We start from the raw sequence: 68,724 nt of genomic DNA on the forward strand, positions 1-68,724 counted from the left end.
AACCATAACAGCATCTGACAAATGAAGACATCACAGTGTCGGCGCTGGGTGGCTATTTCCAGAAACACGCGTGTGTGTTGTCAACGGCACCTGCTCCTGCTCGTGACACCAAATGTGTGACCCTGTAGAGGGGGAAAGTGAAAAATTAACATTGTACTAATGCACTGGCTCAACCCCACAAGGCTCCTCTATGTCACACACTAACAGGAATGAAAGGACGGCCTTGAAAAGAGTCCTTGGATCTGCAGCTTAAATACATAATATCTGCCATCAGCACCAACACATTGTGTGTGTCCCTCCTTAGGTTACCTCTCTTCAACAGAGCTCCGTCTACGTGGGAAAATAAATAAATAAATTAGAGGTGCGGCTGAAATTTCTCTTTGTCCACGGCTGCTCAGTTGGCGCACATTTGTGATGAGTGCCCTTTTCCGGGGAGACAATGGCCTGAGACAGATGAGGGCTCATCTGTACGTGTAGCTCATGAGGGAATAGGAAATGCTACAGCAGATTATATGCCTGAGCAGCTCTCCATGTGATTCCAACACTTGTCAGATTTAAGTTGGTTGAAAATTCGGGGATGAAAACATGGACATTATTGTCTCGGAGGACATAGTCTTTAAATGGTTACAAATGATGCATTGAAATTTGAATTCTCTGGTCTATATCCATGCATTCATTATGCAATAGATGACTAAATGTTTAGAACTTTATGGAACAGCTGCAGTTAACAGTGTGTGCTTTGGCGACATCTAGTGGTAAGGTGATGGATAGCATGATTTAAATATTACATCTAAAAGCAACAAGATAAAATGTCATATTTCACAACATTCTGATATTTACTAGACTTCTGTTCTTGCTCAATGTGGCGATAATTTGCTTCTTGAGACAGCTGCTCTCCTTAGATCAGGCTGCATTTTGGTGCAAAAAACTGCGGAGTTCGAGCTTTATCTGTCCTGTTGCAGCACCAGATAAAGGGTTAACACTTGAGACTGAGCAGAGCCAGGGGAGAAAAACAGGGGCACAGAACAGAAAACAAAACAGAAGGGTGGGCTGCGTGGGAGATGATAACTTAAAAGTTAGTAATTAGGGAACACTGTGGAAATCGGCTTGACAATTGAGATGTCATGAATAAATGCAACGACAGGGCTGAATGGAGGAAACCAAAAAGGGGACACCAAAAATAACAATTTAAGTTCTATTAACGCAATGCAGCAACATATGAATTTACATTTGAGCAAATTCTAAGGTTCATTTAGTTACACAACCACTCGTTGAGCAATTAAATATTCATTACTCGATTACACCACCTGCAGGATAGATGGCAGTAATGCATGTTGGCCTTACAATGGAAAAAGACAGGATAATATGCATTTGAGGGTCATAAAAAGAAACTGCGGGTCTTCTTGCTAAAAAAAACCCAACTTGGGATGTTTCTTTTATATCAGTGATAATGAAACTGTTGTAAATGAATTTTACAGCTGCAACAGCAATATACTTGGACTGTAACCTGAAATTTGTACTGTCAGACTACATGGCAGCATTTACATAACAGGAACACCCATTAAATGTTGTAAGGTGTATATTCACCAACATCAGGAGAGATAATGTTTGTCCTACTTAACGGAATCTTAAATGGACATTTAGTAACTTTTCCTGCAACTTTAAAAACTGGTAAAATGCAGAAGATAAAGAAAGGTTTGACAAAGTTTTACAGAACTGAAAAAAATGTTTAATTTAGAAACATAAACACAGGCATTGTTGGACTGTTTGTAACTAACTTTGGAAATTAATACAGCTGACCAAAAAAAGCTTAAAATAGAGCTCAAGGTCCTTCATGTCCTAAAGATTTATCTTTAAACCAATATGTACACAAAACAGAAATGGCTCAATGTGATTTACAATTTCAGAATGTATTTTACTTAGCACTGTCGTTTATTCTACAAAGAAAACTCAGGCTACAATATTTAGAATAAAATTTAAGGAAAATTATTTTCCCCCCTCCATAAGAGTAAAATGATAACATTTGTGTTGATTTTCATGCTACTGAACTATCCCATCATCTGTGATGAGGTTTGTATGAAGAATATGCAATTATTCAAATAAAACTTTGATTTGTACCACGAATGGCCACAGGCGTCTGTACAATAACACATATACAGTCAGCAAATCTAAAGAAACCAATTGAGGAGGTGGATTTTGGTGTCCGGAAGCAGCTCAGGCATACAGGGACTGGTAGCTGCTCCTCTGCGTTTTACAGGAGATCACGCATACGCTCAGCATTCCGAACAACTTTAAAGAGAAACAAGGCAGATTGGATGCAAGTTCCTCAAAAATGGACAGTTTATTTGCAGGCTGTTGCAAACATTTGGTTAAACAGCTTAAGTTACAATAATGACAGTGCAGCAATGAAAAGATTTTACCTTAATGATAGCAAAGCCCAAAATGACCAACAGGGCATAACCCAGTACACCCCGAAAGAGCTGATCCAGCTCGGTCTCACAACCCTACATGAAAGAAAAAAGCCCATCAAGGTAAGATTGTTCCCCTCAAAGGCTCAAGTCGCAGTTATAAGGGCAAAACAAACTGCATAATGCGGTACCTGCAGGTTGAGCAGGTCCAGCTGGTCCAGCCTGCCAGTGCACCCGGTGGAGTTTTTGCAGCAGGACAGAGGCACCGTGTTGTTGTGGCTGGTGTACCAGGGAGTGCTGATCCAGCTGGTGTAATTGTGCACACCGCAGCAATTCAACTGCACACAAACAGAAAATTCAATTGTTTGTATGTAAAGTGACAACAAGGTGAAAAGATATAGGGGGAAAAATCGTTAATCTAGGTCATGAAATGGACTTTGGAGCGTTTCATTGCCAATGTATGTGCAGTGTTACTATACGAACAGCAGGGGGCGCAGTGTCTTCCATTCATACTGCACAAATGTACCTATTCAACCAGGAAAATATTAATCCAAATTTTCTTGTATTTCATGATATATTTTAACACAAATTGCTATTTCTGAATGGTTTGCAATTCGAAATTACATTCATCACATGTAATAAATACAATGGAGGGAGCACAAATCTATAATCGTGGCCCACACTGACAACACCATCATACTTTTACAACAATTGAACATTTGGGCACATATACACTGTGCAATACAAATAAGGTCTTGTTCTTAAAATACTAAACACGAGGGAGAGAACACAAGATAAAGGAACTTTGAAGAGAAAGCGGAAATGAAAGTGCGCGTGTGTAGGGGGGTGGTTGCAAGTGTGGCAGAAGCTGTGGATGAGAATGAAAGTTTAGAAGAGAACGCAAACAAGAGCAAACCTGAGTCTGCAGGTAGTCTGCAGCGTTGGACTCACTGCTCTGGCCATCGTACTTCATGAAAACGTCATTCATTGAACGTTCCAAGTCTTGGGTTATCTGATGTGGCGAAATCACAAAATATTCAAGATTCAGAACAAAATGTCTCTACTGTATTTGGGAGTGCATCTGGGATGTCTCACCTTTCCTCTGTAGATAAAGCCAAACACCAAAGCAGCAACTTCAGCGGCAAAAATCAACATGATGATCATAAAGAACTGAGAAGAAAGGAGACAGAAGTGAGAAAATTAGAGGACAGAAATAAAGACATGGTGGAATCCAGGTGTGAAGGTCTAGCCACACTTACAAAACCCAGGCCGACTTTGGACTCCCGGATGGTGGCGCAGCACCCCACCAGGCCGAAAATGAACATCACCACGCTGATGCAGATGATGATCACCGCGGGGATCAGAGTGTACCTGTCCTGGATGAAGCTGTCAAAGTTGTCATAGCTCTTGATCACGTAGGCGCCGACATAGGCCAGCGCCGCCCCTGCAGCCTGCAGGGAGGATAGGCACCATGGTTATGATCTGATAAACTGAACATCTCCAACACTCCATTAGCTATGCTGGGACATCCATAAGCTGTTCATTTATCTCATTTTTGGTGAATACTTCACACCACCTTCCCCCCTAGTTTCCTTTGTAAAATCTGGGTAGGACAGAAAGCCTGGCCAGATAGCGGGCCCTGGACTGGGTGGCTGATCCCTGCTTTAAAGCACATGGTCTAATTATGCGGCACTACTTATTAACAACTGTGCCAAATGAGCAGATTGGCTGTGAAATGTTGTTTGGAGCTTGTGAAACATCAGCTGCAGACATCAACGCACTCTAAAGTTGTTTTTTTAGTTCAAGAGGTCACACGGTGGAACCACAACAGAGTCGATTACTGCCACCGTTCAGTGCCGTTCTGGCACTCTGGTACAAAAACATGCATGCAGGTGTCTCCCTGGTATGGCAGAAACCCCCCGCTGGATTGCAGGTTTTGTAGGATTGGGTTGAGGACCACTGCGTTATGGGAAACCTTTAAAGGTTGAGTGGAAACCAGCATTTTAAAAAGGAAGCCCAAAGAGTTTGCTTCCTTTTCTAATCGACTGTGTGGAGCTCGCTCTCCCTGACGTCATGCAGCAGGATCCTCACGCGTCATAAGACCGCCGGCGTGCCAATTCTGTGTGCGTGCTACAAACTGCAGAATCCCTGAGGAGCTGGCCCAAACAAGCCCCCATAACAGAGGCGAGTGTGGGGAAAAACAAGAGCTCCGAAGGTATTGACGTCATTACCCAACATCCCTTTGAACTTTGAAACTCTTTATCACATGAACTCGTCATTATGGATCCAAAAACCCCGTGTTGTGAAAGGAGGGCGAGGGTGCAAATGAAGTTGTTTGGGGGGCTAAAAGAAGCTCCATCACATGTGTCACAGCTTGAGAAAAAAAAAAAAAATTTGTGCCACAGTTTATATCAGGAAATCCCCTTTAGGGTCTCGGTGCCTTGCTCATTTTCACTCTTACTTCCTTTGTGATGAGGCCAACTCGAGCCGTGTTTTCAGCTCTTTTTTGACCATATTTGATGGTGTTTTGGTTTTTGCAGCCCAACAGTCATTGGTCGTCCACATAGGCCCCATGACTCATTCCTCCTAATCATTCCACAGTCACGGGATCCATCACCCCCCTCCTCTTTTAAGCTTTCCAGAAACTCTGATCTTGTGCCTAAAAGGCAGCACAAAGCAGCTTACGGAACATACACTGTAGCTGCTCATGTGAGGTGCACTTCTGGAATGCGAGAGACCATCAAGAGGACAATTCTGCTCCGCGGAATAATTGTTAATCCCTTCCATAATTTTGCCAACATTATTTAGTCCCCACTTTGGACTGTGTGCGATACTGGGATTAGGAAAAAAAATTGCCGTGAACAAAATAATTTCATGTAGAAAATCTCAATTTTCCAGCGGCAAAATGTGTTAAGAGAGAGGAAGGAAAGTGGTAATCTTATATAATGCTGACTAAATTTTACAGAATGAAAACTTGCTGCCAAAAAGGTAAATTACTGAAGCTGATCGACAATTTCATGCCCAGTTTTATGATACTTGTGGTCCATTAACATAAATCCTCTTTGTAAAAATTGTGTTTTGTGGATTTAGATAGCTCTCAGGAATAAGGTGGTCACTCCAGCCTCAGACATTCACCTCCTATATTAGAGAAACTGATACTCCACAGTCAATAAATGACCTTTAACCTGCCACTGCAGAGACAGACCCCGAGGACCCTCGGGGCTTTTGGAGGAACAAAAATGCAAGAATTCCAAAAGTTCTCTCTACAAATTCCATTAAAGTAGCCGATTTGGGTTACAACAAAGAGCTTTTTCCTCCTTCCTCTACATTTTAATACTATTGAGGGGCTGAAGACAACAACAAACGTCCACATGAAGCTTTACATCCTGTTATGAATATTAAAAATAATAGTCATAATCATGCCAGGGTTCTTTGTGAGGGTGCGCCACTTGATCTGAAAAAACATAATAGGGCCATAAAAGTGTGACTGTTTCCTCACTCGGTTTCCTCACTCCTCCTCACACACAAAAAAAAATCAGTTTTCACATCAGTCACAGTCTTCCAAACACGAAACAATGGCTCGGTTCTTTCCTTCCAGAGAGGGAAAACAGTGTTTGGCCCGGTTTGACCGTTCCAAGTATGGAGGAGTCAAAGCCGGTGGGTTGTCGGTAATAGCTGGTCGGTCAGTGTTCAAGTGAAACCTGCGCCAAAGCGCGTCGCTTCTGCTTTAACGTCACCCGCTGGGCATCATGCTGAGAGACGAGGAAGCGCCTGTGCAACAATGGCGACGCAGCATTTTGTAACTTCTGACGGCAGCTTCAGCAATTTAGCCGAAATGAGATTTTAAATCTTTTCTCTTACCCAAAACACCAGGCTGAGGAAGAGGAGGACGGTCTTGGAGATGACGACTCCGCAGTCCATGTTTGCGTGGAGGAGCTGAGGCAGGACTGACGAGACGCTCTGGTCCACTTTGTATGAGGCGCAGCGCCGATCTGCTGCGCGCTCCTGACGCCCGGTCACAAGGTCTCCCAATCTGACTGCGCCGACGGTGATCACACGGTCACATGCTGCCTGAGGGGGGTGCCCCCCCCCCCCCGCACACACACACACCCTCACAGAGGGGTTGGGGAGACGCATACTTAACGCTCTTATAAAATCTTAAAAGAAATAAGTTCTGCAGGTCCCATTTTAAACATTTCGGTTTGATTCACCTTTTTCCAAAAAATAAATTAATAAATAAGAAGTGTGATCTAAAGGTGCCAAATAAAAATGACTTGTTATACAGAAGAATGTGCACTTTTAATGGATTTATTTCTAATAAGAAGGTCATTTAGAGTAGCTGAGCTGATTAAAAACCTGGCGCGTCGCATCGCTCTCATCAAACCCACAGGGACTGCAGGGTGTGTCGGTACTGGTCCGTTTCAGAACAACATTCACCACAGAACACATCCAGGACCGACCCTGACTGCTTCCCTATGCGTCACCTGTCTGTGTGACCTTTGACACTGGCAAGAATTGATGTTTCCAGCCCAGAAACGTACCACACTACAGCCCCCAGGTTTGCGTAAACATCTCCCAGTAACCAGGCCCAGTCAGCTTCACCGTGTCAGCTGACACGTCGTGCTACCACTTCCGATGGGTCATTATTTGTTGTGTGACATAATGGAAATCATCATAAGCCCTATTTTGACCTACCAGAAAGTCGAACATCAGTCAACTCAGTGAGCCTCATGTGCGTTCCCACAGCAACAGTTAACTGACGAGTCATTGCAGATCAGCATAGTGGGGCGTGTAAACGCATTAAATGCTTATATTTGTTCCAGACTGCAGCCATTAGCCTCCAGTCATTAGCAGCTAACAGCATAAATATCTCACTGATCTTATTTAACAAAATTGGATTGTTTTGTCTATTTAAACAATGTTTTTTAGTAGACCGAACAAGACTGTTTAATAATGAAATGACCTGTTTGGCTCATCGAGTAGAGAAGCAGGCCCATATTAAAAACTGGGATGCTCGCTGAAGCCCCAACATAACAGCAGGGTGGGGTTGGATATGAAGGCCTCCCTACTTTGGTTTGAACAGTGCATCAAAGGAGCTAATATCAGTTGAACAGCTTCAGTGGGTGAGGTCCTGGCAGGGGTTCATCACCTTCAAATACAAGTGTTAACTGGAATCATGGGCCATAACCTGCCTCAACTGGCCTTCCTTCCAACAAGGCTTACTCTCAAACAAGTACAGTGAGAAATTGCATGATTTTAATCATTTATACAATGTGGCCGGCTGAAAGGCGGCTATTAAATGTGGTTAAAGAGTGCACAGACAGGAAGAGGCGGGATCTTCAGTGATCTCATACGATCAAAATGTCACTGACAAGGCGAGAATAACTATTAGTTTAATTGAGTTTATGCCCCCCCACACCCACCCACACACACACACACACACACACACACACACACACACACACACATTTCTTACTTCACATGTTATTCGGTTCCATCCAAAGTAGTGCTATTTCTCCTACATGGATCTATTGACAGGTGTTATTGCTTTGATCTGTATTTGCTGTATTCTCCTCACACTTTTTCTGTCATGGATTTATATTAAACCTCAGAAAAGATTACGCCCATCCGTTTTGGAACGGCAGTGGAGAGGGGGAGTTGGAGTTACTGAGTGGTTACACTAATATCTTATTGCGCATTTCATTGCCAATAATCACTGCTGTAACTATTGTGCAAAAAACATAAAATCTTGAATCTTGTATGACAAATGTGCACTATGGTCTGTAGGAGCTAAAGCCACAACAAAACACAGTACACCTCAGAACCTGCAAGTTATCAAGATTTCATGGTCAATTTAGCATAAAAATTCAATTACACATCAAACAACAGCCTGATTTAAAAACATTTTCATGTGCTTAAACACAGCTAAATGCTCACACTCTTAACTCAAAAAGTTCCTTTTCTACTGGCAATGAGCTGATGGAAGCACCGCTGAGCCATCTTGACGGTGGATTTTCTTTGTGTCTGCAATGTATGAGAATAATGGTGATAGGTTTTGGTACAATAACACATTTATTTATGAATCCTAATAAATTATTGTGTTATTTCATGCACCCCACCAAGAGGCCGTGTCTTTTTTATTTTCATTGTCTATACCTTCGACGGTTTTGAGAATAACTTCTTTTGGGAAAAGTATCAAAGCAGGAAACAGGAAGATCGGTGTTCATTTGACGTCATTACGTAACATGTAACCCCGCAAAACGCCTCGTGAAGTTATCGCGTAAACACAACTGTGTTTCTTTCGTCCATTCTAACTCCAATCAATGAAGGAAAACGGCATAGATTAAACACAATTGTCCCTTTAACAAACGTCTCACATTAATGTTAAGCATATTGATGTGTCTGAAGGTTTATGGAGTGTCATAGACAAGGTGTTTAGAAGTCTAAATGTCATTACGCGTAACAGCCAGTGCGTAATTGCGCACAACGCAGGCAAATATTTCTGCAAATCTCTTAATAACAATACAAACAGGTCGGTCAACTTACGGTTGCTTTTATAGTGTGGTTTTATGTTGTTCACTGTGCTAAAAGGGGCGGTTTGGTGGATAATTCATCGGGAGAAAACACAAAGGTAATGAGGTGAAGAGGAGAGGCGCACTTCAGTGAAGAGGCTGACACTACACGGTCCTCACCGTGGCTTTATAGGTACCCGTCACTGGACATGGACAGCGCAGACATCGCTTTCGGTCACTTGCAGAAACGTTTACAATGTCTTCTGCTGCCACCAAGAGGAGAACCCGGTCACAGCCAGGGACGGCAGGATCGACAGTGTCGGACCTCATCATGAAAGCCGCATCTGCCGCCGATGCGAGGGCCACCGTGTCCCTGGCGTCCCTGAAAAAGGCTCTAAAAGTCGGAGGCTACGACGTAGACAGAGCTAGAATCAGTAACGCCCTCAAGGGACTGGTGGCCAAAAAATATTTGGTCCAGGTCAAGGGTACCGGCGCATCTTCCGGCTCCTTCAAAGTGAACAAGAATCTTTCCAAACCTGCGAGGAAGAAAGGGGCGCAAGAGAAGAAAAATCAAGTAAGAAGGGTCCAGCGGACCCGAGTGAGCACAGCAGCAGTGACCGCCACTGGAGCCAGGAAGAAGGCAGCCAAGAGATCAAAAAAAGCCAGGAAGCCAACCTTTGGACGTCCACTTACCAGGTCCCTTAGATCTGCAACCAAGAAGTAAATCCTTGTGTGGCGTCCCCTGAGCATTATAATATAGGGAGAAAAGGGGAATATTCTAATCAAAATGAAACCTATTTACACCCTAAAAAATCTTCTATTCTTAAATTGCAATTATTGAAAATAATAAAGTGATTATACTTATGACACGTGTGAGGGATTTCTTTTTCTTGAGCAAAATGTTGTTTTACTGTGGTCTGATGATTTATCAAGAAGAAAATACATGATGCAATAAAGTTTTAAATCCTGCCATAGTTTAAACGGTGCAAAAATATAAAGCCTATTTTGGAGCAAACCCATATTTCGAATATTAACTTGGGAATTTTCACTATTACATGCACATTGATTTTGAAGAGTCACGATATAGAAAAAAAAAACACACAAAAAACCCCCAAGCAAACAAAAACAGCCCTGCTGATGATCGTGGGGGGCTCCTCGGGCGGGGTCGGCCATGGTTGTCGCAGACCCTCTTATCTGCTGCAGGAAACACGCGATGGCCCCCGATGGTGCCTCATTGTCACCTGATAGAGATCCTGCACACCAGGAACTAATGATACAGAGGAGGAAGTGTTCAGAAATGATAAATCAAATTAAATAGGTTAACTGATGAGTTTTGAGTGTTTGCTGCATGATTTAGTTATATATTTCTAATGCTATTATTGAAATTACACAGGTAAGACTTATTAATAAGGATTTTTAAAGTCCACAATCCAAAAGGCCTGTCTCCAGGGAGATTGTTGTTACGTGTAAAAAACAGCCTTCATGACATGGGAAAAACAAACAAAAACAGTTCATACAATATAAAATCGCCACACCCGATCAATACGTGTTTACATGATGATTTCATGTAGCTCTTTTCTGTCGTGATTTGGATGTTATTCAATGGGATTGAGGTTGGAAGCTTGTATTTGTTGACTACAGTTGGAAATTTGTGGGGAAATTCCACTGACATTGTTCACACATGATGTCCGACCATTAAAATGCAAGACTGGTTCCTGCTTTAGGTTTCATTTCTCTTTTGTGAAGTCTTACTTTATACATGCTACCTTTAAAACTTCAAATTCTATATGTTGGCCCTAAAATATATTAATGTACAAATCCAAGTTTAAGTTTAGGAAGTTAGGAAATCTGTCCACCCACCCATCCAATCATTACAAAGACACTCAGACACACAGACACACAGACACACAGACACACAGACACACACACACACACACACCTACGCAAAATCAAAATTTGATCAAAAGTAAAACTGCTTCCTCTTGCAGGAGGTGGAACCTTTCCCCTTTATAAATTCCACCGACTTCCTCATTTCTCTCAGACACCATGAAGGCAGCAGTGACAGTCCTGTCCCTCTTTTTCTTTTTCTTTTCCGGCTCCTCAGTCCCCATCAGCCGGCCGGTCAACTGGCTCAGACAATGCCGTGAGTTGACCAACCACTCCATCACAGCTCTGGAGGTGCTGCCGGGCGGAGGATGGGACAACCTGCGCAACATGGACATGGGCCGGGTCATGAACATCAGCTACTTCCAGTGCCAGACCACGGAGGACGGGCTCTACCTCATCCCTGACGAGGTGTTTGTCATCCCGCACAAGGAGACCGGCGTGGAGACAAACTCTGAAATCATCAGCTCCTGGCTGGAGCAGAAAAGCTGTACATCTAACTCCATCAATTCTGACGCTTCCTTCTTCTCTGTGCTGAATGGAAAGTTTTCCACAGAGAACCAGAGGATGAAAACCCACCAGGTCAAAGACTCTTCAATTACCACCAGAGTGCAAGTAAGTTCTAGCTTTTAATCTCGTCCCTTGATAAGATTGAGTAATCATTTTAAGTTTATTCAGTTTATGACTAGTTATACATTAGCGTGCTTGATGGTGGTAACGGTGATTTGTATCCCTCTCGTCTCTCCTTTAAGATCCGCAACTTTATCTACAAAGTGAAAGCCTTTCCCGACTTTGCTCTGGATGTGCGTTTCGCTCAGCAAGCCAAAGAGATCGCTGATGCAATAGAAAACAACCAAACCAAGAATGCAGACTATCTCTCGGAAAAGATGGTGCTGGAATTTGGAACCCACGTTATCACCAGTGTCGACGCTGGTGCTACGCTTGTGGAGGAAGACTACCTCACCGCCAAATACGTGTCAGACGCCACGTCGAAAAGTTCCTCCATTACAGCCCAGGCAGGCTTGAACTTTTTTGACAAGCTCAAGTTTGACATAAGCAGCCAAACCTCCACGCAGAGCTCAATCCTTCAGGGGTACCAGTCCAATATTACGTACTCCATTATCCAGAGCCATGGCGGCGGCATTCCTTTCTACCCTGGCATGACTTTGCAGAAGTGGCAGGAAAGTACCAGGAACAACCTTGTTGCTATCGACCGCTCAGGAATGCCCCTGCAGTACTTTATCAACCCCAACACATTCCCAGATCTGCCTCAGCCTACCGTCAGAAAGGTGTCTCGCTCCGTGCGTCAGGCCATTGACAGATACTATAAAGTCAACACGCGTCCCGGCTGCATTGACATCAACTCCAAGAACTTTAATTTCCAGGCCAACATTGACGATAAGTCCTGTGACGGTCCGGTGACGAACCTCAGCTTTGGTGGGGTCTACCAAGTGTGCGTTCCGATCAGCTCCGATGCAGGCCCGCTATGTGACGCCTTGGCCCAAAAAAACCCAAACACGGGCGACTTCTCCTGCCGTGCACCGTACACCCCCACGCTGCTGAGATCTGAGAGGAGACAGCAGAGTTACACCACGTATGACTGCCATGACGAAACGCATCACTGTGGCTTTCTCGGCTTGAGACGCTGCCATAGCAGTGTATGTCAGGACAACTACCACGTTCGCTCCGCTACCATCAACACCTACTGGTGCTCCGTGAATACAGGAAAGGCCCCGGAAAACTCGGGGTATCTGTTTGGTGGCATCTACAGCCCCTCTCTCATCAACCCGCTCACCAATGCCAAAAGCTGCCCTGCGAACTTCATTCCACTGAAGTTTTTGTCCGACGGCCAGATGATCTGCATTAGCAACGACTATGAAGCCGCCACCAGGTTCTCGGTGGCGTTTGGAGGTCTCTTCAGCTGTCAGTCAAGCAACCCACTGGCGGACTCCAAACAGCGCTGTCCTCCACAGTTCAGTCAGCATTTGGCCGCAGTGAGCGACGGATGTGAGATTCTTTACTGTGTCCAGTCTGGTTTGTTCACAGGGGGAGAGCTGCTCCCCGTTCACCTGCCTCCTTTCACCAGTTCTCCACTTATCAGCCTGCAAGCCACTAATACGGTCATGGTTCTGACGGAGGGAGAAAAGAGCTGGGTCAGAATCGGCCAGAGCAAGGAATGGAAGCTGGTCAAACTGGAGGAAATGTCTGAATCCATGCGTGAGTTTGACCCCCATAACCAGCTGACTGGTGGAGAAAAGGCCGGCATAGCCTTCGGGGTACTGGCTTTGATGGCGCTTGTGGTTGTGGTTTCAACAGTCATGGTGAAGAGGAGGCGAAGGCTGGGTGCCTTGCTGCAGAGAGGTCGCGGCTATGAAGAGATTCATGACGGGTTATTCCAGGAAACTGAAACTGATGAGACGAGGTCCTCTTAGTGTCAGTACATGGCACAAACAAGAAGTCTGTTCCTCGCTTCTCTATTTTTATGGACAATGGAAATTAGAATCACTTCAAAAGCTGTGTGATTTTTTTTTTTGCACTTAAACCCTATTCTTGTAATGGAAAGAGCCGTCACCAGACCGGAAAGTGGAAGTAATTCCGAAAGTAGGATAGCAGCGCCCCCTGGAGGCCAGTGTGAAGAACGCCACAAATCTACGTTTTTTGAGTGTTTAATAACACAACTGTTTTTGCTAATAAAATGAATCAGCACATTTATTTTATATCTTTTGAATTTCATTTAATTTTGTTTAACCTTCAGTTTCATACTACAACAATATCCTTTGCTAGTACCTTTACTGCAAATATAACATTGAACCAATTGCAAGTCACTAAAATAATAATAATAAAAAATAAAAACAGTGAATGAGTCTGCCTCCGTGCTTGTCTGCACTTAGACCAACCTTAAGAAACACATATAAAGCTGCTGAATGCCATCCTCTCTAAAGTGATGACAGCACAGCTAGAAAAAGGCACAACTATGGCCTGTTTCAGTGTTTGAATGAAAGTCGGTGGTGGCTTAAAGACACATGTGCTTGTGCATGTTCGGTATATATTTGGCCCTGATATTCGTTACCCTTTCGTTCTCTTGCCCACTTTATCTATTTTCGGTTTCACTGTGAAGGTGCATACATGGGGGAAGGCTGGGCACGCACCCAGACCAGTTTCCAGCTCATCCAGGGCCCCTGTGTGTGTTCTCGCACCTTCCTCTAATACCAGAACATCTTACATGTTTTGTCGGCACCGAAGCTTCAACTGAGATCCCTCCACTTCTCAGCTCAGCCCCCCATGGCCATAATATCCAGAAGTCCCTGAAAGCTTTAGTATAATCTAATATCCCAGAGTCAAATTTCTGATTCATCCTGAAACACTGTGTCAGCAGCTCCAGCATGATAAGTGAGACCAGCAGTCGTGCCCACAGCACGTGCTACTTAAAGAGACACATACATTTGATTTAGAAGCAGTCAAACTCTAAATTCATTTAGATGTGCAGTTCTCCATGAACCCAAATCCATGTATGGGTCGTACTGTCGATGTGGTCAGACATGTTTTAACTACAGCGGTGAAGAAGCTGCAGATGTGGCACCCAAGAACACACTAGTCCAAGCAAATCTGGGTTAAATAAGTGGTTCATTGTGGCGTTTAATGCTTTGATGGAGACAACATAAACAGCAGAGCTGAGCTCATGTCGGGAAGCCGGGCCAGCTCACACGTTAAAAACACATGCAAGCGTACATACATGTGAGCATTTCCCATAAAGAGGACTCACTAATGTCCGCCCTTCCTCTCGTGACTGCACAATAATCTCCATCCCCCAGCACACACACACACACACACACACACAGACACACACACAGCTGTGAGGGATTCAGAAAGCTGGGTCATATCCATCAAAACAACCCACTCACGCTGAGGAAATTGTTAAGGCCGTGGGGGAGAGAGAGAAAAAGAAGAGAGTGAGGGAGAGAGAGAGCGCCACATAACCTTGAAAGACGGAGCACTGCCTAGTTACCCAGCAGGATTTTGGCGCTGCCTGCCAAGAAGGCGAAACTCTTCCAAGCGCAATCTCCTTCCCATCCAGATCAGGAGAGGAGCTCACTCGGAGAACATCGTTTACGGTGAGCTGAGCACTTTGAGGGATAGAAGAAGAGAGAGAGGGAGAACAAATGTATCTTTCAGGCTACTAGAATCTGCACAGGAATTTAGGAAAAGACAGAGCGGAAACCTCGTCCAAAGTCCATAAACGGAACAAAAGGAAGACAAGAAGTGTTAAAATAATAAGGTAAGACTTGAGGTCTGAGAGAGCATCTGGTGGAGGATTATTTTGGTTTAGATTACAGAGCGGATCAGAAATTACTCTATAAAATGCCAGAATTTTTCTGGTTTGTGCTCAGTACCATCAACAAACTGGCAGACTTCTGTCTACAGTGACCTCAATAAAAAGTTTAACACTGTTACTCTTCCCGTTGTAACATTCAGGTAACCATGCGAGCAGCAGGACACAAAGGGAACAGCTATGTTCTTTTTGTTCTGGCTCTAGTGGTCACACTGGAGGTCCGCAGTGGACAGACCTGCTGGACCGCCTCAGGTCCAGAGTGCGAGAAAGCCCCTTTTGTGCCGGGCCACAACCTGGCAGGGGAGGGGTTCGATGTGGTGCGTATGCAGCGAACAGGAGCATTTGTGATCAACGTCAAGGGGTACATGAGCGACAACAGCACCTGCACGCTGTGTTCCAACCGCTTCCAACAAGGACAGGTACAAAAATGCAAAGTTCTAGCTAGAAAGTCTCCATTCTTGGACCATTCTCCTCCCATCTCGCCACTCAGACTCAGAAACTCCCAGCAGCTGTTCTCGACTGGCGCCCCTTCAGCCGCTGCAGCAAGCAGCTCTCCAGCGCCCTCCACCACTCCGTGGACTCCCTGTTACGCAGTTCCTCCTCCCTGGTCCGGAACAACTGGGGCATCGGACTGAGCTTGGAGAATATTGGCAACGCCGTGCTGGGAGGGAGCCGCTCAGACCTGGCAAAATTTGCACGCTTGCAGCACAGCGTGGACAAGGCCACCTTCGCCATCCATGAGATCAGCTGCACCTACTACAGGTAAAGCCCAGCAGCTGGGGCGCGATGGCGTCCATCCATCCATCCATCCATCCTTGAAGTACAGCTTCTTTGTTTTATTTGTACAGCTACAGGCTGGCTGATCACCCCCAGCTGAGCGCAGAGTTCACCAAACATCTGAAGAGACTCCCTCAGGGATTGAATACGACCCAGGACAGAGCCCTGTACAGGCGGCTGATAGACACCTATGGAACTCACTACATACACCAGGTTATACAGCTGACCATGTTGGACATTAAAATTTGCTGTAAAGAAGCATCAAGCGCTTTTTCTGCCTCCCTCGTGCAGGTCCAGCTCGGCGGGAAGGTGAGACGGGTAACAGCGTTTAGGACCTGTCTGGCTGCGCTGAAGGGCTTTGCCGAGATTGATGTCAAAAAGTGCCTGAACGCGGAGCTGCGAATGTCTCTTGGGTTCCTCCCTGCGAATGCGACCCTCTCCAACAAGTGTGACAACCTTCTGAGGGGCAACCTGAGCATGGGCTTCTACCAGGGCTTCATGACCCACAAGATTGAAGTGGTTGGGGGGGAGAGATACTTCCCCGACATCCTCTACCAGCAGGACCCGTCGGAGGCGTATGACAGCTGGATGAACAGCCTCCACGATAACCCCGACGTCAACTCTTACGCCATCTTCCCTCTGCATCAACTAGTGCAGGACTCGCAGATCGCCGCCAATCTGAGAGACGCCATCACAGGGTACATTCAGGAGAACCAGCTGAGGGAGGACCAGTTTGGGTCCAAGAACTGCTCCCCGACCCCGAACCTGGATCACCACTGCTGCCCCCTACGGTCCGGCAGAGGAACTCTCAAACTGATGATCCACAGAGCTGCGGGCCTGAACGCCGACACCTTCACGAAGACGGACGCCTACGTGAAGATCTTCTACAACGGCATCTACGAGGAAACAGAGACGGTGATGGACGACGACGAACCAGTGTGGAACGCCGTTTACGACTTGGGGTCAGTGGAGGTGGGTCTGGAGCTGAGGCTTGAAGTCTGGGACAGAGACGTGTTCTACAACGATGTTGCTGGAAGATGCATCGCCGTTCCCGAGAGGGGAACACACTCTTTCAGCTGCCAGCTGAAGAGAGGGGTTCTCTACTTCACCTATGTGGTCAAGTGTGACGCTCACCTGACGGGTTTTAGGTGTGGGCGCTACTCTCCCAGCGCCGAGTAGGTTGCTACAAAACAAGGTCAAGTTTAACATCTGGATACAGTCTATAACCTGATCATAACAATGTTCTTTTTTTCCTTGGACCATATTACTGTATATGAAAAATAAAGTGATTTGTGACGCTGAATGTTAGCAACTAAAGTCTTGTAAACACTGTTATTTTGTTTTTTTATTCGGTTGAAAGAGGAACAATAAAAAACCAAAATATACAAATGCCATCAGTCTTATATAGTAACACTTGTAACACGTTTGTACAGTACGAGAACGCAGCGGCTACACCCTGAACACATCGACCTTCACCAGTATCACTCGGCGTGAGCACATTTCAAGTCGAAGCACCGCGTGAACAAACACTTTGTAATTTCTGTGATGCTTTGTTTAAATACGGTAGAAAATCCAAATATTTCCGATATTAGCTTAAGCTCACCTAGATTCATCCGGAGGGTTTTGCTTAAAAAACGACATTACGACCAACATCTGGTCTGGATGAGTTTCCTCTATGAGTTTTGAAGAGATAGAAGAAAATTCCAAATGAGATGTTGTACAAAATGCATGCAGGAGCTCTGGTGTGAGCATGTATCACCGACTGCCAGTAAGCCTCTTATCTAAACCACTGTGCCACAGTTGGAATGCAACTGACAACATCTGAGCGCCAGCAGAGACGTGACGAATTCCTGATGCTAACATCTAAACCCCATTTTTGTTTTCAGGTTTCTCCATTAAGGCCCATGTGGTACATGAAGTATTCACAAGTACATAAAATGTGAGTTTTGCCTTAATGTACTGGTTTTACAATCATGTGCTTGGAGGAAATGGCAGCATATATTGGTCATCTCTCAGTAGTTTTCTCATCAAAATGAAAGAAAGTGTGCGTTCAGTCAGGATACTCAAGTCTTCCGGCAATCCAAGAGGATTGACACGCGCCAAGGTTCAAGTGTGGTTTACAGTCCGAGGGAGGCTTTGAGCAACGACGCCATGTCTTCAGTTATGGTCCCCTCAACACCTGAGGAAAAAAAGAACCATGGTCAAAAATGTGACACGCCTGCTTCCATATAGTAGAAACCCAAAATGATTTGTTGTCGGGTCTGTTGTTTTTTAGCCGCGTGCTACGTATCATCATCCAGCATAAAAAGATAATCCAAGAGTTTATTTTCACAATCCCCAACTGATGTAAAATCCATGTGCAGTGATGTGTTTTTCCAGAAAATTCAGGGTTTAAGGGTTACTCAAATACGTATTTTCTGCATTAAGCATCCATTACCAACTCAAAAACACCCACCATCCATAAAGCTTTTCCTTCTATGTGGCACAGAGCAGTGCTGCCATCTGCCAGACAATGTGCGCTAGTCCTGAAGTGCTGATAATGACCGACTGTTCCACCCACTGGACCAGTTGTGATGTATCTGTGACCGAGATGTTTGATCCTGCCTTTCTGTTCAGGTTCAGGTTCAGGTTCAGTTTGAGTTTTGCTTTTTGATATCATGTTTTCTGAGGCACAGATGGGCCAAGAGATGCTTGGAATGAGGTCAAGAGTCAGTTTTTAAGGACGAGGGTGTGGCATTTGTTTAGCGTTCAGTAATTTGATGTTTAGGCTACTGGTGGCAGAGAAAATGACAACACATGTAACTACTGTAATTAGGAATTATCTCAGGAATTGCTGCATTTCCTATGTGGATGTATCTGCTCACCCTGCTCAGCAGCAGTCATGTCCTGTTCCAGCTTTAGTTTCTTCTGGCCCAGCTGCAAAATGCACTCGTCTATACTGTCCTTGCTGATCAGCTTAATGACCCGGACAGCCCTGAAAGAGAAATGTTAATTAGTCCTGAGCCGTCCTTTCAAATTATTGTCAATGTGGCTGCTCTCCATTTGCGGGAACAGATTTTTTCCCCGAAGAAGGTCCAAAGACCAGCTTAACCAAGACTAAACAACTCTTAAGATCGGGAATCCATCCCACCTGGTCTGTCCCACACGATGACATCTGTCCTCTGCCTGTTTGTCGTTGTAGGGGTTACAGTCGATGTCGTGTAAGATGACGACGTTGGCCGAGGTGAGGTTGATGCCAAGGCCGCCCGCGCGCGTCGACAAGAGGAAGACAAATATGTCCGGATCTGTGTTGTACTCATCAATCAGCACAATCCTACAGGACAAAAACACGTCCGGGCTCAATTAAGCCCCCTAAAATTCCTTTAACACAGGTAACCCAGTAACACCAGTTACCTGTCAGCGATGGGTGTGGATCCATCCAGTCTGATGTATCTGTGACTGAGATGCTTGAGTAACACTTCTATAATATCCAGCATCATGGTGAATTGACTGAATAACACCACTCGGTCACCCTGTAGGAATAGAAATCCTCAAACTAAGCTACACGATACTTGTGAACTTGGAAATAACTGGCGCTCCGCACATCTGCCTTTACCTTCTTTTTAAGAGAGGTCAGCAGCTCTTTGAGGAGGAGGAATTTCCCAGAGTCAAGTATGAGGTCGATTTCTAACTGGTAGGAGCCAATGGAGGAGTACTGCTGGCACAGTCGGTGCAGCTCGAAGTCTGACATCACTTCCATGTCTTCTTGAATCAGAGCGGCGTCCGCGTCAAAGTGACTCGGCTCCTGCGGACACACACGCATGTGGGTGAGGTGACAAGTACAAAAGGAGGAGCCGAGTGAGGACGGGACAGGCCAGAGTGGGACGGACCTTCAGCATGAGTTTGCTCATGGCTTTAAGTTTTTCTGCAGTGTAATATTGTCGATGGAGCAGGGGGTGGTTGGCCATCTTCCTCAGCTGCATCATCACATTACACAGCTCACGCTCTGCAGAGGAACGAAGTGAGAGGAGGAGGTGTTATTTCTGCCATGTATACGGAAGGGAAACTTTAGACAACATAAAGAAGAGCGCATTAAGCTCACTCTCTCCGCTAGTGGAACGCTTGAGCTTCGTGAAGAGGGCCTGATAGAGAGCGCGCTGTTTTTCACTCATCAAACACGTCTCGACTTTCTCCTCCTTGGCTGGTAGCTGCTTGAGAACCTGGATAACAGAGACAAATCACCATTTCTAATGTTTAAAGCTCTTTTAAATTAAAGTCATTGTCAAAGGAAAGAACTTGAAAGACACAAACTCACGTCACTCTTGATTCTTCGGAGGATGAAGGGTTTCATGATGAGTTTGGCCTGAGAAATGCGATCTCTCTCGAAGGGGCTCTGCTCCTCGTGGGATTTCTACAGTGCAACATTAAATGTTGGTCTATAGAAGAGACGCATCTGCAAATAATCAGCTTTAGTTTGGAGTCTTACCATAGAAAACATTTTAGAAAGCTGAGAAGTGGAGCTAGAGAACATCGAGGGCATGATGAAGTTCAGGAGAGACATCAGTTCCAGGAGGTTGTTCTGCAAAGGAGTTCCTGTCAGCAGCAAGCGATGCTCAGCCTGTACAGGGGGGAGGGAGGAGAGAAGAGAGGGGGGGAGGAAGAGAGCGAGAGAGACGTTAAAGGAGGTGCAAAGCTGGAATGAGAAAATATGAATGAATTCTGATTACTAACAGAGAGAAACTATGATGAACTAACATTGATGGCCATAAGGTGGCGATAGCGCAAGCTGTTCATATTCTTCAGCATGTGACCCTCATCAAACACGGCGTACTTCAGACGCAGCTTGCGAAACAGGCTGCGATCGCTGTCGTTTCCGATGGCCAAGTTATACCTGAGTAAAAAAGGACAGGCTGTCACTGAATTCATTCATGCAGTGTAGTGAGCCCCCTACTGTCTGGGTGTGCGTTTACTCACGTGGTCACAATGACGTTGTACTCAATGTCTTCATTGAGAATTTCGTGTCTGAGATAGCGACGGTCGTCAATAGATCCTGCACGATCGTAGAAGACAAAATGTGTTGCTTCAAAACATCTAAATAGGACACGTATGCGCAGGTACAGATACACAGTGTATGCTCTCTTTCTCAACTATTCAGCTCCAGTACAGTCAATTGTTTAGATTCTATTCTATATACTGTCAATAATATATCCAAAGTGACTATTAAAGAGTGTGGAGTTAACATCTGAACAATCAATGGTCTCCAGTGGTTTATATCACCATTGGCAGCATTGGGAACTTCAATTTAGGTGGCACTAAAATGACATTTTGAAAAACATCTTGTTCTTCAGGTTTCCAACACAGAAGTGTTTGGGAAACACCGCCACCTGGTGGTCAAGCCCGATGATAATCAAACCCGCGTGCTGGGGATTTCACCTGAGAGCACAAGAGCTTCCAGCTTTGTGCAAACACGGGAAAAAAATCTTTACCAGCAGCGTAAAACCTTTATTTCTGGGGAGAGGGGTCAAAGTTCAATGTGAAGAGAAGAATGAAGAGTCTTACCATAATAGACTACAACTTTAAGGCTGGGACACCACAGCTTCAGCTCTCTGACCCAGTTATCTACAAGAGCATTAAAGCAAGAAATCAGAATCAGAATCAGATTTATTTATTGCCATTGTTCATGTAGTACACAGTATTACACAAGCTAGGAATTTGTCTCGGTGTGACACTGCAACATTCAACATAGAGAAGACAATAAACACTAGAATAAGATAAATAAGATAAGACATATATATATATATATATATATATATATATATATATATATATATATATAGTAAGGAATTGGTAATGTGTATTCCTATAATGTGCAAGAGCAGCAGTTAAGTTAAGGTTAGAAGTCCACAGTGCAGGTCAATGCAAAAGTAGTGTATTGTTCATGAGTCCGACTGGCTGCTGTACATGGTGCTTAAGTGATAAGTAACTTGGTGTTCAGCAGCCTGATGGCAGAGGGGAAGAAGCTGTTCATGTAGCGGGAGGTTTTGGTCCGAATGGACCGTAGTCTCCTGCCTGAGGGGAGGGGGGAAAACAGTCCGTGACCAGGGTCAGGGTTTCCCCCCTCCTCTTCTCCCTGTACACAAACTGCTGCACCTCAAGCCACCAGTCTGTCAAGCTGATCAAGTGTGCGGATGACACCACCCTCATCGGGCTCATCTCCAATGGCAACGAGACTGCCTACAGGAGGGAGGTGGCTCGACTGGTGTCCTGGTGCGGACACAACAACCTGCAGCTGAACGCTCAGAAGACAGTGGAGATGATTGTGGACTTCAGGAAAGTCACAGCCCCTTTGCCCCCCCTTGCCCTCATGGACTCCCCCATCACCACTGTGGACTCCTTCCGCTTCCTGGGCACCACCATCACCCGGGACCTTAAGTGGGAGCCAACCATCAGCTCCCTCATCAAGAAGGCCCAGCAAAGGATGTTCTTCCTACGGAAGCTGAGGAAGCTCAAACTGCCTCCCAGGATGTTGGCGCAGTTTTATACGGCCATCATCGAGTCCATCCTCACCTCCTCCATCACCGTGTGGTTTGCTGGCGCCACCGTCAGGGACAGACTGAGGCTGCAGCGCGTCGTGCGCGCTGCCGAGAAGGTGATGGGCTGCAGGCTTCCATCCATCCAGGACCTGTATATCTCCAGGACCCGGAGGCATGCAGGTCGGATCACGGCCGACCCTTCCCACCCTGGTCACGGACTGTTTTCCCCCCTCCCCTCAGGCAGGAGACTACGGTCCATTCGGACCAAAACCTCCCGCTACATGAACAGCTTCTTCCCCTCTGCCATCAGGCTGCTGAACACCAAGTGACTTATCACTTAAGCACCATGAACAGCAGCCAGTCGGACTCACGGACATCACATTACTCCTGCATTGACCTGCACTATTTCTTACTATTTATGTATATACTGTATATATGTCTTATTTTATTTTATTTATCTTATTCTAGTGTTGTCTTCTTTATGTTGAATGTCGCAGCGTCACACCAAGACAAATTCCTAGTTTGTGTAATACTGTGTATTACATGAACAATGGCAATAAATCTGATTCTGATTCTGATTCTGATTCTGGGGTGGGAAGGGTCGGCCGTGATCCGACCTGCATGCCTCCGGGTCCTGGAGATATACAGGTCCTGGATGGATGGAAGCCTGCAGCCGATCACTTTCTCGGCAGCGCGCACGACGCGCTGCAGCCTCAGTCTGTCCCTGACGGTGGCGCCAGCGTACCACACGGTGATGGAGGAGGTGAGGATGGACTCGATGATGGCCGTATAAAACTGCGCCAACATCCTGGGAGGCAGTTTGAGCTTCCTCAGCTTCCGTAGGAAGAACATCCTTTGCTGGGCCTTCTTGATGAGGGAGCTGATGGTTGGCTCCCACTTAAGGTCCCGGGTGATGGTGGTGCCCAGGAAGAGGAAGGAGTCCACAGTGGTGATGGGGGAGTCCATGAGGGCAAGGGGGGGCGAAGGGGCTGTGAATTTCCTGAAGTCCACAATCATCTCCACTGTCTTCTGAGTGTTCAGCTGCAGGTTGTTGTGTCCGCACCAGGACACCAGTCGAGCCACCTCCCTCCTGTAGGCAGTCTCGTCGCCATTGGAGATGAGCCCGATGAGGGTGGTGTCATCCGCACACTTGATCAGCTTGACAGACTGGTGGCTTGAGGTGCAGCAGTTTGTGTACAGGGAGAAGAGCAGGGGGGAAAGTACCGGTACTCAGCCCTGGGGTGATCCAGTGCTGATGGAGACAGAGTCCGAGACAGTCTTCCCCAGCCGCACAAAAGGGACTACAGAGGTGAGCGCCACAGGTCTGTAGTCGTTAAGCCCAGTGATCCGTGGCTTCTTGGGGACAGGGACGATGATTGAAGTTTTGAGGCAGGCTGGCACCTGGCACGACTACAGGGAGGAGTTGAAGATGTCTGTAAAGACAGGAGTCAGCTCCTCTGCGCAGTGCCTCAGGGTGGAAGGAGACACGCCGTTCGGGGCAGGGGCTTCAACCTGGGGCTCAACCTGGCGAACTGCCTGCGCACATCCTGTTCACTGATGGTGAGTGGAGGGGGGAGGTGTTGGGCATGGCTGACGAGGTGTCAAAGCGGGCATAGTGGAGGGACAGACTCTTACAAAGGGCTTTGTCGTCCTGACCCTTTGAAGCCTGAGGCCGGTAGTTGGTAATCTGCCTCAGGCCTCTCCACACAGAAGCAGAGTCGTTAGCAGTAAACTGCTGCTGAAGTTTCTCTGAATACACAGATTTAGCTCTCCTCAAATGAATCAATACCACAAGCCACTAATACGGTCATGGTTCTGACTGAGGGAGAAAAGAGCTGGGTCAGAATCGGCCAGAGCAAGGAATGGAAGCTGGTCAAACTGGAGGAAATGTCTGAATCCATGCGTGAGTTTGACCCCCATAACCAGCTGACTGGTGGAGAAAAGGCCGGCATAGCCTTCGGGGTACTGGCTTTGATGGCGCTTGTGGTTGTGCTTTCAACAGTCATGGTGAAGAGGAGGCGAAGGCTGGGTGCCTGGCTGGAGAGAGGTCGCGGCTATGAAGAGATTCATGACGGGTTATTCCAAGGAAGAGAAAGTGAAACTGATGAGACGAGGTCCTCTTAGTGTCAGTACATGGCACAAACAAGAAGTCTGTTCCTCGCTTCTCTATTTTTATGGACAATGGAAATTAGAATCACTTCAAAAGCTGTGTGATTTGGCTTTTTTGCACTTAAGCCCTATTCTTGTAATGGAAAGAGCCGTCACCAGACCGGAAAGTGGAAGTAATTCCGAAAGTAGGGTAACAGCGCCCCCTGAAGGCCAGTGTGAAGAACGCCACAAATCTACCTTTTTAGTGTTTAATAACGCAACTGTTTTTGCTAATAAAAATGAATCAGCACATTTATTTTATATCTTTTGAATTTCATTTAATTTTGTTCAACCAACTACATCAATATCCTTTGCTAGTACCTTTACTGCAAATATAACATTGAAACAATTGCAAGTCACTAAAATAATAATAATAAAAAATAAAAACAGTGAATGAGTCTGCCTCCGTGCTTGTCTGCACTTAGACCAACCTTAAGAAACACATATAAAGCTGCTGAATGCCATCCTCTCTAAAGTGATGACAGCACAGCTAGAAAAAGGCACAACTATGGCCTGTTTCAATGTTTGAATGAAAGCCGGTGGTGGCTTAAAGACACATGTGCTTGTGCATGTTCGGTATATATTTGGCCCTGATATTCGTTACCCTTTCGTTCTCTTGACCACTTTATCTATTTTCGGTTTCACTGTGAAGGTGCACACATGGGGGAAGGCTGGGCACACACCCAGACCAGTTTCCAGCTCATCCAGGGCCCTATGTGAACATTGGTGGCTTTGGTACCTTGCTCAAGGGTACCTCAGCAGTGCTCCTCTAATACCAGAACATCTTACATGTTTTGTCGGCACCGAAGCTTCAACTGAGATCCCTCCACTTCTCAGCTCAGCCCCCCATGGCCATAATATCCAGAAGTCCCTGAAAGCTTTAGTATAATATAATATCCCAGAGTCAAATTTCTGATTCATCCTGAAACACTGTGTCAGCAGCTCCAGCATGATAAGTGAGACCAGCAGTTGTGCCCACAGCACGTGCTACTTAAAGAGACACATACATTTGATTTAGAAGCAGTCAAACTCTAAATTCATTTAGATGTGCAGTTCTCCATGAACCCAAATCCATGTTCAGGAAGGTCGTACTGTCGATATGGTCAGACATGTTTTAACTACAGCGGTGAAAAAGCTGCAGATGTGGCACCCAAGAACACACTAGTCCAAGCAAATCTGGGTTAAATAAGTGGTTCATTGTGGCGTTTAATGCTTTGATGGAGACAACATAAACAGCAGAGCTGTGCTCATGTCGGGAAGCCACGTGGTAGTCTGAAGACACAAACTCAAACTCCGGGGCATGAGTGTCAATATTGACATGAGACAAACGAAAGTTTCCCGAAAGCAAAGACGAGGAAATATGGCAAAGCATATATATGCTAACTACCCACCGGGAAGCATTCTACAGTAGCTAAAAAGTGTGTTTATAAAATGTAACAGATTCTGAGCAGAACTGGCACCAGGTAAAGCCTTGCTAACACCCTCAGACACAGTGCTCCTTTTCAGAGGAGCTGCAGAAGCTGTTGCCTGTCCGATACTAATCGGTGTTTGTTTACTCTGGTACGTTCTCGCAGTGCAACTAGTTTGCCAACCAGGTGGGCCTGTTTGGTTATATGAGGTGGCACACTCATTGCCTGTGGGTTTCCTGTGGGTTTTTTCCCCTGTAGGTTTTTTTTTTTTCTGTCCCAGCATTTCACATTTCATGAAAGAAAAATGATTAATCTTTGGGTGTCCTGTTGAAACATCTAAATTTTCCATTTTGTAAGGACAAAAGCTTTGATTCTTCACCAAGATATGAGTTTTGCTTTTTATTAATTCTATTTTTATAAAAAAAAACAACAACAAATGCTTTTATGTGTTATTCTGTTACATACCTTTTTTAGATTTAATATAATAAATCAGGGGTCACCAACACAGTGCCCGTGGGCACCAAGTCGCCCGCCATGACCACATGAGTCGCCCGCAAGCCTGTTCTAAAAATCTCAAAACTCGCAAGTGAGGTGCATCTAAGAAAATCTTTTCTACCGTTATTTTTAAAAAAATCACACCTGCATTTACATAGATTTTAAAATGACAATGTCTTAAACATAAATAAAAATATAAACTCTGACCTAGTTCAAAGGTCAGTATTGTGCACATGAAAGAACCTTTGCACTTGTGGAGAATAAACTAGCGGGCACTGAAGATGGTGGGTGGAGTGCAATTTTCTACCCCAAAAACATGGCAAAAAGAAGACAGTAAATTTATCATTTTCAAAGTGAATGGTAATTTTTACTACTGTGAAAGGAAGGTGTGTATGTTGCATTTGTGGGGCAACTGTGATGATGGCGAAGCAGCACATGACGCTTCACTACGCGTCATGAAAGCTACAATGCTAATGCTAACTACCCACCGGGAAGCATTCTACAATCAGAGAAGGCCCAGGAGCTAAAAAGTGTGTTTATAAAATGTAACAGATTCTGAGCAGAACTGTAGTAGATTTGTTTAGTTAAGATTTATTCAATATGAAAGTTAATTTTTTTAAATTTCTGGAAGCCACTGGCGCCATGTAAAGCCTTGCTAACAACCCCAGACACAGTGCTCCTTTTCAGAGGAGCTACAGAAGCTGTTGCCTGTCCGATACTAATCGGTGTTTGTTTACTCTGGTACGTTCTTGCAGTGCAACTAGTTTGCCAACCAGGTGGGGCTGTTTGGTTATATGAGGTGGCACACTCATTGCCTGTGGGTTTCCTGTGGGTTTTTTCCCCTGTAGGTTTTTTTTTCTGTCCCAGCATTTCACATTTCATGAAAGAAAAATGATTAATCTTTGGGTGTTGTTGAGAATGGTCTTTATCTTGTTGTTATGTGTTTCACCATATGTTCCTGTCTTCCCTTAGAAGTTAGGCAAGGTAGACTAAATGTAATTAAAAACAGAGACATTCCAGTTGCAGGATTGTTGTTTGATCTACTGTTATCTCAGGAGCCAGTCAGGCAGGGGGTGTCAAACACTCATTGTAAACAGGATATCAGGGGGGTTGATGATGATCACATTTGCATGAAGATGGGGATCTGGCCACCTGGGAAAGCAATGGAAAAGAAGGACTGTATCAACACCAAAGGAGGCTGGAGGAAGAGGACGAGGACATCTCAGCAGGGGATCTGGAGTGGATTGCATGGACATTGTGAATTTGCATGTGTGTGACTATAAAGGACTGGGCCCAGGGATAGTTAGGTTGTCAGACTTCATGCCCTGACAATTGACTCTGTTGTTGCTAGGGTTATGAACTGGCCCGGAGCTCTGTAATATTTGTATCTGGAATTGATTCTATTGTTAAATACATTTTGAAATTGGTACTTTACTTCTCGAAGTCTTCATTCAACGAACACGCGGATCGGCAGCTACATACAGGAGGTATCGCGATCCAACAGTGTCCTGTTGAAACATCTAAATTTTCCATTTTGTAAGGACAAAAGCTTTGATTCTTCACCACGATATGAGTTTTGCTTTTTATTAATTCTATTTTTATAAAAAAACAACAACAACAAATGCTTTTATGTGTTATTCTGTTACATATCATTTTCAGATTTAATACACTAAATCAGGGGTCACCAACACAGTGCCCGTGGGCACCAAGTCGCCCCCCATGACCACATGAGTCGCCCGCAAGCCTGTTCTAAAAATAGCAAAACTCGCAAGTGAGGTGCATCTAAGAAAATCTTTTCTACCGCTATTTTTTTTAAAATCACACCTGCATTTACATAGATTTTAAAATGACAATGTCTTAAACATAAATAAAAATATAAATAAAGTGAAGGTGAACTCTGACCTAGTTCAAAGGTCAGTATTGTGCACATGAAAGAACCTTTGCGCTTGTGGAGAATAAACTAGCGGGCACTGAAGATGGTGGGTGGAGTGCAATTTTCTACCCCAAAAACATGGCAAAAAGAAGACAGTAAATGTATCATTTTCAAAGTGAATGGTAATTTTTACTACTGTGAAAGGAAGGTGTGTATGTTGCATTTGTGGGGCGACTGTGATGATGGCGAAGCAGCTCAATGTGGAGCGGCGCTTCACCACGCGTCATGAAAGCTACAATGCTAATGCTAACTACCCACCGGGAAGCATTCTACAATCAGAGAAGGCCCAGGAGCTAAAAAGTGTGTTTATAAAATGTAACAGATTCTGAGCAGAATTGTAGTAGATTTGTTCAGTTAAGATTTATTCAATATGAAAGTTAATTTTTTTAAATGTTTTTAAATAACTTTTTAAAACATGGTTCAACATAGTTTATGAATTGTTAAAATGGTTTAGTTTCTTATGGTTGAAAGGGTCTGGTGAAAACTCGACATTTTTTTTCTGATCAAATGTAGAAGTGATCATCTGAACAATTGCTGAGATTAATAATAATAAAGTGTTGAATATTGATACACACACACACACAATTTGTTATTTTAGAGGAGTGTGTCAAGCGGTAGCCCTTCACACGACTCGGTACCCATGACGTAGCTCTTGGTTTCAAAAAGGTTGGTGAGCCCTGCACTAGTCCAAGCAAATCTGGGTTAAATAAGTGGTTCATTGTGGCGTTTAATGCTTTGATGGAGACAACATAAACAGCAGAGCTGTGCTCATGTCGGGAAGCCGGGATGCAAGCGTACATACATGTGAGCATTTCCCATAAAGAGGACTCACTAATGTCCACCCTTCCTCTCGTGACTGCACAATAATCTCCATCCCCCAGCACACACACACACACACACACACACACACACACACACACACACACACACATCAAAACAACCCACCCATGCCGAGGAAATCGTTAAGGCCGTGAGGGGGGGAGAGAGCGCCACGTTACCTTGAAATACGGAGCAGTAGTAGCAGCACTAGTTACCCAGCAGGATTTTGGCGCTGCCTGCCAAGAAGGCGAAACTCTTCCAAGCACAATCTCCTTCCCATCCAGATCAGGAGAGGAGCTCGCTCGGAGAACATCGTTTACGGTGAGCTGAGCACTTTGAGGGATAGAAGAAGAGAGAGATAACAAATGTATCTTTCAGGCTACTAGAATCTGCACAGGAATTTAGGAAAAGACAGAGCGGAAACTTCGTCCAAAGTCCATAAACGGAACAAAAGGAAGACAAGAAGCGTTAAAATAATAAGGTAAGACTTGAGGTCTGAGAGAACTTGAGGTCTGATGGAGGATTATTTTAGATTACAGAGCGGATCAGAAATTACTCTATAAAATGCCAGAATTTTTCTGGTTTGTGCTCAGTACCATCAACAAACTGGCAGACTTCTGTCTACAGTGACCTCAATAAAAAGTTTAACACTGTCACTCTTCCTGTTGTAACATTCAGGTAACCATGCGAGCAGCAGGACACAAAGGGAACAGCTATGTTCTTTTTGTTCTGGCTCTAGTGGTCACACTGGAGGTCCGCAGTGGACAGACCTGCTGGACCGCCTCAGTTCCAGAGTGCGAGAAAGCCCCTTTTGTGCCGGGCCACAACCTGGCAGGGGAGGGGTTCGATGTGGTGCGTATGCAGCGAACAGGAGCATTTGTGATCAACGTCAAGGGGTACATGAGCGACACCAACACCTGCACGCTGTGTTCCAACCGCTTCCAACAAGGACAGGTACAAAAATGCAAAGTTCTAGCTAGAAAGTCTCCATTCTTGGACCATTCTCCTCCCATCTCGCCACTCAGACTCAGAAACTCCCAGCAGCTGTTCTCGACTGGCGCCCCTTCAGCCGCTGCAGCAAGCAGCTCTCCAGCGCCCTCCACCACTCCGTGGACTCCCTGTTACGCAGTTCCTCCTCCCTGGTCCGGAACAACTGGGGCATCGGACTGAGCTTGGAGAATATTGGCAACGCCGTGCTGGGAGGGAGCCGCTCAGACCTGGCAAAATTTGCACGCTTGCAGCACAGCGTGGACAAGGCCACCTTCGCCATCCATGAGATCAGCTGCACCTACTACAGGTAAAGCCCAGCAGCTGGGGCGCGATGGCGTCCATCCATCCATCCCTGGTTGAAGTACAGCTTCTTTGTTTTATTTGTACAGCTACAGGCTGGCTGATCACCCCCAGCTGAGCGCAGAGTTCACCAAACATCTGAAGAGACTCCCTCAGGGTTTGAAAACGACCCAGGACAGAGCTCTGTACAGGCGACTGATAGACACCTATGGAACTCACTACATACACCAGGTTATACAGCTGACCATGTTGGACATTGAAATTTGCTGTAAAGAAGCATCAAGCGCTTTTTCTGCCTCCCTCGTGCAGGTAAAGCTCGGCGGGAAGGTGAGACGGGTAACAGCGTTTAAGACCTGTCTGGCTGCGCTGAAGGGCTTCACCGAGATCAATGTCGAAAGGTGCCTGAACGCGGAGCTGCGAATGTCTCTTGGGTTCCTCCCTGCGAACGCGACCCTCTCCAACAAGTGTGACAACCTTCAGAGGGGCAACCTGAGCATGGACTTCTACCGGGGCTTCATGACCCACAAGATCGAAGTGGTTGGGGGGGAGAGATACTTCCCCGACATCCTCTACCAGCAGGACCCGTCGGAGGCGTATGACAGCTGGATCAACAGCCTCCACGATAACCCCGACGTCGTCTCTTACGCCATCTTCCCTCTGCATCAACTAGTGCAGGACTCGCAGATCGCCGCCAATCTGAGAGACGCCATCACAGGGTACATTCAGGAGAACCAGCTGAGGGTGGACCAGTTTGGGTCCAAGAACTGCTCCCCGACCCCGAACCTGGATCACCACTGCTGCCCCCCCGGCAGAGGAACTCTCAAAGTGACGATCCACAGAGCTGTGGGCCTGAACGCCGACACCTCCACGAAGGCGGACGCCTACGTGAAGATCTTCTACAACGGCCTCTACGACGAAACAGAGACGGTGATGAACAACAACAACCCAGTGTGGAACGCCGTTTTCGACTTGGGGCCAGTGAAGGTGGGTCTGAAGCTGAAGTTTGAAGTCTGGGACAGAGACGTGCACAGATTTGTTGGAAAATGCATGACCGTTCCCGAGAGGGGAACACACTCTTCAGGCTGCCAGCTGAATACTGGGGTTCTCTACTACACCTATGTGGTCGGGTGTAGGGGGTGTGACGGGTTTTAGGTGTGGGCGCTACTCTCCCAGCGCCGAGTAGGTCGCTACAAAACAAAGTCAAGTTCAACATCTAGATACAGTCTATAACCTGATCATAACAATGTTCTTTTTTTCCTTGGACCATATTACTGTATATGCAAAATAAAGTGATTTGTGATGCTGAATGTTAGCAACTAAAACACTGTTATTTTGTTTTTTTATTCGGTTGAAAGAGGAACAATAAAAAACCAAAACATACAAATGCCATCAGTCTTATATAGTAACACTTGTAACACGTTTGTACAGTACGAGAACGCAGCGGCTACACCCTGAACACATCGACCTTCACCAGTATCACTCGGCGTGAGCACATTTCAAGTCGAAGCACCGCGTGAACAAACACTTTGTAATTTCTGTGATGCTTTGTTTAAATACGGTAGAAAATCCAAATATTTCCGATATTAGCTTCAGCTCGCCTAGATTCATCCGGAGGGTTTCGCTTAAAAAACGACATTACGACCAACATCTGGTCTGGATGAGTTTCCTCTATGAGTTTTGAAGAGATAGAAGAAAATTCCAAATGAGATGTTGTACAAAATGCATGCAGGAGCTCTGGTGTGAGCATGTATCACCGACTGCCAGTAAGCCTCTTATCTAAACCACTGTGCCACAGTTGGAATGCAACTGACAACAGCTGAGCGCCAGCAGAGACGTGACGAATTCCTGATGCTAACATCTAAACCCCATTTTTGTTTTCAGGCTTCTCCATTAAGGCCCATGTGGTACATGAAGTATTCACAAGTACATAAAATGTGAGTTTTGCCTTAATGTACTGGTTTTACAATCATGTGCTTGGAGGAAATGGCAGCATATTGGTCATCTCTCAGTAGTTTTCTCATCAAAATGAAAGAAAGTGTGCGTTCAGTCAGGATGCTCAAGTCTTCCGGCAATCCAAGAGGATTGACACGCGCCAAGGTTCAAGTGTGGTTTACAGTCCGAGGGAGGCTTTGAGCAACGACGCCATGTCTTCAGTTATGGTCCCCTCAACACCTGAGGAAAAAAAGAACCATGGTCAAAAATGTGACACGCCTGCTTCCATATAGTAGAAACCCAAAATGATTTGTTGTCGGGTCTGTTGTTTTTTTAGCCGCGTGCTACGTATCATCATCCAGCATAAAAAGATAATCCAAGAGTTTATTTTCACAATCCCCAATTGATGTAAAATCCATGTGCAGTGATGTTTTTCCAGAAAATTCAGGGTTTAAGGGTTACTCAAATACGTATTTTCTGCATTAAGCATCCATTACCAACTCAAAAACACCCACCATCCATAAAGCTTTTCCTTCTATGTGGCACAGAGCAGTGCTGCCATCTGCCAGACAATGTGCGCTAGTCCTGAAGTGCTGATAATGACCGACTGTTCCACCCACTGGACCAGTTGTGATGTAACTGTGACTGAGATGTTTGATCCCGCCTTTCTGTTCAGTTTGAGTTTTGCTTTTTGATATCATGTTTTCTGAGGCACAGATGGGCCTAGAGATGCTTGGAATGAGGTCAAGAGTCAGTTTTTAAGGACGAGGGTGTGGCATTTGGTTAGCGTTCAGTAATTTGATGTCTAGGCTACTGGTGGCAGAGAAAATGACAACACATGTAACTACTGTAATTAGGAATGATCTCAGGAATTGCTGCATTTCCTATGTGGATGTATCTGCTCACCCTGCTCAGCAGCAGTCATGTCCTGTTCCAGCTTTAGTTTCTTCTGGCCCAGCTGCAAAATGCACTCGTCTATACTGTCCTTGCTGATCAGCTTAATGACCCGGACAGCCCTGAAAGAGAAATGTTAATTAGTCCTCAGGCGTCCTTTCAAATTATTGTCAATGTGGCTGCTCTCCATTTGCGGGAACAGATTTTTTCCCCGAAGAAGGTCCAAAGACCAGCTTAACCAAGACCAAACAACTCTTAAGATCGGGAATCCATCCCACCTGGTCTGTCCCACACGATGACATCTGTCCTCTGCCTGTTTGTCGTTGTAGGGGTTACAGTCGATGTCGTGTAAGATGACGACGTTGGCCGAGGTGAGGTTGATGCCAAGGCCGCCCGCGCGCGTCGACAAGAGGAAGACAAATATGTCCGGATCTGTGTTGTACTCATCAATCAGCACAATCCTACAGGACAAAAACACGTCCGGGCTCAATTAAGCCCCCTAAAATTCCTTTAACACAGGTAACCCAGTAACACCAGTTACCTGTCAGCGATGGGTGTGGATCCATCCAGTCTGATGTATCTGTGACTGAGATGCTTGAGTAACACTTCTATAATATCCAGCATCATGGTGAATTGACTGAATAACACCACTCGGTCACCCTGTAGGAATAGAAATCCTCAAACTAAGCTACACGATACTTGCGAACTTGGAAATAACTGGCGCTCCGCACATCTGCCTTTACCTTCTTTTTAAGAGAGGTCAGCAGCTCTTTGAGGAGGAGGAATTTCCCAGAGTCAAGTATGAGGTCGATTTCTAACTGGTAGGAGCCAATGGAGGAGTACTGCTGGCACAGTCGGTGCAGCTCGAAGTCTGACATCACTTCCATGTCTTCTTGAATCAGAGCGGCGTCCGCGTCAAAGTGACTCGGCTCCTGCGGACACACACGCATGTGGGTGAGGTGACAAGTACAAAAGGAGGAGCCGAGTGAGGACGGGACAGGCCAGAGTGGGACGGACCTTCAGCATGAGTTTGCTCATGGCTTTAAGTTTTTCTGCAGTGTAATATTGTCGATGGAGCAGGGGGTGGTTGGCCATCTTCCTCAGCTGCATCATCACATTACACAGCTCACGCTCTGCAGAGGAACGAAGTGAGAGGAGGAGGTGTTATTTCTGCCATGTATACGGAAGGGAAACTTTAGACAACATAAAGAAGAGCGCATTAAGCTCACTCTCTCCGCTAGTGGAACGCTTGAGCTTCGTGAAGAGGGCCTGATAGAGAGCACGCTGTTTTTCACTCATCAAACACGTCTCGACTTTCTCCTCCTTGGCTGGTAGCTGCTTGAGAACCTGGATAACAGAGACAAATCACCATTTCTAATGTTTAAAGCTCTTTTAAATTAAAGTCATTGTCAAAGGAAAGAACTTGAAAGACACAAACTCACGTCACTCTTGATTCTTCGGAGGATGAAGGGTTTCATGATGAGTTTGGCCTGAGAAATGCGATCTCTCTCGAAGGGGCTCTGCTCCTCGTGGGATTTCTACAGTGCAACATTAAATGTTGGTCTATAGAAGAGACGCATCTGCAAATAATCAGCTTTAGTTTGGAGTCTTACCATAGAAAACATTTTAGAAAGCTGAGAAGTGGAGCTAGAGAACATCGAGGGCATGATGAAGTTCAGGAGAGACATCAGTTCCAGGAGGTTGTTCTGCAAAGGAGTTCCTGTCAGCAGCAAGCGATGCTCAGCCTGTACAGGGGGGAGGGAGGAGAGAAGAGAGGGGGGGAGGAAGAGAGCGAGAGAGCGAGAGAGACGTTAAAGGAGGTGCAAAGCTGGAATGAGAAAATATGAATGAATTCTGATTACTAACAGAGAGAAACTATGATGAACTAACATTGATGGCCATAAGGTGGCGATAGCGCAAGCTGTTCATATTCTTCAGCATGTGACCCTCATCAAACACGGCGTACTTCAGACGCAGCTTGCGAAACAGGCTGCGATCGCTGTCGTTTCCGATGGCCAAGTTATACCTGAGTAAAAAAGGACAGGCTGTCACTGAATTCATTCATGCAGTGTAGTGAGCCCCCTACTGTCTGGGTGTGCGTTTACTCACGTGGTCACAATGACGTTGTACTCAATGTCTTCATTGAGAATTTCGTGTCTGAGATAGCGACGGTCGTCAATAGATCCTGCACGATCGTAGAAGACAAAATGTGTTGCTTCAAAACATCTAAATAGGACACGTATGCGCAGGTACAGATACACAGTGTATGCTCTCGTTCTCAACTATTCAGCTCCAGTACAGTCAATAGTTTAGATTCTATTCTATATACTGTCAATAACACATCCAAAGTGACTATTAAAGAGTGTGGAGTGAACATCTGAACAATCAATGGTCTCCAGTGGTTTATATCACCATTGGCAGCATTGGGAACTTCAATTTAGGTGGCACTAAAATGACATTTTGAGAAACATCTGCGTTGGAAACCTGAAGAGCAAGAAGTGTTTGGGGAAACACCGCCACCTGGTGGTCAAGCCCGATGATAATCAAACCCTCGTGCTGGGGATTTCACCTGAGAGCACAAGAGCTTCCAGCTTTGTGCAAACACGGGAAAAAATCTTTACCAGCAGCGTAAAACCTTTATTTCTGGGGAGAGGGGTCAAAGTTCAATGTGAAGAGAAGAATGAAGAGTCTTACCATAATAGACTACAACTTTAAGGCTGGGACACCACAGCTTCAGCTCTCTGACCCAGTTATCTACAAGAGCATTAAAGCAAGAAATGAATGAATCAATACCAGAACTTGCGTCCAGCATCAACAGCTAAATCTTTCAGCAATGGTTACCTAGTGTGGAGGACGGCACAGTGATGAGGTGAGGACCTTCTATTCCATTCTGATACAGCTGGGACAGAAAAGCTATAGCTTGGATAGTTTTCCCTAAACCCTGAGAGGAAAAGGAAGGAAAAAAAGAGATTCCGAGCGTGAAAAGCACATATCTAATTGAACACCGACCCTTCGGAATAGAACCCTCGTACGTATGACCCTCGTCACTGCACAGCAGCTTTCTGGTGGCAGCATTCACCATTATTATAAATATTACAAGCATTTCGCAACATCTGTGGTTCTGAAATTAAACGTTGCAGATATTAGATGTAATCTGCATCTCTAATCCCAAGTTTGCTCACCATCTCATCGGCCAGGATGCCACTCAGTTTGTGCTCGTGCAAAAGCAGCAGCCACTTCAGACCAATCAGCTGATAGGGCTTCAGTTGGAACCTGGAAGAGGACAGACAGACAGACAGACAGACAGCGTCCTAAACCTTTCAGAAATCAACATCAAACAGTTCAATCGAGACAAATGAGCTGCACATTTAAAAAAATTGCGGATCGAAACCAGTGATTTACATTAACGTGGACTATTACTCACTGGTTGTTGAGAACATGCGGCTGCTTCATGGAGGCGGTGCCTCTCTGCATTACCATGGTGACCTGTTTGACCATTTTGGAGGAAATACTCTCACATTTGGACATGAGCCCCAGGACGACCTTTCGCTCTCTGAGGACGACTTTGCAGCCCATCAGTAAGTCCTCCGACAGCCCGTTGTCCTTATGGAAAACTTCAAGCTGAAGACAAGACCATGAAGCTCAGATACACATCAAATACAACAGCCCCAAATAAACAAGCAAATCTTTGTCGACGGCTCTTTGATGCCAGTCATATTCATTATCGGAATCATCTTCTCTCACCAAGCTTCTCCAGCTGTCGAAGGGTCTGAGCTCCACGATCTTTTGGGCCTTTTTGACTGAGCAGCCAGAGATCAGAGACATCTCGTCCACAGACGCCGTCTGGAAGAACTTAACAATCTCCGTCTTTATCTCCGTCATGCCCTCTGTGGCGCTCAGCTCCTCGTCCGAGTCCTCGAACTCACTGCTCAGCGTGTCTTCGGGGTCGTTCTCTTCGTCTGAGCTCACGTGTTGATCGGAGGCGCGGGCCTTCCTCTTGCTCTCTGCTGCCTGCTTCTTGGCGATACTGGTCCCGCTGGCGAACTGGGACAGCATCTGAGCTGTGGAGGAAGTGGAGGTGGTTTTCCTGATGGGGGGAAGTGAGGACGCGGACTCGGAGCCTTTGGTGATCCACGGCAAAAGTGTGGAAGCGCTGCTCTGTGTCTTCAAACGTTTGTGGGCGTCTTTGTCCGAATCGCTGTCCTCGCTATGCCTCGCAGCGTCCGAGTCGTCGGCGCTCTCCTCCGACTCACTCACGCTTTCATAGTGCTTCTTTTTACTGTCCTTGCCCGACTTCTCTTTACTCCTGGATTTCTTGGGCTTCTTTTCCTCCATTTCTGGGGAGCTGAAGGAGGTATTATCTGCAGAGATGAAAGAAAAGAAACGACACGAGAGCGAATGAGCATCAACGCGTGACCACGACAGCGCGATTAACGGAGGAAGCCGCTCCCACCGGAGTCGGAGAACATCTGCAGGACATGCAGGGCGTCTTCCACGTTCCAGTCATGTTCCTGCAGCACCATTCGCAATTCCTGCAACGTAGAAACACAGAGGTGGACTTTGAGGTGTTAGCAGAGTTTATAATGCTGAAACAGAAGTCCTCCACGCGGTCATGTGATCGGAGTGACGACCTCATGCTCTGAGCCTGTGCATTGTAATTATTTCCCCTCATCTATAAATTGGACTGGACAACAATAAGGTGAAATGGTTTGATGAAGGACAGACAGGAAGAGCGTCCCATCTTACCTCCTTGTCCTGGTCAGGAAACTTTTTTTGCAGTTTTCTAACCATGCTTTCCTGCGTCTCCCAGCTCGGACCGCCGTCCTCCTCGTCGGTTTTAACAGAAGCCTTTTGGACCAAACAACAGGTGCCACATAATAATATGAACAGGTGAAATAGCTCTAGTGCCAGTTTGTATCCAAGCGGAGCAAACGATCAGGAATCTTACATCGGACGACCTCCTCTTCTTGCTGGGATGAAGCTCATCGCTGCTCTGAGAACTGCTGGATCCATCCGGCTTCCTCTTCCGTCCTACAACTGAACAGAGAAAACAACATTTTTGATGCAGAAGCACCGATATCCTGAAGAATTCACCAATCTGTGTGGTGAACCGTTAGACTGTGATCAAGCATTTTAATCAGTAAACACAATAACAACAACAACAACAATAATAATATAATAAAGGCTATAGGAAACAAAACTTGCCTTCCTTATCACCATATCTCAAGAGACAGGTTGCGACGGCTCCTTCCAGTGTGGTTGTAGTTGTAATGACCTGAAAATATCGATTTTTAAAATATTTTTAATAATGCTAAACAAGTCGAAAAGATGAGGTTTAGGAAGCCGACTCACGTCCAATAGCTGAGTTCTTGTCAGCTGAGGAAACATCTCTCGTATTCTGCTTATTTTCTCCTCTAATTCACCGTCTTCATCGTCTGTGTTAGATTCCGATGTTTTGGTCGATCGCCCTGCGGGGTTCCTACGCAATAAAGAGGACGAGTTAAAATGAGAGAGCTCAGCAGCGACGGGAACGAGGGAGAATCTGCTTCACACTTACTTCTTTTTCCTGCTTAATGATATTTTGGTGGTCGGTTCAGACAGGAGCTCATTATCGTCCAAATCAGAAGATACGACTTCCTCAAAGACAACTCCTCGGGCTTGGGGCTTTGGTGGCGCGTTGACAGCTTTCCTCTGAGCTGCGAAGACCGGTACACACATGCTTTTTCTATTCCATCTCCTGACATATACAATTTTAAATGGTAAGAAATACTATAGTCTTCTACTGTATGGATCACTACACGTTGATAAATCTAAAAGAAAATCAGCACAACTGTTATTGTATTTGCAAGCAGGAGTTTTCAGCATTAAACAGTTCAGTTTAACAGGATTTATCTACTAATGTAGCACATTTTGCGAGGTTTTTAATTGTTGCAAGATTGGCTGCGACCTTGCGATGTTTCCAGGTCAGGACAGTCGTCCGATGATGAACATTTACGTTTGAAAAAGGATGACAGCGGGTTTCTTACCGCCACATCTGGCTACCGCCGCTGTTAGTTAACATCTAACATCTGCTCGTTACCTGGTTTATTCTCCTTCTCCGAATCGGGACTTCGGGAGAAGCAACTCTCCTCTTTGTTCGACGCCGTCGTTGACTTCTTGTCATAGCGAAAACGGTCTAGGTTGAAAGTGCTCATTGACATTCAGCTGGAGACCACTCGTCAAAATCCTTTGTCTCTTTGTACCCAGCAGTATCTTCTGGATCCTACAGCAAGAAGCGCTCCTTGTTGGCCAATGTGACAGCCTTGCTAGCCGACTAGCGACGTGTGTTAGCGTTCATCAAAGCCTTAAAGGCAGAATGGATTTAAGTTGTGATACCGGTTCCCTCTACAGCGCAATGTAGTAAAATGTGTCGACTGACCAAATGTGCAATACGACTATGTGAAAGGAATTCGTCTGGAGTGCTGTTACGATCGACGTTTTCTCGATTACAGCCGGTTTCCCGCGATCTTCAGCGGCCCTGGAGGATGTCGTGTCGGCTTCTTTCATTGGTCCGAGAGCAGGAGGAAGGCGGAAACTCCCGATTCCGTCAAGATAGTTCACCGTGTGTTACTTCCGTTACGCTCGACTTCGTTAAAACCCATGTGTTTTATATAAAATAGACATAAATACAATGCATGCCAATTAAAATGCGACGGCCTGTATTCCCATACAATGTAATTTCCAACGATCCAGTCAGAGACATGTGTTATTCTAAATTTTACATGTCTATATTAAATCCTGTACAGTGGGATTTTGGAATAGGAGGTGAACTATCTAGAACTTGCTCAGCTTCACTTATACAACCAACAAACATGATCACATAAGAACCGAAAAGACCCATCAGACCTCATAACTTAATACTTGTTGGCTAATTAACCTCCAAAACTACAAATAGAGCAGTTACATAATAACAATTACACCTAGTCTCAAAAAGCCGGGCAGTTGTGACCTCCAAACACAAGTGATTGGGTAGGACACTTAAATGCAACACATATGTTTATTATATATTTATTATATGAAAATGTACACATGTGTGGCAGGTTAACGAAGTAATGATTAAAATTAAACACCTATAAAACAATACACTGTTCTTTAAGAAACTCCCCAGAAGTTTCCCATGCTGCATTTCTGAACAAATTTCTTAACTATTATAGTATTTAGACCAAAAAACCTTTAAATTGGAGACGAAACCATTTGGTATTGAGGTTACGTTTAGTTTCAAGCATATAGCTTCCAATCAATCAATCAATCAATCAATCAATCAATCAATCAATCAATCAATCAATCAATCAATCAATCAATCAATCAATCAATCAATCAATCAAAGATAATTGACATTAAATATATAGTGAAAATGATACTGTAATAAAGCAATCATTAATTTAACATTGTTTTATATTTTACACTGTAATTAACAGAAAAACTGCAGTTTACAGGTTGCAAAACTAACAAGTTCAGAAATAGAAAGAAGCACGAGGTGATTCTCACAACCTAAAAATGATTAAAAATCCCCCCTCGCCCATTTATTGTTATAACAGTAATTCACCACTAGAGGGCGAAACAGGACAGACATGTTCACAACAAACGTCTGAAAAGTTTTTCATTTTACAAATTAATGAATCCATTAATTAATTAACATTTTAAAAAGTTGGGTGCCTTGGCGCTTTTATCAAATTAAAATGAAAGAAAAGTAAATTAAACAGAAAATCACTTTAAACTTAATTTTAGGTTAGGCTAAAGAATTGATAGAAAAAAAAAAACAATGTCCAAATTTCTTCACTCAGGCATAAAATGTTTCACTAAATTTCAAATTCTTTCAATCACTTGTTGGTTTTGAAAAGTTTTTCAACCTTTTGACTTGTCGGACCACAGTAGCTACTGACCTTAACAATGGCCGTGATCCATTCAGGGCAGCTGGTCAATCAGAACAGTAATACACTGGATTGTAATGTGGCCATTTTAATCATTATCAATGTGACTTTAATGGTGAAATTAAATATAACTAAATGTCAGACCTCTTGTTTCATTTATCAAAGTCAATTATATTAATGCCATGCTTAATAGCATGAGAAATTCACAATTATTTATAACCATTGTAATATTTAATGGCAAAGGCCCATAATAATGTTCTACATCCATCACTGATGCTCAATGTCAATGCCTTAACACAAACGACCATGAAGAAACACACACATCCTTGTAAGGACTTTCTAATGCATGTCGACTGCCCTCCTAACCTTGACCTTAACCTAAACCCAAATCCAACCTCAACCTATAAAACCAAGTCTTAACCCTCAAACAGTCCTTTGAAGTTGGAGGACCAGCCAAAAATGTCCTCACTTTGCCAGTAAAATGTGTAATTTGTTACTCAGCATATCGCAAATGCAAGATGTATGTGCACACAAATACACACACAACACACTAACCCACACCTGTGAATATATTCTGATCATCGCCACCTCCCATCACAACCACAGCGCCATCCCGTCGCCTTACTGTCGCCCTCACCATCGTCATGGAGACAGTGTAAGTTAATGCATGTGTGTGTGTTTTGGGCTGTACCAGTACACAATAGGCAGATTGTCACACAGTCTGATAGGGGTCATGACCCCTCGCAGCAGGAGGCTCAAACTGTGGCTCCTCGCCTTCGCCAGGCGTCCTGGCCCCGTGTGCGCTCATTACATCTGCACCAGGATGGATGGTTTGATTATTTATCATTTCCTTTCAGCGTGTACAGTAGAGTTTACAGTATCTCTAGAGGCTGAACCCTCATCGGAGCCAGCGGATTATTTTGCACGCCATAAAACCCAGTGTCCATAAATAGATAGAGAGAAGTTAAGTTTGGCTTGGCGCTTTAAGCGAATTAAAGTAATCATGACGAACGTGTGTGTAAACACACATCCAACCTTTGCATCTGAAGGTGGACCGGTTTTTTAAAAGCCAGTGTCAAGTGCATCTCTGTGCATGTGTAACGGTGCATGTTCCTAACACTGACTCAACTGCGGCGACCCTGTGGACTTTTCACAAATTCTGTCACCACCCAGTCACCATGGCGCCCAAACTTGGCCGAGACCCGACGGCGGCAGGGAGCACCTTGTCACCGTGGTAACAAGTCTGGGATGTTACCACGACGCCCCGGCTCCGGCCCGCCCCTGTATAGGATGTGTGGAAGGCTAGCTTTAAGCGTAGAACAGTTTTAACAGTAACGAGGGAGCCATGTCCCAGGTCACACAACAACAGTTGCTCCTTAGCACCAACAAGTTCATTAGCGAGTGATCTAACGTTAATGACAGTTTCTGTCACTAGTTTAAATGTTGGCAACCGATGGGCTTTATTTTTACTGTCGTCAACCTCTGATCTAAGCTGCTGTCGGGTAGGCAGTTTGATGTTGGATGAACGATGACGTAAAGAAACAGATTCTGCAGAAGCAGCATTGATCACGTTTTCAAGTGTTGGACTTATTTAACCAATTGGGGCTGAACACACAATCAACCAACTTGCCAGCACCTATATAATAAAAATATAAATAAAAAGATAAGGAAAAAGAAAGAGGTCACCAGCAAGGTCACGACAGAGCAAATGCCAGAGCGCTGGGAGTTAGCGCCCAGTGGAACAAAAGTACAAGCTAATGCAAACTTTAAGAGAAAAGTTTTGGAAGAGTGATCAGACGATTGGCTCCTGCAGTCTGGATCTGGTTGTGTCTGAATTGTTGGCAAAAACATTTTATACATCACACATACAGTAGGAGTTACCTTTGAACCCCCCTGTCAGCCATACACTGCCACCCCGACATGGCTAAAGTGCTCTGAACTGCAATTTGATAACTGCTTTCAGATAGCGAACGCGTCTGACGTTTCTGCAGCAGCTTTTGTTTAGTCATCACTCATGTACGCGCTCCCGCTCTCTCCCCCTGGAGACAAAGGGAAGCAGCAGCGGGGGAGAATTCCCGTGTTGCTGGAGGTGACGCTTTTGAGCAGCCGAGACAACCGACCGATCCCGGAGAGACAATGACGGATCCTCCAGGCCGACTTACAGAAGACCGGTCAAACCGAGCTTTGTTAGCGCCGCATTCCTCCACATAAAGCCTGTACCTGTGAGGGCTCCACGCCAGGAACATTTCGCTGTAATCTAACAACCTAAACGTTTACACATGCTTCCGTTTGCCTGCGCTGTAGCGGCTTCTGCCGGCATCTGTCACGTTATCAAAGCGTTTTAATTAAAGAGACGACGTGCAGAAGGACAGCGGGACAATGAGCAGTCCCTAGGCCGCCGTGCAGGGCGCTGCTCAGCCAGAGCTTTGTTGGCATTGCATGCCTCTGCATTGTCTTCGTGTCTACAGTTGAGTCAAAGGATTCCATTTATGTCTCTGTCATTTAGCTGCACGGAGTAAGGATTCATTATTGTGGCCTGACAGAGACTTAAGTGGTCTGGAGCCAAACACGGTCAGCAGTGCCAAGCTGTGGGTGTCCCAGCTGGATCTGTGGTGTGAATATAGATATAGAATATCAGCTCTTTACATCGGCCTCCTCTTCTACATTGTTAATTACGCTGCCTGACAGCAGCTTCAAAAGAGCTTTGGTCTTGGGCGAAGTTTCGCAGAGACGCGCAGGAAGAGGATTCGAACCCTGTTAACTTTGAAATCCGTGCTGACACGAAGGTTGAGGCGACGGCAGGAACCCCTGCTGCTGGGCGCCGGTCGGGGGTCTGACTCCTGCGGGACACCGCTGGGATGTGCGCGAGCGAGCGGTCGCCTGTGCGTGTGCATCCTGGTTCATGTGTGTGCACGTCATAAATATGTGCATGTCTCCGTGAGCGTTAGGGGCCGGTGTCTGGGCCGTCTTCGGCGGGCGGGGGGTGGGTTCGCCGCTGACAGCCTCAGCTGTGGGGAACTGTGGGAGAAAAAGAGCTGACGCGATGGGAGCTGATGTCTGACATGACCTCTCTCAGCAGGCGCAGGAGCTGGGAGCCCGCCGCTGACTGAGTGTGTGTGTGTGTGTGTGTGTGTGTGGGGTTGGGTGAGTGCTGGACATGGATTTAAACCATGAGCAACACCAACAAAACTTTTCCGTCCATGTCCCGCTATGTTTCCCTTCACGTGGACTCTTGAATCCCTCTGTGATGGAAGTGACCCTGATCTTTGGTGGCTGCTCGGGAACCCGATCTTCTCTCTCCTCCCGTCGTACTTTTACCTCCCATTTTCTCGCCCTCCATATCATATACCTCTCCTTGACCTTCTCGCTCTTTGTTGCCCCCCCCCCCCCATCCCTCAAACTCTCCATAAGGTGCATTCAGGCTGGTAAAGTGATACAGGATGCTTAATTAGCTCGGCACATTTTCTGTATCTCTTTGTTTTCCACTTTTCTCTTTTCCTGTCTCTGATTTGTTTTATTCAAATCCTTTTTTTCTGCATCCCAAACACGCGCACATTCAGGGATCTGCGCTGCTTTCTTCCCACCCTCCGTCTTCTGCTTTTATCAGTCACTGATAAGTGCCCACAAAGCCCCCACTGTCTGGTGTGACCCTCCATTATTCCCCCCCATCTCCTCTCTCTTTCTCCCGCTCCTTCTCTTTCTCCGTCCTGGAGCAGCCAAGCATGAGGGAAGGAGGAGGGGCCGTTCATCATGTTGTTTTACCTGCACCCCCTCTTCTCTCCTCTCTGTCCCTCCTGTCGTACGTTTTGTTTACTTACAATTTATGCCGTGGCCGCATCGTCTTGCTTTTTTTCCCCTCGACTTTCTGTCATCCTCCGTTTCTTTGCTTGCTCTCCTTTGTCTAACTTCAGGACGACTTTGCCCCCTCATGCTCTCACAATGGACACTGGTGCTTTTAATGTGGGACAATGGAACAAATCTGAAAGGTTACCGAGCCCTTTGCACTGTATCCTTCCGCGCGCCCTCCTTTCTTTTTCCTCTATTTGATCTTAGCAAGGCTGCCAGCTAAAACGTTACCAGGTCTGGCGTGAGCTTATATTCCCATCAGGCTTTGCTCCGAGACAAAATTAAACAAGGTAATATTTGCACGAACGAATCCGAACGAACGAATCCGCTCATCATCCGAGTACAGAAAATCCTCTCATTGAGAAATGAAGTCTCAGAATCCTTGCTTTGTTCTTACTCAAACAAATGGGTGGAGGTGGGATGTGCATTTGACTTCTGGAGCTCTAAAGGCAGCCATCTTTAAAGCTCTGCTGTTGCGTCCACATTTATGCTATTTTTGCACACACAGTTTTTCTTGCCTTATTTTGAAGCCCCCCTCTTCCCATCCTGTCAGTCAGCAAGCTAGTCAATCTGTCTGCCAACCATGACTCTGAACCTCTGAGTAGGGCTAATGGGTCTTGTTAGCCACTTAACTGCCAATGCCCCCCCCCCCCCCCCCCCCCCCACACACACACACACACACTCCCTATCTCTCTGTCTCTCCATGTATGAATAGAATAACTCTAATGTGGCTTGTTTGCCACTCCACTGCTCTCCCTTATCCTCCCAGGGCGTTATCGTCGCTGATCAGTGTAGGGTGATAAGTCTCCTAGCGAGTCCGCGGTATCCTCTTCCTCGAGGTTTAATCACACCCGGTCAGTGTACCCGAAGTTCTGTGAGAGACCCTGTGCTGAGAAAGGTCATGTTTTCATTCGCACCAATCGGCCGGTGGGCCGATAAGACAGCTCATCGGGGGGATATCAGTGAGGCCTTTTCTTGGATGTCTAAGGGGGCTGGGAGATGGACAGCAAGTGCTCCTTCTCTCAGGTTCACTCTTTAATCACACGAGCTTAACCACCGTGCAAGAAAAGCAGATTTTAACTGGTGTACAGGAAGCTTCTGAACATTCTTACAAAGAAAAGTTGGGGGAAGAATAGGATATAACATGCTCCACTATGTGCTACTTTTCAGGTGGATACTTGTGGACCCTCTCATCAGTATTCGCACCTACTCCTCCAGTCTTCCCACTCCAGCCCTCTCTAATCCAATCACCGCCTCCACAGGCTTGAGCGGTGCCTCCAACGGTCCAGCCATGGCCCCTTAATCGACGTCTTATTGGCGGCAATCACATTTACAGCACAGAGGCAAATCTGCACAGATGCGATTGTGTCAGCCGCTAATGCAATCAGGGCCCGCCGCCTTTCCTTTTACTCGGCATCCTTCATCTTCAGAAACAAGGTGGCAGTGTTTTAATTTTCATCCTCGGCTCGCTCTCCATCAATTTAGCTCAAGGAGCGTGGCGGAGGTTATGGAGTGAGACACGTGTAGGTGCTGGTTATTGTAGCCACTTTTATTTCTCTCCAGTGGGAAAATGAAGAGCGGGATTTTTCTGTTTGGATGCGATTAAAAGGGAGCTTTCTGTTATTGTTTATTCAAAGACACGGGGTATATTGGATCATGCTGGTATGACGTGTTCAAGGCGGGCAGGTTGGAGCTGATTATTTGGTTTTGATAACAGAAGGGTCAGTGGAGTTTTTTTTTAAAGGGCAAAGTCTGTGCTGCTGTGAGATGGGAGATTTTTTTTAACTATAAATGTTTCTTTATTCTCCAAAGGAACTGCAGTTAATTTAAATATTTCAGTTTAAATTAAGATGGTGCTAACCAGGCAAAGAGGTGGTAAATTTCAGGTAAAACCATCTCGTGGGTGCACACTGGTGTGTAATATTTACATCTGCAGCTCTGGAGCCTTTAGACAGTGAAGTGTTACCCAAAATAAACATTTCATATTTGTCATTTAGTTAATCTGATTTTGACAATCAATTGCCAGACAGGCTGACAAGACAAAGGCCGACAGACTCAACCAGCTAGTGAAACACGTCGGTATTGTTGGGCTGTGTTATTTTCTGCCCCCTGCGTCCAACGGCCAGACAGAAAGAACCCTTGGTGTCCATTGTGCTGCGAGTGGGATTACTAGGTCTCCCAGGGGTCTCACCCCTCTTCGTCCTCCACCTATGACAATACCACCCCCCACATTCACACACTCACACACACACACACACACACACACACACACACACACACACACACACTTCCATCCTCTGGCTTAAAACCATGTCTTAACCCTCAAACAGTACCTTGACGTTGTTTTTCCCAACATAATGACCCGAGTCATTGTTCCTAACATGTCAAAAAACGAACTTAAACTATAGGATGCACTACCATAGGCAGGCCATTCCATGCTGTATGTTAAAGATGTATTCTAGTTGGGAGAGCTTTGCATGAGATCCTGGTTGTGCAATGTCCACATGATGTTGGTGGTAGCAAATGCTTCATGTTGGTCTCAGAGATGCATCTCTCTGGCATGTTCAGGGCACCAAAGTTGCAACTCAGATGGGCAATAGGTGGAAGTACATGGGCCAACCCCACCGCTCGGGGTAAAAACAATCATTGTTAGTGTGTTTTTTTGTGATCCAACCCCAGGTCTCTGGGTCAGAGTTCCTGACACACACTCACACCCAGTGGGGCGACAAAATAATTAACTTTGACTATGATTGACAGACATTTCATCATACTGACCCCCCCCCCCCCCCCCCCCCATCACACACACACACACACACACACAAACACATTACATTCTCACAATCAGCAGATGACAGATGACCTGCTTCCTTTGTGTGACTCCAAGAAAATCACCCATGTCAACATAAATGACTTTAAATAACACAAACACTGATCCATGCTAACATTGTCAGGTTAAAATATCATCTACTTACACGACTTCATGGACCTTTATGTACATTAAACAATACACATATTGATGCAGCTTATGAGTCTTAATCTTTTGTATGTAAATGTCACCCTCACAGTTAAATCTTCTTTTCTGTGACGGATCACAGAAAAGTTACAGTTTATATCTCTTAAATGTCTAAATGTTAGGTGATCTGCATCTAAGCAATTAGAAGTCTACCAAATTCCACCACACTGGAATAATTAAATTGTAGTTAGATTGATACTTTTTTATATGAAGGAGGAAAACAGCAAATAAAAGTGGCTTTAAGGCGGAGCAGAAATGAGGAAAAAAAAAGTGTGTGGGGGGTATTTTGTTCATGCAGGAACTGTTACACAGGCAGCTCTGTTTCAGATAACATGCTCACCTTTGATGGGTGCACTTAAAAGTGTGGGTGTGTGTGAGGCAGAGAGGAGGCCCTGGTTAAAACCAGGCCTGGGTGGGTGTATCGCTGGATAACCTGTGGATTGAGATGGTGCACCCCCCAACCCTCCGATTCCCCGACCTGCCGTCCATCCCCTTGATTCTGAGAGGCCGTTTTTCTCTGCAGCCACAAAGGCAGAGGGGTCGGATTGCGCCAGCGCATTCACCGGCCCACTTTGTTTTCAAATGGTTTTGTTTAGTTATGACACTGTAGACACCCAACACCTTCCAAGAATCCAAAGTCTTCGGTGGGGGAGCACAGAGGGCAGGTGGGTGGTGGGTATGTGACGAGGGGGGGTAGGAAAGAGGAGGTATGAAGGTACCAAAGAGGAGAAAATTCTGGGAATCATGAAATCAGCTACAGCATCAATAGGTTTCTCCTACAGATTTTTGCTTTGTGCTGACTCTTTACTTGTAGTTTCATGTCTCACCCCCCCTCCCACTCACACACACCCTGCTGTACATCCTTTACCAAGATGCACTCCCCTCTCCCCTACACTTTCCCCCCTGCTCCCTCCCGCCCCAGGCACTCATACCAGTACAATCTTTTCAACCTCTGAGGGTGTAAGCAGCTTAACACAGCAGGATCTGGACGGCGCAGACTGCAGGAGGCTGATGCATGACAGCTAATACAGGACTAATTCTGGCTCATCTCTCTCCTTTACAAGGCTTTTCCTCTCAAGCCTACAATCTTCACTCGCAGGCCCTTGATTGACTCGTTACTTCCATGTTACTTCCACTCTCACTCCACAGCAGCTGCTTCCCTTTTTTTCCCAGCAAAGGGATAACTGGAAAGACCAATTTTCACATTCAGCCGGTAAATATGACCAATAAAGGGTCTTTATCACCATATAAGCAGAGGACAAAATGATACTTTATTTTTAACTGATTTTAAATGAAGACCTATGCAGCACTACACACATATTCACACACTTCGGACAGAAACGGCACACTTTGACTGCATCACAATGATTGTTTTTGGAAGGTATTTGGAGCAACCTTTACTTCAAGTTGGCTTAAAAGCAAAAAAGTAAGATTGCTTGTGAGCACGAATGCTGGGACACATAACGAGAGTGGAGGAAAGACTATCTGCTGCATTAACCTTCTTTTCTGCCCTCCTCTTTCAGCAGCGAGGACCCAGGGGATGGTAACGCTAAGCCCCACTCCATTCTTCCCCCCGAAACTTTGATTTCCTATTAGGTTCCTCCTGATATGGACCGATAGAAATAGAAAGGGAGGAGAGGATGGAAGTGAAGCAGAGGGAATGAGTGTGGAAGAGAAAGGGAGTAACAACCAAAAGAAAGGCTAAAAAGGGAGTATAAATTGAGTGAAACATTAAAATACTGGTGTAAACATAACAAAAGCTAAAGTGCTTTCCAAATCAAAAACCATGCCTGAAAAAGTTCCAGTTTTCTTCTTCTAGAAAACACAGGAGATGTGAGTCAGGAATAATCTGTATTAGGATTGGACTAAACAGTATTATAATGTTACTTTATGGTTCTTAGCAGCTGATCCTTCGTAACTTTGCATTGTGTTGGTCAGGTTGGTCTTGTCAGAAACACCATGTAGGCCTGTGTCTTTTTTGTTTGTTTGTTCTTTTCCACAATGCACCGTCACTTTTCTGTCACCGTATATATCCTCCCACGAGGGTGATGCTGCAACAAAAGCCCCTTCAGCAGAAGGGCAGCACAAGTTCAACTGATCTCCATTGTTGCTCCAGTTCGCTTACACATTTTGCATAGCTGACCTCATTGTGAGAAGAGGATTTTCTGGAAGGTTTTCTAGCTGCTTTAGGGTGAGATGTATCACACACGCAAACACACGCTCACACATGAACGAATCTAACCAGCAGTATACTCAGTTTTTAAGAAGAAAAAGATTTTTTTTCATTATTCCTGGCTCCTCCACAAGCATTGATATACACCAATACAATCATTAAAGGAGAGCCATGAGAAAGATGACTTCTTTCAAAGCATTTGGGGGGTTCTGTACTTCATTTACCTTATTCATTCCTATAGCACCTCAGTGGTGCTATAGGAATGCTCCAAACTCTCCTACTACAAGACCACTTCCCATTTCATGGATCTCCAGCTGGGATTCACATTGGCTGACCCAAAACAAGTGTTCCCTGACTGGAATTGGACACAGGCCACGGCAGTGCGAGTGCCGTATCCTAACCACTCGACCACCAGGGAGGAGAAGGGCCTTAAAGTCCTCAAACAAATGCTCAAAATAAGTGAGAAAATTCCTGATTTTGAACTACTGAAATTTCGACACATATATCAAATAGCTTTGCTCTGAATGATTAATAAGAAAATGATAAATGACTATAACCGGTGCCGTCATGGCTTCACTTCGCAACACGTATGTGGGTTTTTATGGTAAGTAGGTGCCATGTCATCTGTGGGAAAGAAGGGCGAGACGGATATTAAAGTCACGTAAGGCGAGACATAGTCATATGGAGACAGAGACATACAGAGAGACACAAAAGGGAGCAGGACAGATATAGTCAGAGGGAGAATGATTGATTGATGTGGTCAGTGAGGCGTCACGGAGCTCCAGGGGAGTCCTCCATCTCCCAACGAAGAGGATGTTGATTGGCTTTAATGGTGTGAAAACAGACAGAATGCAGCACTAATCTGGGAGGAGGAGGCAGATAAGGTAGGATAAACCAGCTAAAAAACAAACAAGACATTTTCTCACAGAGAGCTGTCTTTTTCATTTTCAGCTCAGAATTAGTATTTATATAGAATTTCAGCTTATTGGATTGGCTCAATATATCCCAGCCTGTTTTTGTGAAGGAATTTCTGATAAGAATAAATAAAGAAATACAAATAAAGAAATATTCCTATTTTACACATTTTAATGGTATAAAATGTGCATTAAGACAAATCAATACACAATAAAACTGTCAAACTGTCTCAACAGAAAAAAGCCAGTTGAACAATTGGCCAACAAGACTTTTTTCACATCCCACCAAAGGATCATTGTTTATGTGTTTGTAACACCCTGCAGATTTGCTCATCCACATTACAGGAATGTAGCTAAAGAAATGTTTAGCTATATTAGCTGTTGTTATCATAATGGGATCATAAGGGTCTTTTATTCTGCCATGGAGGCATTATTGACCAAAAGAAAACTAATATACATACTTAGTAATGGACAGACCTAAAGGAATGGAGGGGAGTCATCATAACTGAGCTTTGAAAACTAAGATAAAAGCTAAGTCTAGGTATTAAAACTATTTCTTGTAAAGTTTGTCTCCTGGACCCAGTCGCTGTGGGACGCGGTGCACTGTGTTAATCTTGCAGACCACTCAAGACCACTCAATACATACATGATAGCACTGCTGCTCTGGTTAAGGAATGGTGTGCGAAATGAGGGATGGGGGGTTGGGGGCTTAATTCAACCAAACACAATCTCTGAGTTCTGATCAGTGTCAAGGATGGAAAAAATGCTCAGAGATTCAATGAAAGCAGCAGACATATTTAGAAAAAAATGCCGTGCTTGAGGATTAGCAAATTAATTTTTTGTCAGTCATCGTAAAGGCGGTACAAAACCTTTCTCCTTTGGTGTTTGACCCTGCAAATGAGCTGGACGATGCAGACCAGCCTGCGGTGTGAACAGCAGACCCAGGGGTATCCAATAATTTCAAGCATTGGCAAGAATTCAAGATGAAAGAGTTTCTTGAAATCCATAATTTTGCCTGCAATTGTTGTCTTGCTCAAGCTTTTTCAGCACCTTTCTTATGGGATTGTGACACTACACTTCTCCTTCTCTTTGGGTTGCTTTCATACTGCATGCGAAGTGCACTGGACTTGACTTGTAAGCGGACCAAGACCCAGAGCTCCCCTGTTTGGTCAGCACCAGAGTTTGGGTGAGCTTTTACACCCGCCCAAATGAAGCGGAGTAGATGCAAACAGTGTTGGGCAGCCACCAACACAGCTCTGTGTCAGAGCACCTGAGACAGGTAAGGTGAGGGGGTGCACCGCTGCTGCCTGTGCTCCACATCGGTGTCAAAGAAGGCTGTAAGCGATACCCTTGTCTGTTCCCTACTCGTTTCACTCTGACGCTGCTCCACCCTGGAAAGAGTGGGAGGGGGTCCCCTGGGAACTGGACAGGACGGGGAGTGGGCAACATGGAGACCAGGCTTTCAGCCACCATGAAAAGAAACGGAATCAAATACAAGCAAAATCTCTTTCAATATACTGTATCCCTCACTCGAGTAGGGCAGCGAATTGAAAGGAGATCCGCAGGGTAAAATGTACAATGGGTGCAGGAAGGACTAGAGGGGAGATGTAGTTAACTTAGAGCAGAGGAAAACAGAAAGGAAATAGCAAAGTGTTTCTGATGTTAATCTTTCTTTTAAAAAAAATCATATTTAATTCTCAGTTTGCTACATTTGACGTGAGGGGATGCACGCACAGCATCAACCCTCATTGTTCCGTTTAGTCTGCTTTTAGTAACAAATAAAAAGGAAAGTTTACAACACCAAATAAAAAAATTCAAATGCACATTCAAAGGTTGTCCTCTCGCATGAATTAATCAAGAGCTACAGACACTGGACGTCCTACTGAAAACAGAGCTCTGACACGTGTTTGACTGCACGAGGTTGCCACAAGTGTGATTCGTCGACTTGACAATCGGTGGCTCGTGTTCTCGCGTGTACACCTTTGCACGGTGAACACCTGAAGCTGGCAGGTTGCCGTGGGAGGTTACGTGTACTGAAAATGACGTGCATTCTCAAGTCAGCTAGCACCAGTGTAGGTGGTGGCAAAAATCTGACAAGTGCTCATGTGTTAGAGGACACACACACACACACACACACACACACACACAGCAACCTACCTTTATGCAATCTTAACCTCTCACACACCTCTCGTGTTTCAAGGTGTGAAAAAGATAGAAAACCACCTGCAGCAAAATCACTTCCGAAGAGTCCAGAGACGTGTGTGTGTGTGTGTGTGTGTGTGTGTGTGTGTGCGTGTGTGTGTGCAGTCAAAGTCAAGGATTCTTATCCAGCTGCGGAGGGCTGGCTGCACACAGTTCGTAACTTAACACCAATAGAAGTCCCACTGTGTCAACGGGAATAAATAGCCTTGCAATTGATGTGTTTCCTATTGGGATCATATACACACATGCGCATGCGCACGTTTACCCAAAATCTGCAACAGTGCAGCGCACATGGAAAAATACATCAAAAACCAATAAAAGGCAGCATGCACAAGTACATTTTTTAGTAGTTGTCTGCAGGATAGAGAGGAAACGTGACTCAAACACTTTTCAGAAGTGGCTCCAACACAATTGTGATGGCGGAAACACACACATACATGAACAAAAGGCACATGCGAGCACATCAGACTTTTACCTTTACATCCTCCAACATGCAGATCTGTCAAACGCAGTCTCACGCAAGCACAGAAACACCAAACACACAAAGCCATGTAACTGATTCCACAGGAGCATTGAGCAGCGAAGATAATTGCTATCACTATTGTGCTGCCCTTCAATGGGCTGGTTACCCAAGAAGCCTCATGTTCGTGTTCATGTACATTTGCTTTGAAGGTGGCAGACACAAAAAGCTGAACCCTGCCCAGAACAAAGAGCTGGGAGACCGTGCTTCACCCACAGACATCTTTCATGGACGAAGCCCCATAGATAAATGATCTTCCCTGTGTGTGTGTGTGTGCATACACATATTAGGGATGGGCTGCTTTTCATCACAGAAACCACAGGATGTATTTTGTCAAAATAGTTTAACATCTTTGTCAAAAGTGTAATTGTATTGGGACCCTTTACAAAAATGGTTGCAATGTTTTGATCTTTGTATCAGTTAAATAGTTTGGATTATGAGACATTTCTCTGAATATGGCAGTTATGATGTCACCTGTCAAATTCAAAGCTACATCTTTCTGTACAGTCTCTGCACCATTGCAATTGTTTGAATAATGTGTCTATTTTCTCCATTATTTTGTTGTGAGAAATAAAATATTCAGAGTAAAATTCCATTAGGTTAATTAATTTTTAAATAATTCCTTCACTTGCCTCAAACAGTTAATCAGACCTGAATATGAATAATTAATAGTGATAAAATAACAGATTTCCAGTGTAAAAACTTTTTTTTTTTAAACTAAAAACAAACATATTTTCGAAAAAGGAAATCCAATTAATTTCTCAACAATTTCTCAGAAGATTTTTGAGAGAGTGCAAATAACTTAATGACTTCACACAGTTATTGATGATCGGCTTGGCTGACTGCCTCCATGGTCACTGGTCATGATCAGAGCGCACCGCCTCTGGGCGCTGCTTTACAGTGAATAAACTAAAGCTGAAAAGAGCCGAGGTCCTCTATCATTACATCACGCACTGTGAACACTACAGGAACTGAGAGCACACTATGGTGCTGTGGTGGAGGAGGGCATGAAAAGAAGAAGTAGAACAAGAAGAACAGCAGACGAAAATGCTCAAATTTGTTTGCTGTTGTTTTGCACCATCTAGGCATGGAGCCCATGAAAGTTTAATGCCACGCCTGAGCCGGGGCGTGCACTGCAACAGGTGCATAATGTGATCACTACAGGTTACGCTGGTGGTAATATAGGGCTTTGGTGGCTAATGAGAGGTGAAGGCTTCAGGGTGTCAGGGAATGATCAAACAAAGGGGTATTTATGGCTGTCCATATAGAGATGTTTGCATTGTTCATACTGTCCCTCTTCCTGTCCCCCATTGGTCTTCTCTCTCCCTCTCTCTCCCTCTGTCCCTCTCCCTCTCTCTCTCTGGGGCAGCAGATGGAGACTATGGCCCAGTTCTGCCCTTTGTTCTGGTCCCCAGTGGGACCCGTGGCTTTTTGGACAGCACATGGCTCAGCTCCCCATATCTCATACAAAATGCAAGTGCCTTTTCTTTTCATGAAAGACAAAAAAGAAGCAGTGGAATGCTCATATTTTAATATTGAAATGAGAACACGTTCAACAACCTCAGTCGACCCGACTGAATGGAGTGCTTTTGGTGGCCAATGAAAAATACATGAGTTTCACCCTTCTATATTTTACATCTGGTGTTTGCCACTTGTTGAAAAGTCACGAGAAAGTATCCTCAAACACCACACGCACGAGTAAGAACAACAAGAACAACAACAACAACAACAAACCCACTTTTACTCACAAGGTCTGTGCGTCTCAGGTTCTGCTGATATTTTTCATTTCATCTTCACATCAATAATTCATATGGTGAAGGAACGAATCCTCGACCTGTCCAGCATCCCACCTGTTGCAGCCAAACTGTTTTAACCCCCCACATTCCGCCAATTCCCAATTCACATGAAGTTAGACGCATGAGGCGTGTTTAAATGAACGTTTTTTAAAATTTCAACCCTCACATCAGTCTAACAGGCGGGGAACGTCACTCTTCATTTTCACCACCTGTTGACGTCGACATTTTAATTGACCTAGAAAGCGTCCTCTGTCTTTTCGATTCTCTTACGATCCATAACTATGTTGGATTTTGTGAACTTTCTATGACGTGTTTCCTGAAACGCGATAGCCTCGCACCGCAACTCGAACTCGCTGCGGATGGATGTCTGATCATACTCTTGATACAGTCCTGCATAAGTTCGGTTAATAATTTAGCACAGCGTCCTCATTATATTTCCCCCTACCCCAAACCCGTGAGAGCTGGCTCGGCGAGCGGAGGGGCGCGGGCTGTGATTGGCTCGGTGCAGTGGGTGGAGAACGGAGCAGGTAGTAAACAGGTATAGTTCTGCTTCATTAAATATTTAGGCTCGGGACTGTTTTTCTGTTTCCCCCTTCCTCATTTACAGTCATCTACTTAAATTAGAAAGCAACAATTTTAAAACAAACAAACAAAAAACCTTGAGCATAAATGACGCAGCAGGAAAAGTTTGGGATCGCCATTGTGCGCGCGTGGTGTCACGTTCTTGTGTTGTTTGAGTTGTTGAAAAAAACAGAAGAGAAAGAAAAAAGTGTGTGTGTGTGTGTGTGTGTGTGTGTGTGTGTGTGTGTGTGTTCACTTTTGAAAGTGTTCCCTCTTGAGTCAGGGTCCTCGGGGACACGGCAGGGACTCGCGAGCGCTCGCCAGCTGACAGCGCGTGCTTCACTCAGGCCATCCAACACCTCGGCCCACGAGCCTGTTAACAATAGCCTGAAATTAATGCACGCTCCCCATCAACAAATCCCGTATTCACCAAATGGATGACATGGCAACGGTTCAGATAAAAAAAGAGAGCATCTCCAAGTGCGCAGACGCGTACAAGATAATTTAATGCAACGATGCTTTACATCAAAGTTGTCACAAACTTCGCTGTTTAGACAATCGGCCGGGTCTGGGGTGCGCGCGCACCTTCAGCCTATAGGGAATGAGCGCGTGCAGGACACCTTTCGCATTACTGTTATTTCCCCCCACATTACATGACAGAGTTTGGAAAGATTCTTTAAATTTAATTTAATTGGGCCCGAATAACAAGTCTCCACATCGTTTTGGTCATCCTAGTCAAGTTTGTTGACTTGCTTGTTAATTCTCTTTCATTAATACATTCATCAAATCTGTACGGCAACATAATTGGCCTACTATGTTAAAAAAGTTTTAAAATCTTCCAAGGTTTTTTTTTATAGTGTACTTTGTTTTTTGTGTATCAAAACATTATTAGGATTAAGTTCTTATTATCATTATTGTTTGCCGTTGTTATTAAGACAGATAAATATTTCATTTATTTTTTATTCTCAAATTCAAATTGACATACAACAAAATGGCATAATGATAGCTCTGTTTCTCTCGGCAATATTATCTATAAAAAAGCAAATCAAATAAAAAAACATCAGCAATAAATACAAGTCAATTAATTTCATCCAGTGAAAGCAAAAGACACACAAATCTGAAAATACAAAGAAAAATACAAAAGAAGGCATCAGTGATGGCTACATTAAATAGGCTATTTGTGTTGGCAGTAGGCCTCCTATGCTAACAAGCAAAACAAAAACAATCTTCACTGTTTCAAGAAAATCGAATTTCTTAAGCCTCTGGCTCGTGTTTGTAAAGTGCACGTCATGAACTTTAGAAGTTGGAAAAAAAAAGCGAATAAAACCACGAATAATGACAAATAATTCACATTATAGCTAGTAAAATGCCTGCGTATTCAAATATATGCAATTAAGTTTTGATCTGGTGGAAGACAGATTTTTTGGTCGGAGTAACGTGGGCGATTTTCTACCCATGGCAGTGCTGGACATGGCAGAGGGGTCATCCAGCCACGTCTCCGTGGAAACTGGAAATTAGAGGATACACATTTGTTGGCAGAACCGAATTAAATACATAAAAATAAAGTTTAGTGTATGTGTAACAAGATACAAAATAGAGCTTGTGATAAAAACTGTCGACTGGTTGAAAAAGCAAAAAAATGTCGTTTAAAAATGCATTTTAAAATAAACTGATTGACACGCATCACGGACACATCTTGGTAGGCTACAGGCCTGATAAACGTTTACTATAGTGGGGTTTTAAACACTTAGTAAGGAGTTGCGCGGTTATGGTGGCTTCGTAGTTTAAGTTCGGAGAGGTCATCTTCCTCACTGGAGTGGAGCTCCATCGCTATTTCATCTGAGTCACTGAAGTGAGAGTGCGGGGAAAACTCTCCATCACTCCGTGGAGAATCCTTCCTGCCACTTCCAATCGGGAGAAGAGAACCGCTGGCCCGCGATGGAGGAGAGGGCAAACACATCGCTTCTTCAACCATGGCTGAAAACGACCCTTCATCCAGCGGCGGATGGAAAGTCATCCCGCTGATGTGGACAGGTATACCGCTGGCCGGGACATGCGGAGCGGCTGGTGTCCTACAGGTTGGAGGGGACGGAGAAGCTCTGTCCTTCTCCGCTGGCGCGCGGTTGGTGCCGGAGCTGTCGGTACTGTTGCTGGAAACTGGACCCTGAAGCAGCTCAGCCAAAGCGTTGATGTAAATCTGCGCCATCTGTAAAGTTTCATACTTCGACAGCTTTTTGTCGTTGTCAAACGCCGGGATGACGCTGCGCAGCTCGTCAAACGCGTGGTTCAGCCCGTGCATACGCCTCCTCTCGCGCGCGTTGGCAGCCACGCGCCTCTGCTTCTGGACCCCGTTGATTGGTTTGGAGGAAGGGGCTCGCTGTCTCGCGGATGTGTCAACTTCGGGCCCGGCAACGGTGCCTTTAAGGCGGCACAGGTCCCTGACTTTGAGCGAAGACGAGGAGGAGCTCTTGGCAGTTTTTCTGTAGCTGGGAGGACTGGGGTGAGACTGGGATGAGACTGGAGAGCCATTATCTGAAAAAGGACAACATTTTAATGACCTATAATCTATCATTAAATTAAACGCGTGCACCTAATGTTGCGTTCATATTCTGTTTAAATTCACAGAATTTCTTACCGTGGTAGGAACCGGTACTCGGGCACGGCGAGTGCTGCAGGTACTCAGAGGACGTGGCGTGTGCCGCGCAGGTGCCAGGAGGCTGCGCGAGAGCCAGCCAGGCGCGTGGGTCGCTGCCGCTGTCCACGAGTGTGAGTTCAGGCAGGTAGTGGGAGTCCTCTAGCTGCTGTCCCTCTCCTGGGCTCTGCTGCTGCGACTCAAGGGCAGCCACCCGCCGCGCGTCTTTGCTCCAGGCTTCCACACTTCGGACATCCATGTTCCTCAAAACACACCGCAGGTAGTTTGGTAGAAGGGGGAAACGAGGGCACGGACTTCTCTATTTGAATGTAACAGTCGCGTGCGGGACTTCTTCTCTGGTGTCTCAAGACGCGGCGTCGGTTTAAAAAGCGGCACGCGCCTGGGAGCCCCCCTCCTCGCGCTGGTCGCGTGTTGACGTCCAATGAGGAGTCTCGGTGTGGCCCAAGAAAGCTGATTATGGCCCACCAAAGCCGGACTGTTTATGATAACTTTAGAATTTGAGGAGTGTTTAACGCAGGGGAGGTAAGTGGAACCTCCCACAGGGCGCACGTGGATGGCTGAAGGTAAGCGTGCACGTTCTGAGCGTGGGCAGCTCGAAACGTGCACAGCTCGGATCTCATTAGGGGCGACAGGTATAGAGGGGGTGGACATTTAGGGTGCAAAAATGAGAATGTAATGTAATTGTTTGTTCAATACCAGTGATCGATGCTACATTAAACCTCAGGCTGGGAAAAATCATGCTCAGCAAAACCCAAACTCAAATTAAAAGCAAAATAGGGACCTATAACTGTAAAGGAGGGGTCTTAAAATTAGGAAATGATAATTTCTTAACAAACCAGAGAGACTAAATCGTCATACTTGGGCAGAATTGTTATAATTTATTTTTTTTAAGTAAAGCAAATAGGCATTTTATTATTTATGACAGAGTCAATAATTTCCCACACAGTAAATATTTAATTTGAATAATATTCATCTAATTACATAATGCGTACTGTTACATAATATTTTCTCTTGTAAGAACTTTACCTGTATTAGGAAGCACAGAGAGAAAACTGATCTGAAATATAGCGAACACCCGTCAAAAAGTTTCGATTGCACATAAACTGTACATGACCAAGTATGGAAATAATTTGGGGATGATAATAAAAAACATATTTATTCTAAATTGGGGGAAGATGGTTTTAAAAAAAACCCAAAACATTTGTAACTCCTGGCGCTCGCGCCCTCATTGTCAATTCAGATCATCTCCAGTTTCCATTTTTCTTTTGTAGCGGGCCTAAACCCCTTTTGATCTGGCTCTCGGAACGCCCTGACGGTAAAAAGGCTTCACAGGGAACGGAAATATGAGCAGGGGTCTCGTGCACACCACTGTTTTTGTACCGACACGAGCTGTATCTGGCGCGCGGGTGCAAATCCGGCCACATGAGAAGAACGTGCTTACGGGTACTTTATGATTTGTTCATAAACAACCCAGCATTTTATTAAGAGTTGTCAATAGACTTGCTGGTCAGGAGATGAATAAACTTTTAAATAGCAGCCTAACTGCGATCCGTTGATCAAAGTGTTCATGTTTACTGAGATGCAAACTTTTGCCCCATGGCAAATGGGCAAGGGGCTAATTGCTTGGTGGAAATTTGCAGACAAGTATCCCGGTTGTATCGAGGAAAAATGGCTAAAGACGAGTTTATCAATATACGAGAAACTACAATGGAAAAAAAAAGAAGTTCAAAAAAGACCTGAAAAAAGTTTTAAATTCAGCTCTAACGGAAAAAAAGACAGATATAAAGATAGCAGGAATTCCCGTTATATCCTAGCAGTGTGGGAAAATAGCTTTGTGGAGAAATCGCACAATTTCAGCGATAACCCGACATCAATCTTTTCTCTTTTTTATTCATGCATTCATCACGGGGACGTCTTGCGGGCTAGAGGTCTGGCGCCGAACATTCGCCCCCTCTTCCCACCTACAAGCCCCCATCCAACGCGCCGGGCCGGGCTCCTGAAGCTACCGACAGGTTGGATATTGTAGCTGGCGATTATTAAAGTGTCGCGGCCACAATGGAGACTCTATGTTCCATTGGTCACGCCTGGGGGTTCCTCGAGGGAGAGGGGAGGGGCTCCCATTCCTATGCGCGAGAGGAGTCTGCGTGCTGCCACTTCTCATTCCCGTCTCCTGGGAGACGGACACGAGACAGGGACAGCGACTTCAAGGCTTCTATCTTTCAAGAACCAAGGAGAAACCTATGTTGTTGCCGTCAATAAATGCTTCAAAGCCCTATGGAAAGTTTGCTGCCTCACAAGGCTAACATCTTATGGCAACCTATTATATGATTTTATTTCAACTACGTTTTCTTTGGTCTCATTCAGACCAACACAAACCTGAAGTTCCGGCCTTAATATTCTCCCTTCAAATGCAAGACATTTTGAAGGGACACATCTATCGCGTCAAAACAGGAAAGGTTAAAAGAAAGAGGCCAAGTAGTAAGATGCTGGTTTGAAACCGTACTTCAACTTGTTCAGTTATCAACTTTTAATCGTGTGTAAAGTTGTACAAGTGTTGATAAAAGTTCTGTTTTTCAGAATTAAATTTTCTCTGTACTTAAAGCTTGGTCTGACAATATCAAAGAAACAAGGAGTGCTAAATAGTGCCATCCACTGGGTAAAAGGGTGAACTACAAATCCCAGTGAAGATATCCTCAGCAGCAGCAGCAAGTTATCCATCTAGCCATGGATTCCAGAGGATATAGATCGCACAGTCGTGAATCAAAGGAATATAAGTGCAGATACAAGTAAAATCACAAATAAACGGGAAATAAATCCTGAAAAAAAGGTGTGGCAATGGTGAGAATTGAAATGGTATCATGATTACACTTTCATATTAGTCCTGTGACTGAACATTTGCTAAATGTCAAAGTAGAGCTTCAAAAATGATTCAAAGTATAGAAGCAAGAGGGTTCGATAAGGCAATATCAAGATCATATGTTTCTTAGGATAGTTCTGTTTTTATCAAATAATCAAAAAAAATGCTCAATTTTGATGGTTGATCTATCATTATTAATCACCTAACCTGTAACTATATCATACAGCCTGTGAATGCAGTAAACAAACCTCCGTGCAGTAAAAAGTGTATTTCTGCTCCTGGGACAAACAACCAATACATCCCATTGTAGAAAACCAGTTTATTAGACAAATTATACACAGAAAGCTTTGCCACTTGTAACAGAGGCCCCAGTTTGTTCAGTTTTTGAATAATATGCAACACATACAACAAAATAGGCCTATATTAAATACTGTACATCATATTTTTTTTGAAAATTATCAAATAAATCCTGCAATTCTATGTAAGAAATCAAAAATGTTAACAGCAAAAGAGCAAGTTTGTCACATGCTTTCTTTTTAATTAACTTGCTGCTTTTTTAAAGTTGTTATTTAGCCAGCAAATAATAGAATGATCTTGGAATGAGACAAGAAAAGCAGGAAATTGCACGCGTGTGTGTGTATTTGTATGTGTGTATGTGTGTGTCTGGGCAGAAAAACCAACGGCAGTAATGCAGGAATGTGACTGCTGAACTCAACACTAAAGCTTTGTCATGATATACTCTTCTTCATTTTGTTAAACAAAAATAGCCTCGACATGTAAAATATACATTTTATATCTTTTTTCCCCCATCTATACTTAATAAACCTTTTTAAACATCTGCCTTAGTTTGCCTAACACAAGAGAAGAATGTCTAAGAATGATCCAAAAACACTGTGGCTTGAGATCTCGAAGCACAACATTTTGCAGTTTTAGTTCTTAAAGATAAGAAACAGAAATTCTGTTCTAAGCAACTAACATTATCAATTATTAATACAGTGTTAGTGAGGGAAAAACAAAGATTTGGCTCCATTTGATCGCCCCCAATTATTAAAATATCCCTTTTATGCTTTATGTGATGCTCCCCATCAACAGCCCAACCTGTACCTTAATGGTCCCATTTTAATCAATTGGCACTTTAAAAAACAAGTATTATAAACAGTACCCTTAACATTACAGATAAGAAATAGAAGTATATTTCTGATTCATCTCATTAGAGGCAGCCGTTGGGTTTTATCGGCCTCTCTCAGGCCTTCCAGTGACCCCGCGGTCCAACCACTGCTTTGCAGGCAGCGCGTGTTGAGTCTTCCAGAGCATCAACGGTGACGGACATGGCCGGCACTGCGCTGAGGCGATGGCTTCTCCTCGATAGAAATAATCCATTTTCACCATTTGAACGTGGTGAGCCGTGATTAAGGAACTGAACCTGACCCGGCGGAGTGAGTCATGGTGGCACTAAATAAAGCAACGCGTTGAAATAATGAAAGCAAAAGGACAGAAAGAGTCTGAACCAAGTTAATGATCATTGAAAACCGGACCAAAGCAATTAATTTAGCAGTCGCTGTTTTTTTTTTCAAAGTCTGTGGAGAGAAAAGAAAAACAAGCACAGCTCAGAATAATGTCTTTTTTTAGTTAAAACTTCCTGACCAAAACACATTCCATGGATTTAAATTGTTTTTTCTTTTGGAAAAAAAACCCCCAAACAAACCCAAAAACAATAAAAGACAAAATAAGTCTTTCTAAAGTCTTTCTGCTCACTTTTTTTTCTTTGATTAGTGTTTTTTTTTAAATTTTTTTGCTGCACGAGTCTTTATGAGGACATCACTGTGAAACTAAAAAAGCAGGTTGCACAGTACGGGTGATAAAAGAAACGCTCGGATCTACATACAATCACTTACAGGTCTGTGGGCACTGGTACAGTGCAGTGGCATCGACAGAGTCCTCAATGTGCATCAAAAATGGTAGAAACAGTTGCAACGGTTGAAGCACGGAAATGGCAAAAAGACTTGGAGATGGTTGCACCAAATAGGTGAGTTTTTTTCATTTATTCATTTTTTACAGCGTTTTTCCTCATGGCGGACTTCGGATCTGCGCCACGATCGCGCAGACGTGAGTCCCGATGTCAAGGCTTGGGTTGAGTCAAACCACTGTTTGGAGATGATCGCACATATAGAACCCCGAAATATGGATGGAATAACGGCAGAGGAGAGAAAACTCCTGCCGAGTCTTCTAACCGGAACAGACCTTTTCAAAACTACAAGGGGCGTGCTGCTTGTACTCCCGGGTTAACGGCTGGAATGACTTTTAAAACAACTGCCTTATCATCTCCTAGTCGTGCGAATCCCTTGTTTGATGGCTAAAGAGTCAGGGCAGCCCTGGCACTGACACGAATATAGAAATGCTTCCAGTAAACCCTTGTTGATTGGGTTTACTTGGTCACGGGTCGGCCGGCTTACCCGTTATATGAGACAGTCCTCACATACAAAAAACAGAACCTCTAAAAACACACCCCTTTTCACTCAATGAATCCCCCAAAACAATCACAACAACGACAACAACAAAGCAAAGATTCAAGCCCCCCCCTTTGCCCCGCTCACCAGCGTGGAGCCCCGAGAGCCTCCGTCAGGCCTCCACCTTTGTCCTACGCCTCACGTATAAAACAGACGCCCCAAGCAGGAACCGAAAACATAAAAATGACTATGTACATAGCTCTCTACTCTATCTTCCCTCTCATCCTACACCAGACTGTAGTCACCTCACTCCCTCTTGCTGATCTACTTCCTCCCTTTTCCCTGTTGGCCAATCAGATCCCACTCCTCATATAGAGGTGCCCCTGTCGGGATCATTGCCATATCCGAAGTTGGGTCCAGGGCCTGTGGGCTGGTAGGGGATGGAGGACATTGTTTTAATGGGGCTGCGGAAGAAGCCACCATTGGGTGCCCTCTGCCGGAAAGGGCCCACCCCGCCAGTCCGGTGGTCCTGGAGGACACCACCACCGCTAGTGAAGCCAGTGGAGAATCCAGCGGCGGCGGCTTTGGCGGAGAGGCTGCGGCTGAGGGTCTGGATCTGTTCGGGGATAAAGGTGGTGGTGGTGATGTGGGTGTTGCGGAAGTCGCTGATCTGCTCGAGTGCCTGGCGTGCGGCGGGCAGGGCATCCATGTCGAGGGGCGTTAAATCGGCGGAAGAGGTGGAGAACTGCTTGTGGGGGCTTTCGTCCTCGGTGCACAAGCTGTTAACCCGGCGGTGTAGGTGCTCCAAGTCGATCTCCTTATCGTCCTGCAGAGGCGGGGAGGGGGGCAGGAAGAATGGAGCGCGCGATGATGATGATGGTGATGGTAGGAGATGGAAGACAGCAGGGAGGAGGGATCGGATAGGAGGCGAGGGAGAAAAGGGGAAAGGAAATGGAGTATAAATAGAGGACACCAAAAAGAGGAGAGTTGACCCAGATATAGAGTTTGGAAATGACAGAGGGACGGGAGGGTTGAAGATTCGATATCCATTCAACGAGCATTCATGGAGAGAGAGAAAAACAGCAAGAGGGAGAGGTGACAACAAGCATGTGGAGGTACGGAGGTACACGTTGAGAAGGGGAGCGGGAACAACACGGAAGAAGAGACAGATGAGGAATCAAGGGAGTGCAAAAGGAGAGGAGGAACAGAATGGAGGGGGGGATAGAGAAGCACACTCTGAGCTCTGGTCAGAATATTGAAAGGAGAGAAACATACACTTCTATACTTTTTAAAAGGGAGGGAGGATTGTTTGGAACCACAGTGCATGTGGTTCCAAGCTGCCAAATCATGATAGAACATTACAACATGGCCACAAACAACTCATCTCTTATTACTTTAAATCATGTCTTACATCCTTAACAGCTCTAACAATCTTAACAACAAAGCAAACTTTAGCTTAAGCTTAACCTTATAGTGAAAGATAAAGGAAGCTTAACCGAACTCTAATCACATGAAAGGATGCATCCACAGGGGCTCTGGGATGGGAACACAGAGGTGTTTCATGCTTTTACCGCACACTTTTGCAGTGAATGAGGTGCTGATTTAGAGAGAATCTGAGTCAACACATGGACATAAGAGTCTCAGGAGGGAGGCTGGGGCTCACTGTGGAGAAAAGGTGTGTTTGTGTGTGTTTGGGGGGTGGGGGTCACAGGATTTTTGACAAACACAGACTTACTGACCGTTTCCCTTGGATCTGGGGGTGTCTGGAGGGGGCTCTGGGCCTATTGTATGAAGCTTGTGGACAGAAGGGGGTGGCGGTGACGCCCCCTGGACGCCATCTACGGAAGGGACAGTACGAGGGAGGACAACACGAGGGGCAGCTACTGTGTCTTGTGACACTATCATACACACTCTAAACATGTAGAGAAGGGAATATCCGGAGGGAGTTGGTTCCGAGGTGGAAAAAGAAGAAGGGATCAAACGTGGTCAGTCTGGGGAGTGGTGGGAATTGATCAAAAAAGGACTGAAGCAAGAAGAAGTGGTATTTGTGAAGAAACGTGGAGAGATGAGTGCGTTTGTACTGCCATGAATGGAGGTGCAACGCCCGCTGCCCAGGATTCTTGGGTAAAACAGTCAAACCTTACATACTTACACAGATAAGTTAACAAGAACTAATCTAACTTACTCACTAAGGCTTTTCATCAGCAAAGCTGCACGATCATTTATTTTGCAACATAAGGCTTTGCAAAAATATCTGTACAAGAAATAGATACTTTATTGCAGGCGTGTAGCAGCATATAACTCAGATAAAATGCTGTATTTCTACTCTACAGGTAGAGACAGCACCATCTAACGGCTAAACAGCGTTACTGCAACAAACTGGCAACATGCCAGCTGTTGTGAACAGGAAATTTATTTTAAAAAACACTGGATTTACTTTTAGTGGAGATAGTCCATTATTTCTCAGGATACATATTCAAAGATCTATCCATGTCATCACTTATTTTTATTTATTCTTTTAATCTTCTACTGTATGTATAACCTTGGGGTGGGAGGTGAGGTGGTGAAGGTGGTCATTCTCATTTTGGGGGTGATCTCAGACGGGTTGGTGGGTTCGTAGGAGTGCTGCATGATCAACGCGCAGGGGATGTCGCAGCATGCCGGCGGCTGGTAATGGGTGGCTGTGGGGACGGTGGTGTTGGCGGAGTTCGGAGTCTGGTTCTGACTTTGACTGCCCAGGGTGAGGGGGTGGTCGCTGGGGATGTGAGGGCATGGATCAGCAGCTTGTCTGGCAGATGGACCGTCTGCCTGCATCTGGTAGGTGTGTGGTATTCACATGGGATTGTGTGTGTGTGTGTGTGTGTGTGTGAGTGAGTGAGAGAGCGAGAGGAGCGTAGTGATTTGTGTCAACGTGTTTGTGTGTTTATGTGCATGCGAGCGAAGTGAGAAGATTCAAACGAGACAGAAAAGGCAAGGAAGTCACATCAACAGACGGCCAGATGCACAAGCAGATAAACATCAGACGGACGGGGACCGAGAGAGGATGAGAGACAAAATCAGGCAGATGGGGGGATGAAAAGGTGGAGGAGAAAGAAGACAATTGGAGAGACAAACAGGTGGGGAGGGGTGAGCGAGAAGAGAGACATGGCAGTCAGTCAGCACACACATTTAAGCAGGTCCTTCTGTGTTGTGTCCCCAGGGACACATCCACACAGTCGTTATATACCTGGAAAGGGGAGATGTTTAAATGCCATTTTGATTTGTTCTCCCCTCTCTCCCTCACCCTCGCCCGCTACACCCCTCAACACAGAGTACTTATCTACAAAAACAATAAAAAAAGGGCAATATGAGAGCTTTGAGCCACACTGACACACATCGTTACTTTGAGTTAGAATGAGCAGGCTGGCGATTCCCGTCCAGAGTGCTGTCGTAAATTTAGTTTTTTTCCGCTGTAGCGAACAGACCAATGTGGCGGGAAGGGCCGACTCTTCTCATGCTAAATCTGAAGCTCAAGTGAAATATCAGACATGGTCAAAAACCACAGACGTCACCCGTATGGAAGAGCTCTGACAATAACAATCCAATTTGGCGCAGTGCTGCAACACTGCTGCTTCATTTCTGGAATTTGGGGTCATTACAACGACAGAACTCCTTCACACCAACCAGCGCAAGAACACGTAAAAGGTGAAAGCCATACAGCCTGCTGGTAATGAGGGATGAGAATAATAGATACCTTTATTTCACACGTCAGATGTTAGGCCTTCTGTAAAAATCAGTAACCACTTGGCGGCTGCTGTTATTTGCATGTGCGTGTAAATCAAAGGGGTCTCCGATGCTCATCTGCAAATTGCTTGTCAAAAGGAATCAAGACGTCAAAAATCCCGAGGAGCTCTGAGGCGGCGTTAAGGGCACCTTGATTCAAGCGGCAGAATAACCAGGCCCAGGCTGGAAACGCTTCTTTTCAGCCTGCTATAATGGGCAGCGGGCACGTAGCAGCGTTACAAAATGCGACGCATTGTGGGTGTAAGAACCGCGGTGTGATGTAGTCATCCTTCATTCTAATTAACATCTGAAAAGCTGGCTCACTGGAACGAAGCCCTTTATTGCACGTATCCTTGTCAAATGTGCTCAAGCGTTATGCGTTTCTTATCACCGGTGACTCACGCGGGTCAACTCCGCGTTTATGGATGTATTATTAAGCCCGCTAGAAGAAACTGACGGCAGATCGGGAGGCAGGATCGCAGATAATGGCGGCCATGCCACGACACGGAACAGAGAACCACAGCACAAACACTGACATTTAGCCCACAGTTAACCACAACATCACAGCATGGATGTGCACAGATGTACGGTATGTCATACATGTAGTGTGAACAAGAAACACACTCAGACACAAGCGAGGCAGCTGGATCAGGATCTGGACATGTAGGTGTGTGTCAGGATGATCTTTTTAGATGCAAAAGCAATCAGTGTCACTGCGGTTGCACGT

At 45.1% G+C, this 68,724-nt stretch overlaps 8 protein-coding genes and 1 pseudogene across 10 annotated transcripts in view; 4 read left to right on the forward strand and 5 right to left on the reverse strand.

Moving 5' to 3' along the window:
* Nucleotides 1-1,706: 1,706 nt before the first annotated feature.
* On the reverse strand, nucleotides 1,707-6,439 carry tspan36 (tetraspanin 36). The gene is made up of 7 exons (XM_003974786.3): nucleotides 6,270-6,439; nucleotides 3,668-3,859; nucleotides 3,504-3,578; nucleotides 3,325-3,420; nucleotides 2,600-2,746; nucleotides 2,421-2,504; nucleotides 1,707-2,289 (listed from the first exon to the last, which is right to left on the reverse strand). The coding sequence occupies exons 1-7, from the start codon at nucleotides 6,327-6,329 to the stop codon at nucleotides 2,215-2,217; spliced, it is 729 nt and encodes a 242-aa protein (XP_003974835.2). The 5' UTR covers nucleotides 6,330-6,439; the 3' UTR covers nucleotides 1,707-2,214.
* Nucleotides 6,440-9,062: 2,623 nt separating this feature from the next.
* LOC101062868 (histone H1.1-like) lies at nucleotides 9,063-9,787 on the forward strand. The gene has a single exon (XM_003974844.3). It carries the CDS (start codon nucleotides 9,177-9,179, stop codon nucleotides 9,642-9,644), a length of 468 nt encoding a protein of 155 aa, XP_003974893.1. The 5' UTR covers nucleotides 9,063-9,176; the 3' UTR covers nucleotides 9,645-9,787.
* Nucleotides 9,788-10,932: 1,145 nt separating this feature from the next.
* Nucleotides 10,933-13,664, forward strand: mpeg1.1 (macrophage expressed 1, tandem duplicate 1). The gene is made up of 2 exons (XM_003974785.3): nucleotides 10,933-11,419; nucleotides 11,557-13,664. Exons 1-2 carry the CDS (start codon nucleotides 10,967-10,969, stop codon nucleotides 13,234-13,236), a joined length of 2,133 nt encoding a protein of 710 aa, XP_003974834.1. The 5' UTR covers nucleotides 10,933-10,966; the 3' UTR covers nucleotides 13,237-13,664.
* A 1,025-nt stretch (nucleotides 13,665-14,689) lies between these two features.
* prf1.5 (perforin 1.5) lies at nucleotides 14,690-17,243 on the forward strand. The gene is made up of 5 exons (XM_029830038.1): nucleotides 14,690-15,080; nucleotides 15,278-15,553; nucleotides 15,625-15,896; nucleotides 15,983-16,124; nucleotides 16,203-17,243. The coding sequence occupies exons 2-5, from the start codon at nucleotides 15,284-15,286 to the stop codon at nucleotides 17,088-17,090; spliced, it is 1,572 nt and encodes a 523-aa protein (XP_029685898.1). The 5' UTR covers nucleotides 14,690-15,080; nucleotides 15,278-15,283; the 3' UTR covers nucleotides 17,091-17,243.
* A 17-nt stretch (nucleotides 17,244-17,260) lies between these two features.
* On the reverse strand, nucleotides 17,261-21,513 carry LOC101062430 (SWI/SNF-related matrix-associated actin-dependent regulator of chromatin subfamily A containing DEAD/H box 1B-like; the record flags this gene model as incomplete). The annotated part of the gene is made up of 12 exons (XM_029830039.1): nucleotides 17,261-18,090; nucleotides 18,776-18,885; nucleotides 19,042-19,224; nucleotides 19,305-19,423; nucleotides 19,507-19,695; nucleotides 19,781-19,896; nucleotides 19,993-20,110; nucleotides 20,206-20,301; nucleotides 20,377-20,508; nucleotides 20,646-20,781; nucleotides 20,865-20,940; nucleotides 21,450-21,513. Coding segments are annotated over 12 exons (1,401 nt in total), but the record flags the coding sequence as incomplete, so codon positions are not given.
* Nucleotides 21,514-29,353: 7,840 nt separating this feature from the next.
* LOC101068499 (perforin-1-like) lies at nucleotides 29,354-31,834 on the forward strand (annotated as a pseudogene).
* An 18-nt stretch (nucleotides 31,835-31,852) lies between these two features.
* On the reverse strand, nucleotides 31,853-39,916 carry LOC101062204 (SWI/SNF-related matrix-associated actin-dependent regulator of chromatin subfamily A containing DEAD/H box 1A-like). 2 transcript variants are annotated; one of them, XM_011615579.2, is made up of 24 exons: nucleotides 39,762-39,916; nucleotides 39,423-39,686; nucleotides 38,901-39,039; nucleotides 38,696-38,822; nucleotides 38,549-38,618; nucleotides 38,292-38,380; nucleotides 38,090-38,191; nucleotides 37,797-37,875; nucleotides 37,088-37,704; nucleotides 36,768-36,964; nucleotides 36,526-36,616; nucleotides 36,185-36,284; nucleotides 36,038-36,097; nucleotides 35,453-35,528; nucleotides 35,234-35,369; nucleotides 34,957-35,088; nucleotides 34,786-34,881; nucleotides 34,573-34,690; nucleotides 34,361-34,476; nucleotides 34,087-34,275; nucleotides 33,885-34,003; nucleotides 33,622-33,804; nucleotides 33,356-33,465; nucleotides 31,853-32,689 (listed from the first exon to the last, which is right to left on the reverse strand). In XM_011615579.2, exons 2-24 carry the CDS (start codon nucleotides 39,541-39,543, stop codon nucleotides 32,628-32,630), a joined length of 3,129 nt encoding a protein of 1,042 aa, XP_011613881.1. In that variant the 5' UTR covers nucleotides 39,544-39,686; nucleotides 39,762-39,916; the 3' UTR covers nucleotides 31,853-32,627. The 2 variants fall into 2 exon arrangements, with proteins under 2 accessions (XP_011613881.1, XP_003974890.2); XM_003974841.3 differs by having other exon boundaries at nucleotides 39,423-39,916.
* A 17,331-nt stretch (nucleotides 39,917-57,247) lies between these two features.
* On the reverse strand, nucleotides 57,248-59,525 carry atoh1a (atonal bHLH transcription factor 1a). Its single transcript, XM_029829730.1, has 2 exons — nucleotides 58,914-59,525; nucleotides 57,248-58,810 (listed from the first exon to the last, which is right to left on the reverse strand). Exons 1-2 carry the CDS (start codon nucleotides 59,167-59,169, stop codon nucleotides 58,026-58,028), a joined length of 1,041 nt encoding a protein of 346 aa, XP_029685590.1. The 5' UTR covers nucleotides 59,170-59,525; the 3' UTR covers nucleotides 57,248-58,025.
* Nucleotides 59,526-62,230: 2,705 nt separating this feature from the next.
* grid2 (glutamate receptor, ionotropic, delta 2) overlaps nucleotides 62,231-68,724 on the reverse strand; it is a 269,350-nt gene continuing 262,856 nt past the window's right edge. The window contains exons 16-17 of one of the 2 annotated variants that reach the window (XM_029829852.1): nucleotides 66,778-67,049; nucleotides 64,804-65,061 (exon numbers count right to left, since the gene is read on the reverse strand). In XM_029829852.1, coding sequence (XP_029685712.1) covers nucleotides 64,956-65,061; nucleotides 66,778-67,049 — 378 coding nt within the window. In that variant the 3' untranslated portion in view covers nucleotides 64,804-64,955. Of the gene's footprint in view, nucleotides 65,062-66,777; nucleotides 67,050-68,724 lie in introns of both variants that reach the window. The other variant, XM_029829851.1, reaches the window with a different exon arrangement.

This window comes from Takifugu rubripes, chromosome 21, assembly GCF_901000725.2.
Source record: "Takifugu rubripes chromosome 21, fTakRub1.2, whole genome shotgun sequence".
Taxonomy (NCBI): Eukaryota; Metazoa; Chordata; class Actinopteri; order Tetraodontiformes; family Tetraodontidae; genus Takifugu; species Takifugu rubripes.

What these genes read in the sequence shown, in the direction of transcription:
- tspan36 (XM_003974786.3), bottom strand. Translation starts at nt 6,329, where the DNA reads ATGGACTGCGGAGTCGTCATCTCCAAGACCGTCCTCCTCTTCCTCAGC. An exon ending in TGGACCTGCTCAACCTGCAG is followed by an intron (nt 2,505 to 2,599) that starts GTACCGCATTAT and finishes TCTTTCATGTAG; the next exon opens with GGTTGTGAGACCGAGCTGGA. An exon ending in TGGGCTTTGCTATCATTAAG is followed by an intron (nt 2,290 to 2,420) that starts GTAAAATCTTTT and finishes TTCTCTTTAAAG; the next exon opens with TTGTTCGGAATGCTGAGCGT.
- LOC101062868 (XM_003974844.3), top strand. Translation starts at nt 9,177, where the DNA reads ATGTCTTCTGCTGCCACCAAGAGGAGAACCCGGTCACAGCCAGGGACG.
- mpeg1.1 (XM_003974785.3), top strand. Translation starts at nt 10,967, where the DNA reads ATGAAGGCAGCAGTGACAGTCCTGTCCCTCTTTTTCTTTTTCTTTTCC. An exon ending in CAATTACCACCAGAGTGCAA is followed by an intron (nt 11,420 to 11,556) that starts GTAAGTTCTAGC and finishes CTCTCCTTTAAG; the next exon opens with ATCCGCAACTTTATCTACAA.
- prf1.5 (XM_029830038.1), top strand. Translation starts at nt 15,284, where the DNA reads ATGCGAGCAGCAGGACACAAAGGGAACAGCTATGTTCTTTTTGTTCTG. An exon ending in ACCGCTTCCAACAAGGACAG is followed by an intron (nt 15,554 to 15,624) that starts GTACAAAAATGC and finishes CTCGCCACTCAG; the next exon opens with ACTCAGAAACTCCCAGCAGC. An exon ending in ATCAGCTGCACCTACTACAG is followed by an intron (nt 15,897 to 15,982) that starts GTAAAGCCCAGC and finishes TTATTTGTACAG; the next exon opens with CTACAGGCTGGCTGATCACC.
- LOC101062204 (XM_011615579.2), bottom strand. Translation starts at nt 39,543, where the DNA reads ATGTCAATGAGCACTTTCAACCTAGACCGTTTTCGCTATGACAAGAAG. An exon ending in GAGATATGGTGATAAGGAAG is followed by an intron (nt 38,381 to 38,548) that starts GCAAGTTTTGTT and finishes TTCTCTGTTCAG; the next exon opens with TTGTAGGACGGAAGAGGAAG. An exon ending in TGTGCCGTCCTCCACACTAG is followed by an intron (nt 36,098 to 36,184) that starts GTAACCATTGCT and finishes ATGCTCTTGTAG; the next exon opens with ATAACTGGGTCAGAGAGCTG.
- atoh1a (XM_029829730.1), bottom strand. Translation starts at nt 59,169, where the DNA reads ATGGATGTCCGAAGTGTGGAAGCCTGGAGCAAAGACGCGCGGCGGGTG. An exon ending in GAGTACCGGTTCCTACCACG is followed by an intron (nt 58,811 to 58,913) that starts GTAAGAAATTCT and finishes GTCCTTTTTCAG; the next exon opens with ATAATGGCTCTCCAGTCTCA.